This window comes from Anolis sagrei, chromosome 4 (genome assembly GCF_037176765.1).
Source record: "Anolis sagrei isolate rAnoSag1 chromosome 4, rAnoSag1.mat, whole genome shotgun sequence".
In the NCBI taxonomy this organism is placed as follows: domain Eukaryota; kingdom Metazoa; phylum Chordata; class Lepidosauria; order Squamata; family Dactyloidae; genus Anolis; species Anolis sagrei.
The window spans coordinates 89,438,903-89,507,476 of NC_090024.1; the positions used below are offsets into that span (position 1 = coordinate 89,438,903).

At 38.4% G+C, this 68,574-nt stretch overlaps 2 protein-coding genes across 2 annotated transcripts; both read left to right on the plus strand.

The window, feature by feature from the left end:
• Nucleotides 1-4,865: 4,865 nt before the first annotated feature.
• Nucleotides 4,866-34,737, plus strand: VPS4B (vacuolar protein sorting 4 homolog B). The gene is made up of 11 exons (XM_060774720.2): nt 4,866-5,158; nt 11,726-11,837; nt 13,682-13,832; nt 14,911-14,978; nt 16,298-16,417; nt 18,040-18,196; nt 20,675-20,823; nt 21,018-21,099; nt 22,123-22,342; nt 23,633-23,770; nt 32,398-34,737. Exons 1-11 carry the CDS (start codon nt 5,135-5,137, stop codon nt 32,497-32,499), a joined length of 1,323 nt encoding a protein of 440 aa, XP_060630703.1. The 5' UTR covers nt 4,866-5,134; the 3' UTR covers nt 32,500-34,737.
• A 6,527-nt stretch (nt 34,738-41,264) lies between these two features.
• On the plus strand, nt 41,265-68,016 carry KDSR (3-ketodihydrosphingosine reductase). The gene is made up of 10 exons (XM_060774719.2): nt 41,265-41,586; nt 50,483-50,572; nt 51,996-52,052; nt 56,349-56,414; nt 56,555-56,650; nt 59,255-59,446; nt 60,721-60,804; nt 63,190-63,273; nt 64,557-64,658; nt 65,640-68,016. The coding sequence occupies exons 1-10, from the start codon at nt 41,458-41,460 to the stop codon at nt 65,748-65,750; spliced, it is 1,011 nt and encodes a 336-aa protein (XP_060630702.2). The 5' UTR covers nt 41,265-41,457; the 3' UTR covers nt 65,751-68,016.
• The last annotated feature ends 558 nt before the right edge of the window (nt 68,017-68,574 follow it).

The following is a 68,574-nucleotide window of genomic DNA, read 5'->3' on the forward strand; positions in this document are numbered from 1 at the left end:
CATGGGCTGGTGCAAATCAGTTGTGAGGACAGGGCTGATGGATAAAGTGCAAATTCCAGATGACAAAATTAGGGATAGTAGATCTCTATATCTCTGGGTAGGGAACGACAGGAAAGTGCAAGGGCTAGATTTTGAGTCATAGCTGGAGCCAACATTTTCTGGGAACCATCTAATCAAAAGCATAATGGAACATCCATGTTTTTAGATCTTTGCAAAAGATGGACTAGGTGGGTACCAGACCGTGATGGATCCAGAAAATCGGTACGCCAACTTGAGCTAAGAGGAGAGGTGGGTAACAAATAAAAAATAAACTTATGACATTGTTAATTTAGTAATTCACCTGGTGGAGAAAAGGCCAAACACAGCAACTAATCCAAATAGGCCATCTAGATTTCATGATGAATGTGCTTTGTCAGCAACATTGCACACATTTTTAATAACTGCACTGACTTGCATGATGTTTTTTGGACACAATTCAAATAGTTAAGTGTAGAGCTATGGATGCTTGAATCAGTTCAGATTTTTGCAGTTTATGCATCACACAGCATGACCCACCTTAAAGGATTATGAAAGTGGCAGTTGAATATATTGGTTTGGGTGTCTGTCAAAGGTTCTCTGCTCCTGCTCTGCAATTTGGTAGCACATCTGAACAGCTAACTCTTTTTAATTTGTAATGAAATTGCCTGCAATAAAAAACCCCTTATGCCAAATTAAACTACTCTTGAATATGCAGCAAAAACTTTGGCAGTTTATAATCATGGGCTATGTAGTCTTGTAAGGCATTTGCTCTTTTCTGCCAAAGAGTGCTGGTGTCTCACCAAGCTAGTTAGTCCAGGATTCCAGGATTCCATGTTACTGAGTCACTGTACCTAAAGTGTTGTCAAACTGCACTAATTGCACAGTGTAGATGCACCCTTTGCTAATGGAGTGCAATATTCTTTTGTATTTTGATTCAGTAAACTGTAAACAGTAAACTGCCAACCTAGCAGTTCGAAAACATGCAAATGTGAGTAGATCAATAGGTACCACTCCAGTGGGAAGGTAACAGTGCTCCATGCAGTCATGCTGGCCACATGACCTTAGAGGTGTCTATGGACAACACCGGCTCTTCGGCTTAGAAATGGAGATGAGCACCACACCCCAGAGTCAGACATGACTGGACTTAATGTCAGGGGCCAATCTTTACCTTTTTAAACATAGGGTAAGAAAATGGAATTTGAATTGTGTCCAAAAAAAATCCTGCAGCTATAGTTTTTCAATAAATATCTCATATAATCTAAACCAATTCAACATAGTTTGTGGCAGCCACAAAAAAAAATGAAGTTTCTGGGGTATAACTACTTTCAAAGTTAAGTATTGCACAATTAAATAGGAAACAACACTTTCAAAGAAGAATAACGATACGTTGTATGTTCCAGAGCAGGCAAACCAGACAATCTCCACATCAACACTGGCAAAGAAACAGCAAGAAAATCTGTTTACCCACAAGCATAAACACATGACATTTATTAGAAACACTTTCTCATTAGATCACCAGACTGGACCAACAGAAAACACTAGCAGCGTTTGGTGGGCATTGACCTTGTGTTTGGGAGTTGTAGTTCACCTACATCCAGAGAGCACTGTGGACTCAAGCAATGATGGATCTGGACCAAACTTGGCACAAATATTCCATATGCCCAAATATGAACACAGATAGAGTTTGGGAGAAATAGATCTTGGCATTTGGGAGTTGTAGTTACTGGGATTTATAGTTCACCTACAATCAAAGACCATTCTGAATGAACCCCACGAATGACAGAACTGGGGCAGACTTCCCACACAGAATCCTCATGACCAACAGAAAATACTTAAGGCTATCCAGTCCAACTCCCTTCACCAGGGCAAAAAAAGTAATCAAAGCCCTCCTGACAGAGAGCCATCCCGCGGGGACGAGAGATAGGGCCTTCTCGGTGGTGGCGCCTCGGCTGTGGAACACCCTTCCTGTGGACATCAGGCTAGCTCCCTCCCTGTTGATATTCCGCAGGAAATTAAAGACCTGGCTGTTTAAGAAGGCATTTGAACAAGAAGTGCAATGATTGATAATTTGACCATAGGAATGGAACAACGAAAATATTATCAGATTGTGGGTTTGACGATGAGACGACATGGAATGGCTTTTGTAGTAATGTTGATGTTTTTGATTAGGATGTTTTTGATAATGATGAATTATGGATTATTTTTACACTATGTCTTGTATTTTGCACCTGTTTTTCTATGTTGTACACCGCAATGAGTCGCCCCTGGGCTGAGAATTGCGGTATATAAGCGCAGTAAATAAATAAATATTTATTTATTTATTTATTAACTTTATTTGTACCCCGCTACCGTCTCCCCAAGGGACTCGGTGCGGCTTACATGAGGCCGAGCCCAAACACAACAACAAAAGCAATAAAACATCAATACAAGCAATTAAAAAACATAGACAAAAGTACACAACATTATCAAAAAAGCAACACATAATTAAAAACAGTGGGAAGGCCCAATGTAGAGTTAAAATTGGGCCATGAAACGAAAGGTGATACTGGTGTTTGTGGAGGGCATACAAGCAGACTCAGGGAAATGTAAAGTGCTTTGAAGGACAGAGTGCTATGGGATCATCATTCCGGGAAGGCACACTGGAACAGTCACGTCTTCAAGCTCCTCCTGAAGACTGCCAGAGTTGGAGCCTGTCTGATATCTTTAGGGAGTGAGTTCCAGAGTCGAGGGGCCACCACTGAAAAGGCCCTCTCCCTCATCCCCACCAAACGCACCTGCGATGCTGGTGGGATCGAGAGCAGGGCCTCTCCAGAAGATTGAAGGGATCGTGTGGGTTCGTATACAGAGATGCGATCACGTAGGTAGGCAGGTCTCAAACCGTTCAGGGCTTTGTAGGTAAGAACTTGAACCTTGAATTGGGTCTGGTAGATGAATGGCAGCCAGTGGAGCTCCTTGAACAGGCGGAGCCCCAGTTAACAACCTGGCTGTTGCCCGTTGGATCATCTGAAATTTCCGGGCTGTTTTCAAGGGCAGCCCCACGTAGAGTGCATTGCAGTAATCCAGTCTAGAGGTGACTAAGGCATGGACCACCTTGGCCAGATCCGCCTTCCCGAGGTATGGTCGCAGTTGACGCACAAGTTTTAGTTGTGCAAAGGCCCTCCCGGCCACCACTGACGCCTGAGCCTCATATATAGATATATATGATTCACACACACACAGATAAAGTATTATAGATTTGAAAGAGACCCCTTTAAAAGGACAATTGTATGTTGCATGTTCCAGAGTAGGAAAACCAGACAATCTCCACATCAACACTGACAAAGAAATAGCAAGAAATACTAGGTTCTTGTGGGTTTTTTCGGGCTATAGGGCCATGTTCTAGAGGCATTTCTCCTGACGTTTTGCCTGCACCTATGGGTCACACCGTCTACAGAAAACCCAAACACACAGATAGATATCTACATAAAAACTCCAGCCATCACCCAAGTCAAAAAAGAAGCACCATTAAAGACTTGGCAGACTTGGCAGACTTGGTGAAAAAAGAATATGCGAACCCCACCTCCTCCAAGATGAACTGAACCACCTAAGCTGGGCTTACAGGCCAACGGATACTCCACCTAAGATATCAGAAGAGCTGCAAGACCGAGAACAAGCCACGAGAATAAAGACGAAGATCCACCCAGAGGAAAAGTGTTCCTGTCATACATCAAGAGAACCACTGACCGCATAGGGAAGCTGATGAGGAAACACAACATACAAACAATCTACAAACCCATCAAGAAAATCCAACAAATGCTACGTTCAGCAAAGGACAAGAAGGATCCTCTCACCTCTGCAGGAGTCTACTGTATACCATGCAGCTGTGGACAAGTCTACATAGGGACCACCAAACGCAGCACCCAGACACGCATCAAGGAACATGAAAGGCACTGCAGACTACTTCAACCAGAGAAGTCAGCCATAGCAGAGCACCTGATGAACCAGCCTGGACACAGCATATTATTTGAGAACACAGAAATGCTGGACCACTCCAACAACCACCATGTCAGACTACACAGAGAAGCCATTGAAATCCACAAGCATGTGGACAATTTCAACAGAAAGGAGGAGACCGTGAAAATGAACAAAATCTGGCTACCAGTATTAAAAAAACTCTAAAATTACAACAGCAAAACAGCAGAGAGGAAACAACCAGGCACATCTTAACACCTCTCAACAAAAGATTTTCCCAGGCTCAGCCAGGCCTTCAAATGCTAATGAAGGTGGTCAGTTGAAACATTCACACCTAGCTCCAGCAGAGAAGAGCTCTTTGCCCCACCCCAGCCATTCCACAGATATATAAACCCATTGTCCTAATTCCAACAGACCTCACTACCTCTGAGGATGCTTGCCATAGATGCAGGCGAAACGTCAGAAGAAATGCCTCTAGAACATGGCCCTATAGCCCGGAAAAACCCACAAGAACCTAGTGATTCCAGCCATGAAAGCCTTCGACAATAGCAAGAAATACTGTTTACCCACAAGCATAAAGACATCAATTAGAAATCAGCACTTTCTAATTACTTTATTTTCCATATCACCAGACTGGGCCACAGCAACGCGTGGCAGGGGACCGCTAGTGGTAATAAGATAATTAAGGCGGAGGAGAGGATGTCAATATGGGCTCAGCTACACCTGCGTCCCTTCCGGTCACGCGCAGGCAAAACGTCACGGCTCCCAAAAAAAAACAGCTGAACAGGATGGAGCAAACCGGGAAGCCCTTTGCGCATGCGCTGTTGCGGCCTCGCGGCTCCTTCTCACCTGCGCATGCGTCACCGCCCTCTCACTTCCTTCCCAGTCTCCCTCCGCTTCTTCCTCCTTCCCAACTCCAGGGCCGGGTGCGGCCGTGACGTCACGGGAGCTGAGCGGAAGCGGAAGAGCAGCGTGGTTTCCCTTTTCGCCCGGCGGTGGGACTGGGTCGCGGAAGTAGCCGAGGACTCGGGATTTTTTTAGTGTTTCTTCTTGCCTTTCTCAGCGGAGGGCCTGAATATATATACATATTTCTTTGGAGCGGACTCTTAGGAGGCTTCCTTTCCTCTTCGGCTCTTCGCCGCCCTCCCTGACAGCTCCGCCCATCATGGCGGCCACGTCCAACTTGCAGGTGAGCATTTCCCCGTCGAAACCCAGGTCGCGCCTGGGAGAGGCCTGGTCACGGTGTGGCTGCGAGTTGGAGCAGAGGAGAGGCCTAGCTTGAGGGCAAGCCCAGCTCGAAGCTTATTTCATCCTGAACTTAAGCCCCTTCCACACAGCTGAATAAAACCCCTGCTTTGAACTGGGATATATGGCAGTGTGGACTCAGACAACCCACTTCAAAGCAGATATTGTGGGACTTTCTGCCTTGATATTCTGAGTAATATGGCTGTGTGCCTTGATTATCAAACTCCTGCCGCCTTATGTAATCACAAAGATGCCGCTAACTAGGCAATCCTCCTCCAAACGGGTCAGACTACATCTCTCACCCCATTAACCGGTTGTTCCCAAACTCTGCCCCTGTAAATGTTTTGAACTTCAACTCCCAGAATCCCTGACCTTTGGCCAAAGTGACCGAGGGCCCTTCCAGACAGGCCTTTTATCCCAGGATATTTATTGATCGTGTCAGGAGCGAACCAAACAGTTGTATTGCATTAAAAACAAGCAAACAAAACACAAAATTTGTACCTCACTACCTCTGAGGATGCTTGCCAAAGTGCAGGCGAAACATCAGGAGAGAATGCCTCTAGACCATGGCCATACAGCCCGAAAAAACCTACAACAACCCAGTGATTCCAGCCATGAAAGCCTTCGACAATACAACTTGGTAGTTGATTAAATGTCCTTTGACCAGTAGCTGGCCACTTGGAGTGCCTCTGGTTTTGCTATAAGAAGGTCTTCCATTGTGCATGTAGCAGGGCTCAGGTTGCATTGTAGTAAATGGTCTGTGGTTTGCTCTTCTTCACACTCGCATGTCGTGGATTCCACTTTGTAGCCCCATTTTTTAAGGTTGGCTCTTTTAAGCACGGTCTTTTAAGCACCTTCCAAGTCGCCCAGTTTTCTGTGTGCTCAGGACGGAGTCTCTCATTTGGTATCAGCCATTGATTGAGGTACTGGGTTTTAGCCTGCCACTTTTGGACTCTTGCTTGCTGAGGTGTTCCAGCAAGTGTCTCTGTAGATCTTAGAAAACTATTTCTTGATTTAAGTCATTGCCGTGCTAGCTGATACCCAAACGGGGATAGGGGGTGGGCCGGAGGTGTCACTGACTTGGTCCTTTTACTATTGGCTGCTACTTCCCAGCAGATGTCAGTTGGTGCAATACCGGCTAAACAGTGTAATTTCTCCAGTGGTGTAGGGCGCAGACACGCCATGATAATGCAGCATGATCATAGGTTTTCTGTTGATCCCAGATTATCTGGTAGTGCGGACTCATATCATCCAGTTTAAAGCAGAAAATCTGGGATCAGCTCCAGGATTAAAGGGCCCTGAGGCTGCCCAGAGTTGAAGTGCAAAAGTGGAGGGCCAACGTTAGGGAGTCAGTGTCTAAGGGCCCTTCTACATTGCCATATCATCATCATCAAACTTTATTTGTATCCCGTCCCATCTTCCCATGCAGACTCAGGATGTCTCGCAACATGGATAGCAACCATTTGATGCCACACGATACATAATAAATCAAAAATATAATAATAATGATATGGCTGCTGTGAGTTTTCCGGGATGTAAGGCCATGTTGCAGAAGCATTCCCTCCTGACGTTTCACCCACATCTATAACCGGCATCCTCAGAGGTGCAGGGGTCTGTTGGAAACTTAGCAAGTGGGGTTTATATATCTGTGGAATGTCCAGAGTGAGAGAAAGAAACTCTTGTCTGTTGGAGGCAGGTGTGGTTGTTGCAGTTGGCCACCTTGATTAGCATGAAATGTAAATAAAGAGCAACACTAAAAAAGGGAATTCCAGACAGGAAACAATCAGGGCCAGCTAACACCTCCCAACAAAGGATTCCAGCAGGCAGGAAACAACCAGGCTTTAAAGCTGCAAGGTTTTTCAATGCCAATCAAGCTGTCCATTGCAACATTCACACTTGCCTTAAACAGACAAGAATTCTTTCTCCCACCCTGGACATGCCAGGTTTCCAACATACCTTACAACCTCTGAGGATGCCTGCCATAGATATGAGTGAAACATCAGGAGAGAATGCTTCTGGAACATGACCATACAGCCTGAAAAATTGACAGCAACCCATCATCAAACTTTATTTGCATTCCATCCCATCTCCTCATGGGGGCTCACAACATGATGGCAACCATTAAATTCCACACAATACATAATAAATAAAAATGCAATAATAATAAGAATAGGAATACTTTATTTATAATCCACCCTATCTCCCCAAGGGGACTCGGGGCGGCTTCCGACATGATAACAGGTCCCAATGCCTATATAAACAAAAGTAAAAATTAAACAAAATACAATACAATACACAGTGGATTAAAATAAACTAACAAATAATATAAACAATCATAACTCAACATAGAAGACAAATCACAACAACACAAATCACAGACACAATAAATAGCAAGGTTTAAAGCCAGAATGGTAGATTTAATAAACCATATCCATTGTTAAAAGTCCTATCCCTAGGCCATTCCTTGCCAGATATTAAACATTGGATTCTTCATTAGCCTGGGAACATAGATTAGGTTTTAGTTGCTTTCTGAAAGAGAGGATTGTGGGGGCCATTCTAATCTCCTTCAGGAGAAAGTTCCAGAGAATATCAAGGCAGAAAATCCCACAATATCTTATACGAACTAGGTTATTTGAGTCCACACTCAGATAATGTAGGGTTTTCTGCCTTGATATTCTGAGATAAAGGGCTGTGTGGAAGGGCCCAGAGTCCACACTGCCATATAATCCAGGACATAGAAAATAATCTGGATTTTATGCAGCTTTGTAGAAGGGGCCTAAGAATACAACTACAGACTAGAATTAATGCCATGACACTGTTTTCACTGCCATGGCTCAGTGCTGTGGAATCGTGAGAGTTCTCATTTCACAAGGCTGTTAGCCCTCTCTACCAAAGAGTTCTGGTACCTCGTGAAACTACAGCTCCCAGGGTTCTTTAAGCATTGAGATGAGGCAGTTAAACATCATTGATCTTAGGTCCCTTCTACACTGCTATATAAAACTCAGAAACATTCACACCTAGCTCCAGCAGACAAGAGTTCTTTGTCCCATGCTGGACATTTCACAGATATATAAAGCCAATTTTCCTAGTTCCAACAGACCTCACAACCTCTGAGGATGCTTACCATACATGCAGGCGAAACGCCAGGAGAGAATGCGTCTAGAACATGGCCATATAGCCCGAAAAAACCTACAACAATCCAGTCTCATATCTGTTCAGAGACAGCCTTCCTCTCCTTGTTCAGATGATGGGAGTGGAAAGCACAGGGAGGCCAAGGCCTTTTTTTCTGACCTGTGCACATCCTGGAAGCATTTCCTGTTTGAACGTATTGGAATGTAAGCTGAAGTACAGGTTGAGTATCTCATATCCAAAATGCTTGGGACCAGAAGTGTTTTCAGTTTTGGATTTTTAAAGATTTGGAATACCTGTATTCACATTAAATCGTAAAGACGGGACCCAAATCTAAAACACAGTCAATTTATGTTTTACATACACATTATATACATAACCTGAAAGTCAGTGTGTGTGTGTATATATATATATATATGTGTGTGTGTGTATGTATGAAGCATTGAACAAACAGAAGGATGTCACTACCTCGGCTATGCTTTAGACAATTTTGTAGGGTTTCAGGCTTCAAAGTGCTACTTAAGAGATGCTTAACCTGTATTCGGACTTACCTCTCCTCTAGAATGGCAGCTTTTTTGCTGTATGAGAACCTGGAAATGCCTTTGGGCATCTCTTAAGGAATTTCAGGAAGGAATAACTCATTTCTGTCAGGACTGAAGCTGGAGTCTTTTGCATGCCAAGTGTGTGTTCTTCCATTGAGCTATAGTCCTTGCAGAGAGTGTTTTTGTTTACCTTTTTTGTCGATGTGTTTCACAGACACTGCCATTGAGACTATGGATGTACCTACACAACAGTGAATGAAGTTTGACACTACTTGAACTGCCATGGCTCAGTGCTATGAAATTCTGGGTTTTATAATTTCGTAAGGCAATCTTTGGCAGAGAATGCTAAAGATCTTGTAAACCTCAACTTCCATTATTCCATAGCATTGAGCTGTGGCAGTTAAAGTGGTATATTAACAGATTAGTACTATATTGGAAAAGCTGAAGGTTTTCCAAAGGCTGCTGTGGGAAACAAGCTGGATTTGATAGGTCTTTGATCTGATTCAGGTAGGGTTGTTACATTATCACAAGTTGTCGCTATATAGGAGAGAGACAGAGGGCCCTTCTACAAAGACGTATAACTCAGAATATCAAGGCAGAAAATCCCACAATATCTGCTTTGAACTGGGTTATCTGAGTCCACACTACCATATATCCCAGTTCAAAGCAGATAATGTGGGATTTTATTCAGCTGTGTGGATGGGGCCTAAGAAAGAGGTGAGATCTTTGTGGGATGTTTGTGCTTGAATAGTAGTACTTCTCCGTTCTATGGGTGACCCCTTCCTTATTAAAAAGTTCTAAGTCTGATCTAAGCGATGCATGTGCCCAAATCAAAATGAAAAGGCCTAGGCAACACTCTTCTTTCGAAGGATGCTGTTCACAAATCATAGGTTGGAGCATTATTCATCCTCCATAAGACTTGAATGACTGAACTTGTTATTACATTTTGTACTTCACTGATTCCAGTGTGTACCTAACAGCCAATAAAGAAGGGAGACATATTTCGATTCTTGCATTATGCTTGTTATGCAATGTTATTTCTTTCTTCAGGTTCCTTGAGACTGCATATTCGTTGCTATTTTTAAAATTATGTTTACACTGTCTCTTACTTGAAGCTTGTAGCAATTTTCTATCTCAATTCTACAGCAAGTCAATATTCATTCAGAATCAACAATCTGAAGTTTTCAAATCAGTGACTAAGGCTCTTATTCTAGACGTTTAAAAAGTATTTTCCTGATCACAAAACCACTGACCAAGATAAATGATTTCATTAATTAGCATAAATTTTTAAAAGGGAACTTTCTATTAAACACATTAAAGGCCTTGATTGCCCTCATATAAAAACAGTGATCAGAGTAATTTGTTACCTCTTATTAAATATGAAATGGTTTGTATTCACTTTAGCATTTGTGAATAGGAAAAATTTGGATAACAAAATGCAGAATTTGAGTATTTTTCTAGTGAATGCTAAGAAGTGGAAAATAGAAGGTATTGCGGGAGGGGGTAATTGAGTTTCAGAAATAAAATGAATAATTATTTTTGCATGTTGGAATTAGAAGTGAAATGTAAAAGGGTTAGAGCTGTAAGTATTGTAAGGAGACATTGAAAGAACAGGCTTGGATTTGTATTTCAGCTTCATGTTAACTAAATGAAGAAATTATTTGCCTCAACCTTCTCCCAAAAGAAAATAAGTGTTCAACCTGGGCAATATGAAGTGGACAAGTTAATAGGGGAAATACAACCCAACATAGGTAAAGAAGTAGGCAAGGAATACTTGGCTACTCCCTAGGACAAGATTAACGACATCCAAGAGTATTGAAGGAACTAACAGAAGTAATTTCTGAACCACTGGCAATAATCTTTGAGAATTTTTGGAGAATGGAGTCCCAGCATACTGGAGGAGGGCAATTCTTCAAGAAGTGGAAAAAAGAGGACCCAAACAATTACTGTCCAATCAGCCTGACATCAATCTGTTAGCTTGCTCTAGGAAAGATTCTGCTCCAGGAAATAGAGAAGTCAGCCTGCTCCAGGAAAGATTCTGGAGCAGATCCTTAAAGATACAGTCTGTAATCACCTAGAAAAGAACATTGTGATCACAAAAAATCAACTTGGATTTCTCAAAAACAAGTCATGCTAGACAAGTCTTCTCTTTTTCCCCCCTATAGAGTTAAATGCTTGCAGGGAATGCTGTGCATGTAAATATCTTGATTTCAGTAAGACCTTTAATGCTTAAGAGCATAAGTAACTGAAGTGGTAAACTGTAAAGAACTCTTAACTAGATACAGACATGACAGACATAAGACAACAAATCTAGAGTTCCTCTACTAAGATATAAAAGTGGAGAAATCACACCTATTTCATTACTCTGCTAGCATAGTCTTTGAGACCAAGGGGTGTCTTCATAACATAGGACTTTGTCAAGGGCTTTATGCTAAATATTTTGCTGTGATTGTGTGAAAGTGATTTTAAAAAAAAACAGGCGCTTGCAGGTAAAATGTGTGTTTCTATTCTGCATTAAATTTACATTATAAGTTTTTGTTATAAAGAATCATATTAGGACTGTTAAACACGTATATCTTGCTTATATATTTTACTTCAGTACTAAAATAAACACTACTTGCACAACACCGAGCCTCACAATATTGTGTTGTACTTAGGCATTATTAAGAATTATGAGGAATGACATTATTTCTGGTAAATGGTATTGTGCCTCAGGTAATTTCAAAAGGAATATGCCATTTCAGCATATAATACATTTTCCTGCTTTTTAATATTAGAAATGTTGTTTAGGGTCTACACAACTAATAGTCTTAATCTTTCTCATGGTTTTTTGTTTACAGAAAGCAATAGACCTTGCTAGCAAGGCAGCACAAGAAGATAAAGCAGGGAACTTTGAGGAAGCCCTCCGCTTGTATCAACATGCTGTACAGTATTTTCTTCATGTTGTAAAATGTAAGCATTACTATTCTAAGTGTAATTATTTGGAGTTTGGTTATTTTAGGTTATTGCCTGTAGTCTGCTAAGTAACAGTTTACTCCAATCAGGAGGATACATGTCAAAAGGAATTCTAAAGTTATCAAGTAGCACAAGAAGAAAGGATGTTGGCAGGACACAAGTTAAGCTGGATAGCAAAAATAAAAGAGACAGCACAGAAGGGAAAGGGGCAAAAAGCATTTTCTAAAGCCAAGTTAAAAAGATTGATGCATTTAACTAATACTGGTTCCCACACATTCTGTTTGTAAAAGTTTTGGGTTAGTGGGCATCAACTGCTGCTGGATGTCAGGCCAGAATTGCTCATTTGTGTGGTGTGTATTCTTGCATATCCAACTTCTGTCACTGTGATCATGCTCAAGATTGCAGGGGTGAGAAGCATCTCTATTTTATTTCTCTTTTGAAATTACTGCCCTTCTCGTGGTCAAACTGAACACTTTGCTTATGTACTTATATTTAAAAGGTACATTCTTTTCAGTTGTTCGACAGAATCAATCCCCAGAATCACAGCACCGCACCAAATTCTCTGGCAGCTATTCTCAGAAGTTTTTGATGATGCCTGCTCTCTTGGCTCTGCTTCTAGTTGTGTCCTCTGGGAAGTTGAGATGTGTTTTTGACTGTCAACTGGGATCCATATTGGGAAAGAAAGGAAAATCATCAAAATAGTTAGTCAAGTGTGAAAAGGACAGGATTTGGTTGCAGCATATGTTGATCACAGAGATTTTGCAGCAGAGGCATAAGGCCTTGAGGTCATCGTACATAAAGTCCACTGTCAGAAAGAAGTTCTCCTTGGCGAACCTAGCGCTCTGATTGTTATGAAATCTTAATTTGCTTTCTTAGTAGTAATGCCAATTCCTTCTGTAATATATCTGCCCTGAAAACCCTTTTTGAAGGTTTCAGCTTGTTCTCTTACATGCTAAATGTCTTGACACAGAACATTCTTATGCCAACATCCAAATGATTTTCAGGTATTATTTAAACTAGTTAGGGAACCTTGTGCCATGCATATATTTTGGACTATAGCCTCATTTTACTACCATTGGCTATGTTGGCTATAACAGAGTTTGGACACAAAATATCTAGAATGCATTATGTTAGTAGTTCTCAACCTGTAGGTCCCCAAGTGTTTTGGCCTACAACTCCCAGAAATCCCACCCAGTTTACCAGCTGTTAGGATTTCTGAGAGTTGAAGGCCAAAACATCTGGGGACCCACAGGTTGAGAACCACTGCATTAGATTGTGTATCCTGATTTTGTTTCTGATGTATGCAATAATTTCATTATTAGTTACTTTAAATATATTGTGTACATTTTATTATTGTAGTATGGTTTATTTTTGTAGTTTTGGAAAACTGTATTTGCTTGAAAACTGATACTTGTGTTTTATGTTTAATCTTTGTCGTGTTTATTTCAATATGTATTTTGGTGAAATATGTTTTAATATGTGTATTTTGTAGAATGGTTTTTGATGATTGTGTGTTTTTAGCAATGTTGCTACCTGCCTCTAGTGACGAGGGGAGGCAGGTAAGAAAAAAAAATATTATTATTATTATTATTATTATTATATTATCATCTAAACTATGTTGCCATTGTGAATAAGATAGCCATAAACCGTATAATTATTCAGGCATTTTGTCTTCTGAATTTACAAATCAGCACAATAATGAGTAATATAATCCTTGGCAATGCTACCGATAGTTTTAATTAAATGGTATTTTTGTAATCAATAAAAAGAAATCATTAAATGCAATGTCTACTACATAAACCTGACCTGTATGCTAAAAGAGAATGCTTTATAATTCACAGATGAAGCACAAGGTGATAAAGCAAAACAAAGCATCAGAGCAAAGTGTACTGAGTATTTAGACAGAGCTGAAAAACTAAAAGAATATCTGAAAAAGAAAGAAAAAGCTCCCCTGAAACCGGTGAAAGAATCTGGCCCTGCTGATGAAAAAGGGTGTGTTAACTTTATTTATTCAAATACCACTTTCTTGTTTAGTACTTCTAGAGTTAGTAGAAGTACTATGGTGCATGCAGAATAGCATACTCCAAGGTGTGTGTATTTTCATGTAAACATTCTGTTATATTGTCCTATAAATTAATGCATGATAATCGGATTTTTGTCGACATTTCCAATTATACTGCAGTTTTTCACTGGGCCTATCCAGATATGGAATTCTGGTATTTAGTCTGCATAATATATTTTTTTCTTTGTGGTCTCTGTGAATCACACAGACATGGTATATGGTTTATAGCAGCCATCCTTTATAGTGAGATTGCAGCTGATCAAGGAGAGCAACTTTGAGAAAAGGGCAAGCTAGGGACAAAGTGATAGGATAAATAGAATAACACGTTGAATTCAATCCACATTTACTCATAATTGGAATAATTTAGCTATTTCAGTAGTTCTATTTTAAGTATGAGTAAGCCTGGATCTAATCCATTGGGTTCAGATAAAGGTGGTGCTATCCGTTTCACTTTTCACTCTGTGATGAAGGCAGATAAGTCCAAACCTCATAATTGATAGATACGTTTCCCCTCAAATATAATTTCCAATGTATTAAGATGTTTGGTTCTTCCCTGCATTAGCAGATGTCTGGGCTGTAGTCAAAGGCATGCTTATTGAAAAGCAAGTACAGGTAAAATTGACGAGACTTGCTTTCCTCAGTGTGTTGAATATTGAAGGGGCCAAAGAAGATTCTTCTGTCCTGTGGTGACATGTGTCCTGTGTCTCTTTTGATTGACCAGAATGCTGCTCTCTAGAATGATATTATTTTCAGTTTCTGGGAAAGATTCATGACAAACTACCATGGGCTAAGCTCTGATTAATAAGCTTCTTAAAAATGGTGTGTACTAAATCTAACTTCCATTACATAAATACTACTTTTCCATCAGTCTTGCTTTAACATAGGTTTTTTTTTTTTACATACTCATGTTTCTTCTTTTGAGGGTGGGTGTCTTATGACAAACACATAATTTTTATTCTTGACAGGGAAAGATAATCTCTGTTTAATTTGTACTTATACCCAAATTAGAAATGATAGTGATGGGGAAGGAGAATCAGATGATCCTGAGAAAAAGAAGCTGCAGAATCAGTTGCAAGGTAATGTAATGTCATGATAGCTATGTTTTAATAGCCTGATAATGGAGCTGCCATTAATATCAGTTTTGAAAAACACACTCCAATATGTCTTTATTTATTAATGATTCATTTATTCCTTTTTGCATTTCCTCATGACTGTTTTTGCTGCCTTTTCTTTCCCCACTCTAGTGATTTTCTCTTATTACTTAATTGCAACTTCGGTATAACTGAGCAAAATGACATTATGCTATTCAAATTTGGCTATTTAACATTCCCACTGTGGTCTGATGAAACAAGATTAATCATTTCATAGAGGAAAATGCACCTCTGCTGTGTTGAAGTAATTAACTATTACCTCTCTCTTATAATGTCACAAAACTAGATGTATTTTGCTAGGGGCACAATACAGTTTTCATGGCCAATGTCTGTGTAGTTATAAATACTATTTACTGTATGTTCTCATATATAAGTCAACCTTACGTATTATTTAAGGGCAGGTTAAGGATTTTGATATGACCTGTAGATAGTCATTCTGCAGAGAGGGAAAAGTACCCTAGCCATTTCCCAGTCATTTAGAAAGGCCACATTAAGAGAGATGGCGCGGGGGGAGGGGGGAGAACATCTTTCAGTTTTTCCCAGGATGGACTGCACACTCATTTATCACCACTTTACTATAAAAAAAAAGGGGGGGTCTTTCTTTCATAACTTAAAGTGCAGTATTCACATTGACCTTTGGGTATGTTGATCCAGTTTTTGAGTTGCTTTTTTATTAAAATGTCCAGACTTAAAACATTAGTATATAGAGTATATTCACCACAAAGACTACTCAAAATAAAGCTTTTAAAAAAACATTGTATTCTGTCCAAATCAAAATCATGCTCAAGTTTATAGCCAATGTTAGCAAGGAGAATATTTGTGTACCTTGACATATTGTGGCCCAGTAAATGAAATATTCTGGCAGCAATATGTGCTTGGTTCTCATTACAATATTTGCCTATAAGACAAACGTAATTAGTAGAACTGTAAGAATTGTTGTTTAAAACTACTTATAGTATCTTGTGTCACATTCAACAGATAGGTGGCACTGCATGCCATAGATGTTGCTTGAGCATTCAGTGCAAAGGCCGCAGTGTGAAAAGCTCTAAATGTACTATGGTTGTATTCTGTGATTACCTACTGAAGCTGTAGTCTTGAGATGAATAAATGTAAACTGGATGCTAGTTTTTAAAAATAGAAGGATGCTAATTTGTATTTTATATAATTTGTGATGATATTTCCATTTTTCTTTAAAACTGTAAAAAGAAATGGGTTGTTTAAAACAATACTATTTTCTTTAATAGGTGCCATTGTTATGGAGCGACCAAATGTTAAGTGGAATGATGTTGCTGGCCTAGAAGGAGCAAAAGAAGCACTTAAAGAAGCAGTAATATTACCTATTAAATTTCCTCATCTTTTCACAGGTAAAACAAATTAAATGTAAATTGCTTGGCAAGAGTGACTGGTTTGGTTTTTTAAAACTCAAGTTTTAGAATCCATAACTTCTAACGTGTTTCAAGAAGCCCATCCCTATGCTTTCCATGTTATTTTTGCCTTTGGTATTAAATTTCTGTTAAATAAGGAGTGCCTAGCTCTGCTTCATTAACTGAAGTATACCTGTATTTATTTCAGTGTCCAAAGACACACAGTCTATGGTGCACTTCTGTTTTAAGGAAGAAAATCAGATGTGTGGCCCATAGAGTGGTTTTTGGGAAATAGGGTGGAAAAAAGGAACCCCCCAGAAGTCTGGTCCTGCTTGCCTAACACACAGGACAAACATTTGCTTTGAAAGGAACTAAGAAAGCATTGCAGCCAGAAAAGCAAAGGGTAGCATTAAAACTGTTGAAGCTTCTTCTCAAAGGCTGTATGTCTGAATAGTAAAGAAAATTGCTGATGGCAGTTGTGTAAATACAAAATTGTAAATATATAAATATCAAATAGCTGTCAATGTTTGGGCCAACACAGATAAGCATTGCACCGACAAGGAACCACCACAAAAGGTCACCTCAGTCAAAAACCGCCTGACATCAGAGACTGAGAATGAACACAAAGGAAGATCTTAATATTCAGACAGATTCATGAGAGAGTATCCAGTTTGTTTAAATACGTACGTTTTTGTTAAGCTCTAGCAGAGATGATCATTTATCAATGGGAATTAGAAAGTCAGCAGCTACCATGTTTAGGTTTCAATGAATCAGTATGTTTACACTGGTTGTGTTCAAACCATAGGATCCATCTGTATGGATATATAAAGATTCAGACAGCATTTGGCTTATATCAGAAAACCAAAGGCAGTCAGTGAAGTTTAAGAATTTAACCAAATAGCTATGTTTCAGAATCATTGAGGTTTCTAAGGCCCCTTCTACACTGTCATATAAAATCAAGATTATCGCTTTGAACTAGACTATATGGCAGTGTAGACTCATAATCCAGTTCAAACCAGATAATGTGAATTATCTGCTTTGATAACCTGGATTATATGGCGGTGTAGAGGGGGGCTTAATTGTCTAGTGGGAGCTTTGCATTCAATGCATGGTAACAATCTCTCTAGAAGTTATCAAAACATAGCACTAATTACAGTATCTCGTGTCACATTCGACAGACAGATGGCACTGCATGCCTTAGATGTTGCTTGAGCATTCAGTGCCAAGGCCCCAGTACAGTTGGATGCGAATCTGATGTTTTGTAGACCACCATGGGCCGTATGCTGTAGGAGCACGTGTTTTCCAGCAAATATGTATAGTTTATCAGAAGTAAATGTGTAGATCGATTTGTTGTAGTACCGCAAATGGGTGAAATTCACAATGTTTGTGAATATCTGCTGGAAGGAATGTACTGAGAGGATATGTTCCTTTGCCTTCTTGGACGTCAGTGGAAGTTTATCTGTTTTTAAATAGGGCCTAACTATTTAAATGTGTCACAAGTGATCATTACCTGCAGATTTTGGGTTTGTTTTTGTTTGTTTTTAATTTCACATTTAGCGTGAAACTGGGTAGGCAATTCCCTGAATAGTACCTTTTTATTTATTTTTTACTCTTTTCATTAGGTAAAAGAACACCCTGGAGAGGGATTCTTCTATTTGGACCCCCAGGGACGGGGAAATCCTACTTAGCAAAAGCTGTTGCAACAGAAGCTAACAATTCTACATTTTTCTCTGTATCTTCTTCTGACCTTGTCTCAAAATGGTTGGGTGAAAGTGAGAAGTAAGTGGTATAGAAAGTTTCAGATCACAGTCACTTTCAATGTATTGGGGATGTGAGTGTGAATTTTTAAAATCTTGAATCACATAAGTCTTGAAGAACTACATGATGTAAAAAGCCAGAAGTATTCTAGTGACCTGCTTCATCTTGTGAATTTTACTGATACATACTTGTTCTTTAGCCTTTACGCTTAACTACAAAAGCTCCTAAAATTTGTTAGCCATTAAGATTTTTGTTTTGTCACAGCAAGCTAGCAACAATCTACTCTCTGTAGAATTCTGTATTTTAAAACCCAGAATTAAAAATCACACAAATTCATCACATCCTGTTTGGAAAACTACTTATTCTCTATCAAGTAGGAGGCTGAAAGAAGATGGACAAGATTGGGGAAGTATGTAAATTAAAGCCTTTGAAAAGAGAGATTTATCTGAGGAGTGGTAATTCTGTAGGAAGTCTAACCTCAGCTTTTAAAGTGCTAACTAGAAGTCTTTTTCACAGTTGTTTATCAGGATGACAATGTCGGAGCGTTTCCTGGTAAAAACAATTGCAACTCATGTCCTGTTTACGTCTGGTACATTTATGAGATCTAGGACTAAATTCAGTATTAGCAAATAAATCCATTAAAATTAGTTGCTTTTTCATTGTGACTGAGTTTTCTCTAGTAGAGGTGTGTATTTTTCTCGTTAGTCCTCGTAAGTTATATCAGATTTGTTAAATTCGTACTTACGAGGCGATATCCAAGATATGGTCATAGCCCGTGCCAAAAACCTAAGAATTGAAACCTACCCAACACCTTTTCATTTGCATTTTCTAAATCTCGGAAGCCTCCCAAAGTCAGTTTCATTTTCAGTGGAAGGAAGCAAAGCAAAGCCAAAAAGGCTGCCTTTCCTCTTTAAATTAATGGCTTCTCATCATTACAAGAGGAAAAGCAGGGAGAAAGCACAGAACTCTGGAAAATGTAGTTTGGGAAGGCAAGGAGCCCTATGGTAGAAGGCCGTGCCTTAAACTACATTTCCCAGAATTCTGCTCACATCAGAAAGCCCCAATCAGGAGAGGGGAGAAATTTATCCCTCCATAGCAGCAACCAGCCAGAGTTCCAATGAATGGTTGAATCTACAAAAAGCAGGACTGACTGATACTTCTAGTAAGTAGTAGTAGTAATAATTGTATTATTTATTTATTTATATTGCTGCTGGGCTGGGAATAAATCCCTAAATGGATGGCCCCTGGGGGTCGCTTTCAACTCAATAGAGGAAGCATATTAATTAATTTAAAGGCTGGATGGCCATCTGACAGGAAATTTTTATGGTGCCCTTCTGCCTGGAAGAAGGGAGTTGGACTAGATGGCCTTTGGGGGTCCCCTCCAACCCTAGGATTCCATAAAAATGTGTAATTGGTTTCTATTGGTTAATATATGAGAAACATTCAATGAGATAGCTCTTGTGGCTTTTTAAAAAGTTTTTGTCAAAAATGTAAAACATTCCCTTACATCAGTAGATGTATTAATATTTCTGAAACTTGGGAGGGAATGATCCCCTGTTATCTTGTGTCATTGTACAGAAAATTCAAGGAGGTAGCTCTTGAATTTCTTTTAATGTTGTTTATAAAAATTTGAAAAATCACCAGAAACCCGTGTATAAGTGAAACATTCTGAAACTTGATGGGCTAACAGTGGTAAATGTGTTCTACCTTTGTAGCAAGTTTCATCCCAATAGCTGTAAAAATGAGGGAGAAAGGAGCCCCCGAAGTTTCTCCAATTACAGTAATTATTTGCAATTACTATAACAAAAACGTTTTTAAAAATTCATGACTCTTGTTATAGTAACGAAATTTTCACTATACTTTAGAAACACTTTAGAAATGAAATGCCAGCGCCCCCTAATTTTGTAATGACTTTTACAACATTTTTTATTGGATCACACATACCTATGCTCTTGGTAGATCTCATTTGGTGTTTAACCCCTGGAGTGGGAATAATAATAATGTATTGTATTAATGAGGCATTAAGAAGGAAAATAAGCATAAGTAGGCTGTTGTGGGGAAAAGAAGCAACACCACCAGCCAAACCTACTAGTAGTCCTGATTAACTCCTACCTATCTTGAAAACATAGCATTACAACGAAGTAGGACCAAAACCATTCATGTTATTGTGAAATGTAGCTACAGAACATGTTACTAAGTTAGGAATCTGTTTTGTAAGGATTTATTAATTGAGTGGTATGTTGATAAATTCTGATTAATGTATTTATGCCCAAGAACCTGCAAGGAATTGTCTAAATTCTTATGAAGCCACGGACATTTCTGCAGTATCATTCTAGAAAAAAATCAAAACTATGATACAGGCAAATAGGTATCTATTCACAGATGGAAAATTACTAATGGTCAAATTCATTAATAACACTGAATTTGGGAGAAGAAGCAGTGCAATGCCATGTTGCTGTATAGTGTTTCCTTCTAAAATGCAACATTTTCCCACTACAGGTTAGTGAAGAATCTCTTTCAGCTTGCCAGAGAAAACAAGCCTTCAATTATCTTTATTGATGAAATAGATTCTCTTTGTGGGTCCAGAAGTGAAAATGAAAGTGAGGCAGCTCGGCGCATTAAAACTGAATTTCTGGTCCAGATGCAAGGTAAAATAATTGGTTTTCTAGCCTAGTTAGTGTAAACAATTCATATTTTGAATTACATAATGTTAAATAATACTTACATAATATTGTGGTCAGTAACCTGGCGTGTATCAACCTGCCACAGTAATCTGGGGAGGAAAATGTTTAATATGGTTGTGTAAGTATAGTAACTGATTGGATTTACTTGTTCTTATTAGGAGTTGGAACAGATAATGAGGGGATTTTGGTTTTGGGAGCTACAAACATACCTTGGGTTCTCGATTCTGCCATCAGAAGAAGGTAATGAGTCATGTAATTATTTCAGTGTGTTCCTGTGGCTTTATCCCAAATACTAGTTTTCTGCATCCATCAAATCCTTTTATCAGTCTATGACAGGTCGGCCTGTTGCTGCAGCTACACAGCTCCTTAGGATTTAGCTGTCATTTGTTATCCATTTTAATGAGACGCTTGACTTCTCCTGATCCTAGAAATAAAAATAAGAGCTTAAATTAAATAATTGCAGGATCTGTGAGCAATATGTTATAAAAATTCTTTGTAGGCTACACCTATTGGGCAAGTTCATCTGTAACATTCCTGGCTTGATCAACAGTGGTTTGTGAAGCTGGGAACAAGCATTGAATGCACACACCTCACTTTTCAATAATCTTGGTTAGCAAACAGACAGTAAAACACAGTTTACTGTTTAATATATAAAAGCAGTAGTGTGGTGTGTCAGAATTTTTAATCATTTGTGTTTAAATATCTTTTGAGTGTTTTAATTGGCTTTAATTGTTTTTAAGTGTTATTTGCTTCTTTTATTTTGTGCATTCACATATTGGTCTCATATTTTTTTAAGTTGCTGTAAGCCTTTTAAGGAAAAAGTTAAAATGTTAAATAAATAAGCAAACAAATGAGAACTCTGTTCTAAAGAAAGCAGAACCAGTGCACAAAAACCTGCATATAAGGGAATGGTGTGGTGTGTATAGGCCCAATACCCTTTCCCAGCCTCTGCGTTATCAGGCCAAGAACATTACATCCCAAATAGCCACTACTTTTCCTTGATTGCACATTTATTTTCTTACTCTTTTGCTATATCTGTTTGATACAGAAAACAGTAATTACATTATATTGGTGTAGCGTATGACACAAAACATATTATATTGGTGTAGCGTATGACACAAAACATTAGATGCTGTTGGATGTCTTGAGGCTTTCACTTACAAGCAAGATTGACCATTTCCAGAAATGTTGAAATTATAAGAAAGAATGTGTCTTCAAGTTTCACGGGGAAGAAAATAAATTATTTTGTCTCTTTCAAATGAGGTTTGAGAAGCGTATTTACATTCCCTTACCTGAAGATCATGCAAGAGCTGCAATGTTTAAACTTCATCTGGGGACTACTAAGAACACCTTGACTGAATCAGATTATCGAGAACTTGGAAAGCGAACCGATGGCTACTCGGGTGCTGATATCAGTATAATAGTACGAGACGCTCTAATGCAGCCAGTTAGGAAAGTACAATCAGCCACACACTTTAAAAAAGTGAGTACTATATCGATCTACTCCCCTTCCCTCTTTCCCCCTCTCTTTCTTTTGGAGGTATGCTAAAGAGGAGTCAACCAAACATGGGCCAGCCCAAAATATTTTTAACAAGATGTTAGTATCACAAAGGACTTCTCTTCATTCAAGTAAGCTGCACCAAGGTCTTTTCACTTTGAAATCTTGGACAGCACTGTTCCAGAACAAGTGATTAATGTGCAGTTTGTGTGTTGTTGAACGCTTGTCAAGGTGCAGTTTATTATCAAAAAGGGGAAACTACTTTCATCCAAATATTATCTAGGGATCATGGGAGTGACTCCTCCTTCCCTACAAACCATTTTAGACTCAGGAGACACTTTAAAAAACTGGAAGTGATTTGCTGTTCTTCACTAAGAATTATGCACAGAGCCCAAAAACATGGCAGAAATACTCTCCACACTCTCTTGAAGATGTTTGGAAGTGGGAGCCATTACAATAAAAATGCACACCTGGTGTCCTGTTAATCACATACAGTAGTATGTACTTTGTTTGTAATTGTGGGGAAAATACTTCAGTACCTCTCCTTGAGAAATGAAACTGCTTGGAGACCCACTGTTTTTCTGTCTGTCCATTCCCATTGTGTTTGAGGATTGCCTGGCTACATTATGATAGTCAAATGTACAACAGTGCAGAGATGATACTGTCGCTGTTTGTCCATCTATAAAGATCATCTGTAGTAAAATGGTCTTCATCTTCCTCTGCTTTCTCTTGATCACTGCTTGGCCATGCCTTAAGGGGAGCAGGAAGGCTGTGGATGGAAGTGGGAGATGTACAATCAAGGATGTCTGCCACATAAGATTTTTTAAAAAATAATTTCTATTTAAAAGAGAGATGAGAATGGCAGCTTCTAGTCAAGGCTAGTGCTATTGCCACCATTCTCTTCTTTGTCGTTTCCTTCTACTAGAGAAAACCACCTTGTTGTTGTTTTGTCTCCCCTCTTTTTCATCCTTTTCAACCCTGGAGATATGAACTGAGGTGATTGAATTGTGTGGGCAAGAACTATGTTTTTGTTTTTTTAAAAATTCCCTGACTGTCAAGTTAATGCTTGCTCATCACAGGCTGAGAGTCAAGTTTGTTTGTTAGTAAAATGGCACAGAATCCTGATATAATTATTTTATGTGTCCAGCCTTCCTGCAAATATATAATTTAATGTAATTATAGTTTGTTTCCCGTTTCCTCTCACTTGAGACACATGAATAATGTTTTCGCTCCCTTTGATGTTTTGTCATTTTAACGCTGAATTATTTCCCAAAGGTTCAAGGACCATCACTGGCTGATCCAAATGTTTTAGTAGAACTTCTTACTCCATGCTCTCCAGGAGAACCCAATGCCATTGAAATGACATGGATGGATGTGCCAGGAGATAAGCTACTGGAACCTGTTGTCTGCATGGTTAGTTTTGTTTTCTAATGAATGTTTTCAAACAGACTGATGTGTCAGTGTCAGGATAAAGGTCATGTATTCATAATTAAATAAGTGCCCTAATTTACAGAAGATTATGTACCCGATAAATCTGGGTGGATTATAGCAGTGCCATGCTGCATTGCAAAGTGCTCTCACGCAAGAAAGGTCTCTTTAACTGTGCCACTTCTTCCCACTCGGACTGCGTTCCTCCTTACTATGTTTTGCTACCTTAGATTTGTCCTGAGACGTCATTCTTATTCACAAGTCAAGTATTGCTTATGCTTGTCCATACATTCAAATCTTCCTCAAAAATGGTTGTGCCAACACAGAAATGTTTCACATGAATGCTAAAAGCTGTGACACTGGCACAGAATGCACTCTAGTCACAATTTGGGACATGAAGATACAGAAATCTTCCTTCTACGAAGTCAGGCATCTAGTTCAGAAATGCCTTCTGTGACTGGAGTTGATTGGCCAGAACTTTGTGCTACACAAAGTGATGGCCCACAAATTGATCTAATCCAGAGCTTTCCAAACTGTGTGTTACAACACATTAATGTGTCATCTGCAGTGTGAAGGTATGCCATGCAAACAAAATAAGAAACCTCTGAGTTTTATGTGAAATAAACAATACCAACTTGCATGTATTTTTATGCAGTGAAGGTGCCAAATAGTGTTAGTAATATTATTAATATTAGTTTAGTAACATATTTTTAGTCGTTAATGATAAAAAAATCTTGGAAATGTATACTACTTTGCAAACCATATATTTTAAAAAATATAAATGAAAGATTTTCATGAGATAGGTTTTGTCCCCAAACATTTCATTATTTCAGTTTATGTATGTGTCTGTCATAAGGGGTTAGTTTAACCTCCAGTTTGCTAGTAAAACTGAATTACTGTGTCACGAAATGATGGATGCGAGTCACCAACATGAAATGTTTGGAAAGCTCTGTGCTAGTCCATGTGCCATTAAACTACAGGAAGAAACATGATTTCAGTGCCTAGCACATTGGTGGGGGGATGCCAATCATCCACAGCAGGTAGGCTGAGAGGTGCTCCTGTAGATGTATTTGCTCCATCCTTGTCTTGAACTCCAGTGTTTACAATAGTTAAGAGAGTGTCTGAATACAGCAGCATGTACAACCTAACACTTGAACCATGTTATATTCCTCTCTACCATTTAACATGACATCACAACCTATCACATCACAAAGTTTAAATGTAAGTTATTTTGTCAAAGGTTGATGTTATCCCTTGTTAAGTTACAGAAGAATGAAACTTAAAATATAATAATAATGAATTGTCGAAGGCTTTCATGGCCGGAATCACTGTGTTGTTGTAGGTTTTTTCGGGCTATATGGCCATGTTCTAGAGGCAATCTCTCCTGATGTTTCGCCTGCATCTATGGCAAGCATCCTCAGAGGTAGTGAGGTCTGTTGGAACTAGGGAAATGGGTTTATATATCTGTGGAATGCCCAGGGAGGGACAAAGAACTCTTGTCTGTTGGAGCTAGGTGTTAATGTTTCAACTGACCACCTTGATTAGCATTTGATAATAATAATTTTATTTTTCTACCCTGCCTCCATCTCCCCTAGGGGACTCGAGGCAGCTTATATAGGTGTGCCTTCATTATAACTATACAACAAAGTTTAAATGTAAGTTATTCTGCCAAAGGGTGAGGTTATCCCTTGTTAAGTTAATAGTAATGAAACTGAGGTATGCCTTCATAAATGCATAAATAAATTTGTGATCGGTTACCATAGTTTTGGTCTCTGTACAGACATGGTAGGAAGAGTATTTACAGGGGGGGGGTATTTAGTCAGATACCAATTGTACAAGTTCTTCCACTTAAAAAGATGAGAGAGACCTGTAATTGACATCATAAGTAGACCTCAACTATGAGAGACAATATGAGAAAACACATCCAGAAAATCACATTGCTTGATTTTTATTGAATTTATTTACAAATTATGGTGGAAAATAAGTATTTGGTCACCTACAAACAAGCTACATTTATGGGTCTCACAAACAGGCTCCTCTGTCCTCCACTCATTACCTGTAGTAATGGCACCTATTTGAACTTGTTCTCAGTATAAAAGACACCTGTCCATAACCTCAAGCAGTCACACTCCAAAGTCCACTATGGTGAAGGCCAAAGAGCTGTCAAAGAACACCAGAAACAAAATTGTCGCCTTACACCAGACTGGGAAGACTGAATCTGCAATAGGCAAGCAGCTTGGTGTGAAGAAATCAACTGTGGGAGCAATAATTAGAAAATGGAAGAGATATAAGACCACTAATAATCTCCCTCAATCTGGGGCTCCACGCACAATCTCACCCCGTGGGGTCAAAATGATCACAAGAACAGTGAGAACCACACGGGGGAAGCTAGTGAATGACCTGCAGAGATCTGGGACCAACGTAACAAAGACTACCATCAGTAACACACTACGCCACCAGGGACTCAGATCCTGCAGTGCCAGTTGTGTTCCCCTGCTTAAGCCAGTATATGTCCGGGGCCGACTCAAGTTTGCTAGAGAGTATTTGGAAGATCCAGAAGAGTATTGGGAGAATGTCAGATGAATGTCAGATGAAACAAAGTAGAACTATTTGGCAGAAACACAACTCGTAGTGTTTGGAGGAGAAAGAATGCTGAGTTGCATCCAAAGAACACCAGACCTACTGTGAAGCATGGGGGTGGCAATATCATGCTTTGGGGCTGTTTCTCTGCAAAGGGACCAGGGCAACTGATCCGTATGCATGAAAGAATGAATTAGGCCATGTATTGTGAGATGTGGAGTGCAAACCTCCTTCCATCAGCAAGGGCACTAAAGATGAAACATGCCTGGGTCTTTCTGCATGACAGTGATGACAGGAACTGTGATACCAGGGACTGAAATAACAGAAATACACCACAAAAAGAGCACTTCAATAAGCATTTTATTCAAAAATGTATGTTTCAATAAGCATGTTATTCAAAAAAGAATATGTGTATGTCAGGGGTGAAGTGAATTGTGAATTGCATCTTATACAGACCACTTGAAGTTGTATGCTGGGGAAAAGCTTCCAGTTAAGACAGAAGACAAGAAAAGGGATGCTGGGCTCTCATAAAAAAATCTCAGCAGTTTTGTTGACTGATATATAGAATCTACCTCGTGGGCCATCCAGTCCAAATCCCTGCCAAGAAGCAGGAAAAAATGCATTCACAGCCTATGCCAGTGTAGGGTTGTGTTTTTAAATAACTAGCAAAAGAGTTATGCAGACATCCATTTCATTTGCAGTGCCTACAATTGAAAGTGGTGTGAATTTCATAGTTCTTGTCATTATTTCGATTGTCCCCAAATATTGATAGATTGTTCATAATACCATAAGAAAAGTCATATTTAATCAAGCAAAAAGCCTATCTACACAAGATGCCAATGGGAAGCCCATAGGCAGGAATGCACTTTCTTACTCATGCTTTCCGGTAACTGTTATTCAATGACATATAGCTTCTGGTATTTGAGAGTATGTATATACGTACAAACACACACTGGGCCCTTTAGGATTTAACCACTGATTTGATAATGTGTGAATTACTTGATGCTCTCCTGTGCCATTTTTAATAAATGCAGTATAATCTGCAAATAACCTAATTATCAGCAATAACAGAGTATGGAGAAGCACAGTTGGATCATTGGGCTGGCCAGAATTACACATGCTCAAAGGCCTGGAAGAGCCGTGTTTTTAAACTTGTCCAAAATGCTTGAAGGGTGGGCCAAGTCTAATTTTTAGGTAGGGAATTCCAGAGCCGGGGAGCCACAACCGAGAAGGCCCTCTCTCTCTTGTCCCCACCAACCTTATTTGAGACGGTGGTGGGACTGAGAGAAGAGCCTCTCCAGCAGATCTCAATGCTCGCCCCAGTTCATAAAAAGAGATGCAGTCGTGAAGATAGGTTGGGCTCGAAGCATATAGGGCTTTACTTCACCTGCACTTTGAGTTGACCCTGGAAACTTGTTTGATGCCAGATATCAGATACTAATATTATGGAAGTTGGAGAATACCTTCTCCCATCCATTTTCATATTCTGGGTAACTTTATACATCTTTCATATTTCTATATATGTTTTTAGATTATAAAAAAATCCAAATATTCTAATCTTTCCTTGTACTCAGAACTTCATAGCAAAGGATTACAGTAGGTGGCAGTGAAGGCAGATGAGATTGTTTCATTCAAGCGTATTTTTAATTTTTACACTTCTGTGAATCATCCTGTTGGTTTCCTATTTGTTTGCAGTTTGTGTTGCAAACAATTAATGAAACTGTCCAAAATAACAGAGTAGATCAAGGCCCTAGCTGCTGCCTGTATTTGACTAACAGCTGGGTTGCTTTCCTCCCCTCCCACACAAACAGCTTATAAATGTCAAGGTCGGCTGAATAATAGAGAGGTCAGCTGTATGAAAACAAGATTTGCAGAAGAGGTGGTAGGACTTGGTTTGGAGCTGACAGCATTTGTTAAGACTACCTGCTAAAATGAAGACATTGGGGCTTTTGTTGCTTTGGAGTTGCCACCAAGCAAGAGGGAATTTTGAAGTTTGAATTTTTCCCTCTCCTTTGGTTTTGATTTATTGAAAGGAACCAAGAAAAAAAGAACAGTGTAGCAATTCCTTCTGAGAACCAAATAATGTCTTTATCTGCTTGCAAAAGACAAGCAGTGATGGTTTCTCTTGGAGGAGAGTTCCAAAGTTTGGGAGCAGCCACCAAAAAGGCCTTCTCCTTTGTTCCCACCAAATGCGCTTGAGCAGGTGGTGAAACAGAGAGAAGGCCCTCAGCAGAGAAACAGATTTCTAACTGGTTCATAGAGAGAGGTACGGTCCTTCAAATAAACTGGACCATATCTCTCTCTACAATCAACATGATAAACTAAAGGAATGTTGCAGACTTCACTTAACATTTCTCGTGTAATTTTAGGACACTTCTCTACTAATGGAATCATAGTTAGAAAAGACCATAAATGTCATTTCGTCCCACCCCGTTAAATGCGGGAAAACACAATAAAAATATTTCTGACAGGAGAGAGTCCAGCCTCTGATTAAAAAAAAAACAGAGAGAAAGAGAGTCCACCATGCTCCGAATCCAGAGGTACAGACTTTTTGAAAGAAATGGTAAAAAAATTATAAAGGCTGATAAGTTATTAGTTCTGAAGCATGATACCTATAATATTAAGTATTTTGGGACATACTGCACAATTGTTAGAAAGACCTGGGATATCCCAGAGCGGATGGAAACATAAGAAAACTGATTTGGCAGTACTTACATTTAGATAGACACTTTTGAACTGTGGTGCTGTTGGAGGAAAATTCTGAGAGTGCCTTGGACCGCAAGATCAAACCAGTCCATCCTCTTGGAAATAATGTCCTGCTGATCACTGGAGGGAAGGATATTAGAGGCAAAGATGAAGTACTTCGGCCACATAATGAGAAGACAGGAAAGCTTGAGGAAGATAATGATGCTGGGGAAAATGGAAGGAAAAAGGAAGAGGGGCCAACCAAGGGCAAGATGAATTGATGGTATCCTTGAAGTGACTGGCTTGACCTTGAAGGAACTAGGAGTGGCAACGGCCGACAGGGAGCTCTGGCGTGGGCTGGTCCATGAGGTCACGAAGAGTCGGAAGCAACTGTATGAATAAACAACAGCTAGATATAGATAATCATTCTCAATCATGCACTTATCTATACTGAGCATAACTCAGATTCGTAATGTATTTTGGATATTTTTTTAAACTATAGCTGACATTGGCTTGTGAAATATTTATATTACAGCATTTTTATTGTGCATGCATTAGTCACCCACAGAGACTAATTATTCGCTAATTATATGTGTCTTGGAAATAGAAATAGAATAATTGCTTCTGGGTTTTTTTAAAGGCTCTTGCATGTTTCTAAAGTAGTTTATAAATTAATGTTTCTAAGGATCTTATTTGACCTAGATGCTTGGAGTTGTCTCTTCCTAAATAAGTCGGATAGAAACCTGAAAGACCAGGGTATAGAATTGCCATATATACCTGTGTATATGTTGACTTAATAAGTCGAGGGACATTTTGGAGCCAAACTGTTGGATAAGGTGAGGGTCATTCCACAGATTGTGGGAAATGGCAGTGCCACCTTGGGATCAGCTGCCCCTACAGCCACTGCTGCCATCTTCCTACCCAGGTCTTCATAAAGACCAGAAGCAGACTTGCACTGGACACATTGGAGTGCTTCTTTTAGGTTCTTCCAAAATGAATGAAGCTCTTGCATTTTGCGCTCTACTCAGAAAGGGGGATGGCTTCTTTTTTATATAAGATTTGAGGTACAATAGTCACAATACCAAAAAGTCAACCCAAAGTTAAGGTACAATTGTTAAAATTGTTCTTCATTTTAAATATTGTATTGTTCTATTATTATTATTATTACACTACAAAGAAGATATGTGCAGTGTGTTTAGTTCATGGGGTTTTTTTTTCTTCTTTATCGTCCTGCCCCCCTAACAGTCTAAGGGACTGTGAACCGGCCCTCAGCTTTAAAAGTTAGAGAATCCCTGGAGACACATAACTAAGATAAAGGGGGCGGGAACAGCATACTTCATTTGTTGTGCATTGTTAAAACATGCTTAGGTAGTGCCATCATAGTGGGGCAATTCTGTGACAAACATCCAAGAGGGAAGGTATAGTAGATCCTACCTACCGATCAATCAGACTGAGGGCAGTAGAAAGAGTGAAAACTTTTTAGAAGTTGCAATTCAGATAAATAATGCCATGCTATGGATGATTGCTGCTTAGGGGGGAAAGTCAACAGTCCAGGGATAAAAAGATAATTAGGTTTTAAATTTCACTATATTTCTAATAACATACTTGTTTAAAATTACAACTACGATGTCATACCCCTGGTTTAATGTATACCTTTTTATATTCAGCACTTTCAGAATGTTTTTTCAAGTCTACACGTACAAATAAAAACCTTGCTTATTCTTTACCTTAGCTACTTGCTATAAGGAATATATTGATAATTCAGTTCTTAATAGGGTGCTTCTACACTGTAGAATTAATGCAATTTCATGCCACTTTGAATGCCATGGCTCAATGTTATGGAATCCTATCCAAAGTGCTGATGCCTTAACAAACTGCAATTCCCATAATTCCATTGCAACATCTGGAAAGCTGCAGTTTGTTCTGTTTAGTGGGGAGAGTAGGATTTGAATTGAGATACAAAGCTTGAGGAGAGGATGTCTGACTAACCTTTACCCAACCTCAGAGCCAAAAGTGCTATTAGGCCGATGTTCCCATTTTCCCCAGTCCACATGGCGGATACACAAAAGTGGTGGGAGTTGTCATTCAATAATATCTGGGAACCCAATTTGGCAAAAACTAAAGAACACCAACCACTATGTTAAAAAATTATAGTTGGACCTTGAATCCATGCCTTTGAAGGCAACCATAAGGCTGATAACAACAACTTTATTCTTGTATCCCGCCACCATCTCCCTGAAGGGATTTAGGGCAGCTTACACAAGGTGCCTAAAAACAGAACATAAAATAAATCACAGTATGAAATACAATTGAATAAAACATATAGGCATATAAAACAACTTAAGACGCAATTAGAACAGCACTCATCAACCAATTGTGGTAAGCTACTGTAAACGTGACCGGGCTGTAAACAATAGGACAAGGAAATGGGATGAATACAGAGCTGTAACCATGTGATGATGGTATGGGATGAAGTGCAAGGCTGCATAACTATTGCATAGAACAACTAAGGACTAGCGTTCTCAAAAACTAGGTCGAACAGCCAGGTCTTCAGGTTCCTATGGAAGGACAGTGTTGGGGCAGGGCGTTCCAAAGCTGGGAGGTCCTCATCCCCCATCATCCATGCTTGTGATGGTGGTGGAACCGAGAGGACTGCCTCCCCGGCAGATCTCAGAGCCCACACAGGTTCATAAGGGGGATGTGGTTACAAAAATAGGCAGGGCCCAAACCGTTTAGGTCTTTATAGGTAATATTTGAAACAGAATGCAAAAGAGTGGTGATACTCAAAAAGCAAGGAGCTTGTGTCCCCTTTTTTGTTTGTGTCCCAAGTTCCAACAAAGTACAGAACAAAAAGTGAGCTGCTGTTTACTGCGTTCATTGGTCTAAATGCAGAAATGCAAAGAAGTTTTGGAAACAAATCAAACCAATCTGTTTCCCAGATTGTAGACTTATCTTCATCTGTAATATAATTGACTGGTTGCCCTGACGCGACAAATAAAATAAATCTTAATGGTCTGTCAACTTCTGTAAATTCACTATAAAATGTTATGTGTATGAAGGGCCATAGCCAGAAAAAAGATGGGACGGGTGGTTGGCAAATCATGAAGAGTAGTTCCATAACACAAAATAATTTAAATAGTATGGTACATTCTATATTTTATATAGACTTAATTAAATCAATTTAATTGTTGTTTCTCATAGACTTAGCATTGGGATTTGGTTAACCAGTTAAAATTCATGAATAAACCATTTTTTTTAACCTAAAAATTTTGGCTACAGCCCTGTATGTGTGTTTCCACAAAGGAATATACAGTTTTTAACCATTCTTTTTCCCCCTTACATTACAGGCTGATATGTTGAGATCATTATCCAGCACAAAGCCCACTGTGAATGAACAGGATTTGGAAAAACTAAAGAAATTCACAGAGGATTTTGGACAGGAAGGCTAATACAAAGACTGCTGTGACCCTCAACTTTCTTTCTTTGGGATTCTTGCCTCTCTGTTGCCAATGAATGACTTGCTCCTTCCTGTTTTTTCCATGTGAACTGAAGAGCCATTTTCAAGGACCCTTGAGCTTTTGTATATCACTTTCCAGAAATATCTATAAAATGTCTCCTTCTGAGAGCATGGTACTAGGACCTTGTGGCAAAGAAGAAGGAAATGTGGAAAATATTTAAAAAATTGGCAACTCTTTCAGGTATAATTGCAGGTTTTTTGAGTTTAGATTTTAGGTAATATATACTAGCTCTAGTTTATAAATATTCATAAATGTCTATAGAAAACTACTTTAAAAGGTGCAAAAGATTTATTTGATTGCCAGGTATTTTCAATGGCAGTTAATCTGCAAAATAACTGCTTTATTTGGAATCGCACAAAGGATTTTGATTATGCAGGTGGTTAAATGAGCATTGAAATACAGTGAAGTCAGGGTTGGGTACAGAGAGAAAGGATTTGGTGTTTCAATAAAGGCCAGTACTTACAGAGTACAATACTCAATTTATCTTTTTTTCTGTTGTGTTAAATTTAGACATTGCCTTAAAAGCAAAAAGCATTGTTTTTAATAGCTCACCAATAGACACTGTCACTGTGCAATCTACCAGAGAACATATTCCGAATGTAAATATTGTGGAAGCGGGTTTCTCTCTGCTCTTCATTCACCTTTATTCTCTGTATGCGTTTAAGCATGGAATATATTCTGATAAAACTCCATGGGCAATCCTGCAAACTGCATTTTAGCTAGCTAATTATTGGGAAAGTGAAGTTCTGGAATTTTGCATTTTGGACCAAGTACCAGGTGCCAAGGAAAGTTGTTCTTATTCAAAGTCAGCTGGAACATCTACTTGATTTAATCTAATAACTAAACATTTCACAAACAAGTTGATATTGCTTTACAGACAGTATATGGGTAGCACAGGCCCCTCTCACAGGGCCTTTGCTAAGAAATTATGCATCTTGGGAAAGTGCCTGAATGTAACTGTGTCAACACGACAGTGGCCTGGCCATTAAACTAAACCTTATCTTAGTGTGATGAGAAAACATCGCAGAGGTCATAAATATTCCTTCTTCTTTCCAGGTGCATTGGCATGTTCAGAAACTCTCTTTTGAGTTTATATTAACCAGCTTGTCATAACCTCTGAGTCTCATGGTTACTTTTAACAATAGTTAAAAGTAGTTGCAACCCCCAAGTTAATTTTGCTAAGTTTAAACCAAACATAATCAAAACAATAGCAAACATTAGGTTTTGTGCAACAGATTAAACAGTAGATAATGGGGAAAGTGGCAACTTCTGACACTTAGCCATATTAGAAGTGGAGAGAACATAGAAGGCAGAGATATATTTCAGTTTGTTTTCATCACACTAAATTATAGTTTGGCATGATTCCTGAATGTGATCAGTGACAGCACTGAATTTGTGCCTTGTAAGTTTGCCCTGGTTTATAGACAAGCGATCCTTTGAGTATCAGTGTAGCACATTGCATTAGTGTTAAAAAACAACACTTTGTGGGTGCATTGTGTCTTATAAATTTCCATGTAAAGTACTGTATACTCACCTCATAAGCTTTGGTTTCATTTTATGTACAGATTTTGTGTTCTTTCCAGAATCAGGACTGAATGAAATTTGGTTTCTGAATGAAGTAAAAACTTGCAATACAACACACTAGCTTGTTTTTGTAGAGGTTTTTCTGTTCTTTTCAGTTATCAGGTATACTTTCTGTTCTCAGTATGTTGTCTATAATTTTAAAATATGTGGAATATTTTTGTTCCAGATGACAATTCAAATGACGTTCTGAGACCAAATGGAAAGAGGAGGTTATATTTTACAGAACACATCCTTATAACTAGATTTTACTCTGACTTCAGTCTTTCATGTTTACTTATTCCACATATATTTTCAGTGCTTTAAGAACTCTCTACTGTGCTGTCCATGTATTGTGTACACCTAGCCTACCTAAAATATTGCAATTTGCTTTAGGTGCTTACAACATTATGCCTGCTTTCAAAAATGTACCATCTAGTGGGATGGATTCAGACTTGATTCAGACATACTGAGCTTCACCTTATGTTACTGTTGTGATGTGTGCACTCTTAAAACATTTGGCACTTATATCATGGAGGCTGTAAGTCACCAATCAAAGCTCATCTGTAATGACTTAAAATCCAAAATAAAATAAAGCTGGTGTTCTAATTCTGTTTGTTTGAATAACTACTGGTGAACATTGCTGCACATTACACCTATTTCTGTAGCATTTCAGTCGGTGAGGGTTATTTTTATTGATTGTATCAGAAGCAAACCAAGGGTACTGTTGTAATGTATTTAAAAACACAACGTTTAAAAACTGGGCATTATATTAAATGTCCACCAGAAGCAACTAGAGTGAGGTTTGATGGAGTAGCATATCTCAAATTACCCCATACCAAAACAATAACCATAATATTATTTGCTTCACATATAAAAGGTTCAAAAAAGTTTTGCTGCTGTTAAATTATCATATTTTGAAATTAACTGACTTGTCTTGTTCAGATGACAGTGGGCTACTTCTTGGATGGTGACCATGAAGATGATTATAATTTATATGCCATCCTTTCCCTAGTTTGGAATTAATGGTGGCTTACAAAAGTTACAACAGCCACTGTTAATAATCCACACCACACAAAAGCTTTAAAGGTTACTGTTGTTGTGTACCTTCAACTTATGATAACCCTATCAGGTTTTCTTGGCAGATTTATTGAGAAAGATTTTGCCCTTCTCTTCTCTGCAGCTGAAAGAGTGTGATTTCCCAAGATCACCCATTGGGACCCCTATGGCCAAACAGGGATTTATACAGTACTCTGTTCTCTGGGGTCCTAATTAAACCACTACACCTTATATATAGGATACATATACAGAAATAATAAGGATCTTTGCTGAACACTTTTCAACAATATTTTTGGTAAATGTAGACATCACTCATAGTCCTCCAAGTGAAATGCAAGGATGTATTTTGCTCAGAAGAGTTGTTTAACTGTTTATCTGTACTGGGATGGACAGAAACATATCTCCAGGTAAAGTTGTCATCTCCCTCATAATTCCTCTGCTCAGATTTGCAGCCTTGTCTGACAGCATGTTGCCCATTTTAAATCAATCCTGTTTCGCAAGCCCTCAAGTTAAACTAGTTTAATTCTTATTTTCCATGAGATTCATGGAAGGTATATCTGTGGGAGGAGAGAGGTTGGTAGGTCTCCTTTGCACCAAGGCTCAGTTTCCCAGGATTTACAACGAAGAGATGGACTTAAGATATAACGCAGCATGAAACTAATATACTTTGAAGTGTCAGGATTATTCTAGTGTGGTATGGAACACGTCCTAGTACATTCCTTTTTGATAGCAGATAATTTTAAGAACGTTCTAGTTCAGGCTCGCGTTAACTCTTAGCTACATTGTTCAGTAAAGGATGATGGAAATTGAAGCCCAACAAGGCCACTTCTGTTCTAGTTTGTGTTTTTCAAGGTAGGAAACTGAGAACTATGCATGGTTTTCCAAATGTAGCCAAGCTGCAGCTTTGTGTATTATTTTGTATAGAGGATGAGATTATCTAGGTAAGTAAAAAAAAACTTGATTCCAATAACGTAAGTTAAAACTATTCCAAGTTTTGTACAAGTTCTCGCCATTCTGAAAAGTTGAACTACCTCTCCTTAAGCATGGCTACTGGCTGTAATAACTTTAGACTAAAATATAAGTTGGTTCCACAGTCATGCTCCCATTGTTTTGCTGACTGGAATGTGCTCCTCCCAATAGACAAACTTGTATGAAATTGAATTACCCTTTGGTCTGAAAGAAGTTCCCTCCACCCTTATCTTAAAGGGCTATATGCTCTATTGGAACTATGCAATATCAATCTTACCGATTAGATAAAGAACATATCCTAGGCAGGGCACAGCTAGTACTTCCTAATAGTAATTTACTTAATCTCTGGAAGCCTCGATCTATGTACACAAACATAGATGCAATGTTAATGTTTATTTTTGTTGCTGTGCCTTTATTTTCAGACTAAGGTTAATCTATCAGAAGGTCTTCATAACAGGATCTATTTAGACATTTGCCATTGCCATCCTCTAAGGCTGAGAGAGCTTGATTTTTCCAAGGTCTCCCAGTGGGTTTCATGGCCAAATGAGGATTCGAAACCTGGTCTCCAGATTTGTAGTCTAATGCTCACACCACTATACTATGCTGGCTCTTAATTAGAGAGTAGTAAATAAGATGAGCAATCCTGACATGATGAACAAGTTGGACAAGGTAATCACAAGTGATTGTAATATTAGTAGCCCAAGCATGTTTTGGTCAGTTAAAATTTCATCAATGGGAAAAGTTGCATCGATTTCAAAAAAAAACTCGATTAAAATCTATTAGAAAATGGTACACATGAAAATTAAAATTTATCATAATATGTACATTAAAATCTATCCAGAGATTATAACTTCACCCAAAGAAGAACAGAACTTAAGCAAATATAAAGTCAAAATTGCATTCTTGGGTGTGTTAGAGAAACACATATATACACAAGCACAGTTCTGCTCTGTCGAAAGCACAGAGATATTAGGAAAGAAAGACAGAATCATCATCATCCTTATTTAGTGTAGTGGTTCCCAACCACCTTTTTTGGCCAGAACCATTCTCAAACATTTGTATCAAAAGGGTTATGAATCAGTGTTTGGTCAACTTTAGACTCTGGTTATTTGGGGTGCTGATTCAGAAAATTCATTCGATAGACCATATCAGCTCTCTGATACAGAGCACATGCCATCCAGCAATTGCCTTCTGCTCGCCCACAGAAAACCATATTTAATAATCGAGAGCTGATGTGGTGTGTGCAATGCAATGTTCTGAATTAACACCCCAAATAACCCCAGGAACAGGCCTAAAAATGAAGAGACCAGGCGCCACATGGAATGGCTCTGTTCACGGAGAGGGAGAGAAGTAGTCAGGAGGCTTGTTGTGCCTTTCGTGGATAGTCAGCCTCTCTCCTACCGACATCCCTGTTGCCTGACATCCCTGTTGCCTCGGTACTATAAGAGGGTTTTGCAAGACCAGTCACTCTTGTTGCAACAGTGTAGCAACTGTGAGGCCATGGACCATATTTTAGTTCTTAAGGACCACTGGTAGTCCATAGACCACAGGTTGGGAACCACTGATTTAGTGGGAACCAAGCCAGTACACAAACTATTAATATCTGTAGATTTTAAAAAATAAACATCAGTGATTTTTTTTGTCGTGTCAGGGGCAACTCGAGACATTGCAAGTCGCTTCTGGTGTGAGAGAATCGGCCATCTGCAAGAATGTTGCCCAGGGGATGCCCAGATGTTTTGATGTTTTACCATCCTTGTGGGAGGCTTCCCTCATGTCCCTGCATGAAGAACTGGAGCTGATAGAGGGAGCTCATCCGTGCTCTCCCCGGATTCGAACCTGCGACCTCTCGGTCTTCAGTCCTGCCAGCACAGGGGTTTAACCCACTGCTTCACCGGGGGCAGTGAAATATAAATGTTATTTAAAAATAATTATAGATTTGAAATCTATTAGACAAGAATACAGGCATAATTCAATTTTCAAAGTCTGAGAAAGCAGCTTTTTGTTACAAAGTTTTTTATGCCTCGAGTCCCAATCTTCTCATCTCCCTGTTATTGTTCATTCGTTCAGTCACTTCCAACCTCATGGACCATCCCATGCCAGAGTGCCCTGTCAGCCGTCACCTCCCCCAGATCCTTCAGAGTCAAGCCAATCACTTCAAGGATACCCTTGGTTGGCCCCTCTTCCTTTTTCCTTCCATTTTCCTCAGCATCATTGTCTTCTCTAAGCTTTCCTTTCTTCTCATGATGTGGCCAAAGTACTTCATCTTGGCCTGTACTATCCTTCCCTCCAATGAGCAGTCGGGCTTTATTTCCTGAAATATGGACTGGCTGGGTCTTCTTGCAGTCCAAGGCGCACTCAGAACTTTCCTCCAACACCACAGTTCAAAAGCATCTGTCTTCCTTTGCTCAACCTTCCCTATGGTCCAGCTCTCACATCCGTAGGTGACTATGGGGAATACCATTCCTTTGACTATGCGGATCTTTGTTGCCGGTGTGATGTCTCTACTCTTCACTACTTAATTGAGATTGGTCATTGCTCTCCTCCCAAGAAGTAAGAGTCTTCTGATTTCCTGGCTGCAATCTGCGTCTGCAGTAATCTTTGCACCTAGAAATACAATGTCTGTTACAACTTCCGCGTTTTCTCCCTCTAATTCCCAGTTATCAATCAATCCGGTTGCCATAATCTTGGGGTTTTTTATGTTTAGCTGCAACCCAGCCTTTGCACTTTCTTCTTTCACCTTGATTAGGCTTGTTCTGTCACCGCTGGACCTGAAATGAAGTGCCTTTAAGAGAGGATGTATGGCTTGGATCCAGCAGGAAGCCAGGGCCCCCGAAAAGAAGCTTTTAGGGGGATCTCCCTTATTAAGCAGTCTTTTTGAGGCTTGAGCTTAAATATAACAGTTCTTTATTAATGAACAAACAGGCTTAACAGTCTATTAGCTTTTGCAATCTTGTTTGCAGGAAACAGGCACTATCTTCAAGAACTTTGTTAAAAGGAAAATTCCCCTTTCTAGCTCCTCCCAGGCTGCTGTGAACCTAAACCTGACTGATTTGAATCCACTACCGGCTGAACTGCGTCTCAGACCGAGCAGACGTACCAGCAGGCCTGTAGTCACTTAGCTGCTTTGATGGTTAGAGCTGTTATTCCCTCCGGAATTCCTCAGGGCTGTAAAGCTGTTTCCCCGGAACCTTTGGGAATCTTCAGAGGCTCTCAGGACTGTTCTCCCATGGAAAGTCTTAAGAGACGAAGCCTTTGCACAGGAGGACGTTTGTATACATCCTCTGCACTGACTTCCTTTTTGAGACTAATTTAAAAATGGCCCTTTCCCTCCAAAAAATCCAGAGAGGGGCGGGACCAGGGAACCTAACTGTTATTGACAGGTGGCTTGTCCTATGAATGCAGATTATAACAGGAAGCCACCTTGCTGCAAAATCCCTGCAACTTAGGGCAATGAACAAACACTCAGTGTGGCACAAAATTGGAGCCCCTGGAACAGCCGCTCCAGAACAAGGCTCCTCAGCTCCTCCTCGCTTTCAGCCATCAAAGTGATATCATCTGCATATCTAAGGTTGTTAATGTTTCTTCCAGCAATGTTAATCCCAGCCTTGCATTTATCAAGCCCTGCATGATGTGTTCTGCGTACAAGTTGTAGCTAGAAGTTTGTTTTTTTAGCAGTATTGACATTGGGAAGATGGTGAAAGATAGCTGGAGAAATACAATCCTTTGGTGTTGGGTTGCGGAAGTTTGTCTGTTGTAAACTATGCCATAAACCTGAGCAGGGAAAGGATAATATTTTACTTTGGATTTTATACAGCTATTGTTCATTCCTTCAGTCAGGAGCCCCCGGTGGTGCAGTGGGTTAAAGTCCTGTGCCAGCATGACTGAAGACCGACAGGTTGCAGGTTCGAATCCGGGGAGAGGAGGATGAGCTCCCTCTATCAGCTCCAGCTCCTCATGTGGGGACATGAGAGAAGCCTCCCACAAGGATGATAAAAACATCAAATCATCCAGGCGTCCCCTGGGCAATGTCCTTGCAGACGACCAGAACCGACTTGCAGTTTCTCAAGTCGCTCCTGACATGACAAAAAAAAAAATCCTTCAGTCATTCCTGACTCTTCATGACCTCATGGATCATCCCACGCCAGAGCTCCCTGTTGGCCGTCACCACCCCCAGCTCCTTCAAGGTCAATCCAGTCACTTCCAGGATACCATCCATCCATCTTGTCCTTGGTCGGCCCCTCTTCCTTTTTCCTTCCATTTTCCCCAGCATCCTTGTCTTCTCTAAGCTTTCCTTTCTTCTCATGATGTGGCCAAAGTACTTCATCTTGGCCTCTACTATCCTTCCCTCCAATGAGCAGTCAGGCTTTATTTCTTGAAGTATGTGTGGATTTTATACAGCTGTATGAGAAAGGCCTTACTTGGCCTTCAAAATAATCATCCAGCTACCATGAACTGAAATAGGAGTGTTTTTTTAAGGGACAGCCTGTATTTTCCTGCTGTGGAAAAGGGGGCAGGGAAGAATCACTTTCAGGCGGGAATCTTAAATGGATTGTCGAAGGCTTTCATGGCCGGAATCACTCAGTTCTTGTGGGTTTTTTTCGGGCTATATGGCCATGTTCTAGAGGCATTTCTCCTGACGTTTCGCCTGCATCTATGGCAAGCATCATCAGAGGTCATGATGCTTGCCATAGATGCAGGCGAAACGTCAGGAGAAATGCCTCTAGAACATGGCCATATAGCCCGAAAAAACCCACAAGAACTGAATCTTAAATGGACTTTTGGGGAGTGTGAGGCAACTTAAGGTGATGGACAGGACCAGGCTTGCATTGGGAGCGCCACTTTGGCATAAGCCCCTCCCCCTCCTCCTCCCCCTCCCTTCCTGAGCCGCGAGCGCGAAATCGTCACAACCTCAAACCACTGTTATTAGCATGCGCCGCCCCGCGCGCCCTAAACAGTTCAGTCCTTCAGCCTTCAAGCTGCCCGCGCCAGCCAATCGCCGCGTGAAGACGTCACCGTTCTGCATTCCTATTCTCCCCCTTGACAAAGCGCGGGGCCAATCCGGCTTCGCCTTCTCTCCGGCTGGCCAATGGCGGGGCGCCGCCGGCTACGTTCCCGCCCCCCTCCTTGCCGCCTCTCGCGCTCCTGCCTGAGGAGCAGAGATGCGCCGTCTCTGGTTGACCTAGTCAGTCGAGCGAGGGCCGAGGAGGCGAGCGGAGCCTGGCTTCTCCTTCTTCTTCTTCACCCCGCGCTTCCGTCCCTCTCTCTCTCTCCGGGCTTCCTCGCTTGGCTCCCTCCGCAGCGATGCCCGGGGCGGTTCTGCTGGTGGTGGCCACCGGGGCCGCCCTCATCGTGGCCTTCCTGCTGCTCTTCTGCATCGTGGCGCCGCTGAGCAGCCCCAAACCCCTGGCGCTGTCCGGTGCCCACGTCGTGGTGAGGTTATGAGGCGGCCCTTCCCTGAAAGCAGCCTCCCTTTCTGCATTGCCTTTCATTTTGTTTTGCTCCTCTACCTTTGGAAAGGGAAGGCTGGGCTTGTGCTTCGAAAATGCACCAGTCAACCGGGCGGGTTTCTTGAAAAGCCCCCCAAGAGGGGGGGAAAGGAATGCTTTGACGTTTGAGGAGAGACTTGGACCCCTTCCACACAGCTGGATAAATTGAAATCCACATTGAACTGGATTTATAAAACAGTGTGGACTGGCAGGCCCCTTCCACACAGCTGGATAAATTAAAATCCACATTGAAATGGATTAACTGGCAATGTGGACTTAGATAATCCAGTTCAAAGCGGATATTGTGCATTATCTGCCTCCATATTCTGGGTTATAAGGCTATGTGGAAGGGCCCTTATTCAGGCACTCAGTTTCCCTTTCACCTTCCGGGTCTTGCTTCTAACGTTTCCTGAGAGAAGAGAGAACTAAAATACAGGCTGAAGCTCCTTCCATTCAGCTGAATAAAATCCCACATTATCTTTTTTCCTAGTTCCAACAGACCTCACCACCTCTGAGGATGCTTGCCATAGATGCAGGCGAAATGTCAGGAGAGAATGCCTCTAGAACATGGTCATATAGCCTGAAAAAGCCTACACCAACCCTGTGATTTTGGCCATGAAAGCCTTCGACAATCCCACATTATCTGCTTTGAACTGGAATGTATGGCAGTGTGGACTAAGCAGATAATGTGGGACTTTTTTCAGCTGTGTGTTAAGAGGCCTTAGAAGAAAAAGACTTTTGTCATTCTGAATATTGACAAGTGCTAATACTTTTGCTTGAGCTATGGTTCATTTAGATTGATTGATTTAGATCTACCACGTCTATTTAATTACTTTTCGGCTAGTTATTATAAATTTGTACTGATCCATTTGGAGACTCGGGACTCTTCCACACTGACATATGTGGAAGAGTCCTGAGTCTCCAAATGGATCAGTATACATTTATAATAACTAGCCGAAAAGTAATTAAATAGACGTGGTAGATCTAAATCAATCAATCTAAAAGTATTAGCACATTCCAATATTCAGAATGACCAAAGTCTTTTTCTTCTAAGGCCTCTTAACACACAGCTGAAAAAAGTCCCACATTATCTGCTTTAAACTGGAATATATGGCAGTGTGTACTCAGATAACCCAGATCAAAGCAAATATTGTGGGATTTTATTCAGCTGTGTGGAAGGGGGCTCAGATAACACAGTTCAAAGCAGATATTGTGGGATTTTCTGCCTTGATATTTTGAGTTATATGTCAGTGTGGAAGAGCCCTGAGTCTCCAAACAGAAATGTGTTTGGGATTTGGAGATATTTACATTTGCTATGCATCATGAGATGTCTTGAACACGGGACCCAAGCCTAAACAGGAAATTGATTTGTGCTTCATATTACCTCATACTCATAGCCTGAAGGAAAATATATATGCACAGTGTTTTAAATCATAATAATAAATAATAAAAGTTTATTTATAACCCACCCTTTTTCTCCAAGGGGATTCAGGGCAGTTTCCAACAAAATATAGTAATAATAATAATGATCTTTATTTACACCCTGCCCCAAAGAGACTTGGGGCGGCTCACAACACAACGAACGAATACAATAAATAAAAGACCAAAAAAAATCACATATTAATAATAAAAAAACAAAATAACAGAATAATATGAATGTAAATATTTAAAAGACTAAGATATCCTATAAAACAACATATGATGGCAAACATTTGATGCCAGAATAAAAAATAGAAATAATAATAACTTTATTTTTGTACCCCATCTCCATCTCCCCGAAGGGATTCAGGGCAGCTTACATATGACACAAGCTGTCTAAAACAATGCATAAAATGAACAAACAGTACAATACAAAAGTAAAACCAATAAGAGATAAGACAACACTTTAAAACTCAGAAGAACGCCCAATAACCTATGGTGACAACTGCTGTAAAACATGGCCACACTATAAAAAGGGAATGGGATAGTGCAAATTGTTGCTAAGGAACAAGGGATTGGGATGGAAGTGCCATGCTGTGTCATTAATTGCGGACCATTGGGGCTAGACATTCTCAAAGGTTTGTTTGAACATCCAAGTCTTCAAATCCCTACAGAAGGAGGACAGTGTGGGGGCCTACCTAATCTCCCTGGAAAGGGCATTCCAAAACCAGGGGTCCACCACCAAGAAGGACCTCTTCCTTATCCCAACCAAATCAAAACAGTAAACAAATGGATCAGTAGAAATTTATAATTAGCCAAAAGGCAATTAAATAGACGTGGTAGATCTAAATCAATCAATCTAAATGAACCGTAGCTCAAGCAAAAGTATCAGCACGTGTCAATATTGCTCTTAATCTTCAAAACCGGGAAATATTTTAACACTTCCTTTTCTTTTTGTGAAGAGTGGAAATGATTCCCATTGTTTTAGCAAAACTGTCTATTGACTTTGCTTTTATTAGATAAGGTAACTTACTTATTTCTTCTAGTCCCAGAGTTTTTATAAACCAACTTTCTCTTGGAGGTGATTCTTTATTTTTCCATTTTTTGTGCATAAAGTTTATTTCTGCTAGAATCACACAGTGTAACAGCTTAAAATAAAAATCTTTGTTTACTTGGAAGTCGATATTACAATAAAGTTGGATTTAATTTTCATTTAAATCTCTTATATTAAATTTTGTATCTGTCTTCAATATTCTTTTTGCTTTTGTCACATCCCCATCACGTATGATAGAAAGTACTTTGATATGTTTCACATTTACAACATAGATTTTTAGTATCTTTATACATCTTTGACAATTTGACTGGAGTCAGTTACCATTGATACATCATTTTATACAATTTCTTATTAAGATCATAACTTAAAATATCTCATAGTTTTTTTGACCACATTTCCCCCATTTCTTCAACTCAATAGTGTGTCCTAATAGTTTTAAACTCATTTAATCAAAGTTTCATCACTTAATCTGAGGAGCCCCCGGTGGCACAGTGGGTTAAAGCCCTGTGCCGGCAGGACTGAAGACCGATAGGTCGCAGGTTCAAATCCGGGGAGAGGCGGATGAGCTCCCTCTGTCAGCTCCAACTCCTCATGCGGGGACATTAGAGAAGCCTCCCACAAGGATGATAAAAACATCCAGGCATGCCCTGGGCAACATCCTTGCAGACGACCAATTTTCTCACACCAGAAGCGACTTGCTCCTGACACGACAAAAAACAAAATCACTTAATCTAGATCCATTTTCAATAGAAGTTTATACATTTGTCTGATCAGATGAACATTATCCGTACATGAAATGATTTCAAATTCAGATTTGTGTTCTTCCCATTTTTATCCACATATCTTTCATAAAATTGTTTGTATTTGTGCCAATTAAGTTTCTTGTTGTAATTTAAGTCTCGTATGCTCTTTTAAAAACATTTTTAAATATTTACATGTCAGCCATTTCCTTGTCCAGTTTATGAAATGCTTCTTGAGTTGATATCCATAATGGTATTTTATTGCATAGTCTTGTTTTAAATTTATTCCAGATTCTTAATATTGATCTTAAACTGATATTAAATTGATATTAAACTAATTGGTAAATTCTTCGTTTACTTTTATTTTTTCATACCACAATAACTGTGCCATCCAAATCTAATGTCCTGACCTTCAAGTTTTGAAGACCTACAATTTTCTAGTAAAACCCATTCTTTAATCCTTAAAAATGTACATGCAGGAAAAAACCCACATTCAGTAGTCCAAGGGTAGTCCCATTTCTTTATCACCTTCCACTATCTTAAATTTAATCCTTGCTTTTTTCTTGCCAAATTAATTTTGCCAAATCTTTTTGCTAGTGGTAAACGGTTTATCAAAATTGGAATGGTTTAAGATAAGAATAAAATTTTTGGTAGGATATTTTTTATTGCTGTTATTCTTCCCAATAATAAAAGGTTTAAACATCCTCCCCTCCCTCTTTTCTTTGTTTGCTTTTGCACATTTACATTTGAAGAGCCCTAGTTCACAAGAAGGAAATTGTCTTGACTTTCCTTAAAAGATTATGGCAGGGGTCCTCACTTTTTAAACAGGGCCAGGTCACAGTCCCTCAAACTGTTGGAGGGCCGGATTAAAATTTGAAAAAAAATGAATGAATGAATTCCTATGCACACGGCACATATCTTAATTGTAGTGCAAAAAAACCCACTTAAAAACAATATAACAATTAAAATGAAGAACAATTTTAACAAATATAAATTTATTAGTATTTCAATGGGAAGTGTGGACCTGCTTTTGGCTGATGAGATAGGGTTGTGGTTGTTGTTGTGTGCTTTCAAGTATTTTCAGACTTAGATTGACCCTGAGCAAGGACCGGGTAATTGACCTTGGAGGGCCATATCCGGCCCTCGGGTCTTAGTTTGAGGACCCTTGGATTAGGGATTCTGGGTACATATGGGGGAAATAATATTACTCCTATGCATAGAAAAACAGTTATTGCTTTATTAATCTTGTCCTATACAAGATATTATATGTGTGAATAACAGTATATGGAGTAGGAATTATTTCTAATTATTCAGGTATTTGAGATAGCTGCTAGGGGGTAAGCCTTTTAGTATTCTTACAAATGGTTACTTGAGAAATAATAATAGTATCTTATTTGTTATCCACCTCTCCTTCTGGCTTGGGATGTGGAACAACACATCATCATAAAATAAAAGACTGTACATACAATAAAATACACATTAAAATACATGATACAAAGATTTAAAATTCACGGTTTGAAATTGACTACGTAGGCCAGCTGGAAGAGGCCCCTTTAGTTGTGGGTTAAATTCTGACAACTCAGGGTCCTTCCTCACAGCTGAATAAAATCCCACAATATCTGCTTTGAACTGGGATATATGGCAGTGTGGACTCAGATAACCCAGTTCTAAGCAGATATTGTGGGATTTTCTGCCTTGATATTCTGGGTTATATGGTTGTGTGGAAGGCACTCAGACAATCGTATCTCTTCCAGCAGGTCATTCTACAGAACAGTTGCAATAGTAATACATAAATATGACAGATCTTGCCTTCAGAAGGACTCACAACCTAAGTTGCCTCCTCACCAGTTATTTTATTGTTATTTCTTCTCCACTTCTGCCCACAAAGAAAGATGTCCATGTCTTTCCTCTGCAGAGATAAGCAATAGATGCTTATCTGGCTGCTCTTATGTCTGCCAAGCAAAGGGTCTCACTCTTCTCTCTACAGAAAGAAACTACCAAAGCTCAGCTATGGTTCATTTCCTTCCTTGTGGGGAAAAATGCAGCCAGGTTTTGGTTGTTTCCGTCCACAGAAGAAAGAGATTGATGGCTTTGTCGGCAGACTGAATTGCAGCTGGACTTCTCTTGATACTCCCTACAGAAAAGGAAGCATACTCTTATCTTGGCAACGTAGCTCCATGCAGCTTGGCCTGCTTTCAAGCATTCATTGCAGACAGTGTAGTTTCCTGCTGCCCTCACCTTTGTCCATCAAGATAGTCTACATGTATAACTGAAACAATGGAAGCTGAATCTGTATATTATGTGGGCTTGTTGTACTGCTTTTGTAGAGTAGAATATTAAAGGCTCCAGGCCCCTTGAGATAAATGCTGGACATCACAATGTTGATGGAGTACTACCAGAGATGAAGAGCTTCTTCACTGCCGAGGCATAGGTTTTCCAATCAGCACTAGCCCATGATTGGCTGGACTCATTCTAAATCTTCAGCTGTTGTTGCCCCAATTTTAACCCTGCTCATTTCTTCACCATCGGCTCCCTGATGAACAAGCATGTCAGCCAAGGTCGCAACAGGGTCACCTACCAAAGCAACAGGAAGCATCCCAAGAATTATTAGGAATGCATCTGGCTCCATGATTCTTTTGGAGTGCATTTGTACTGTAGAATGAATGCAATTTGACACCACTTTAACTATTGTGGCTCCATTCTACTTCCCATGTACAGGGTCCAGAAAACAACACTAGATTGTATGTATCTGATTGTTCTAGGAGTATTTTTCCTCTCACTTTGAGCGAGATCATTTGTTTTTTTTAGACTAGTAATACAAAATAAAGGAATGTATAGAAGTCAAGTAGCAACTCCCAATTCAGTTTGGTCATTCATAGATGTCCAGTATAGTTTCTTTTCAATGGCTTGTTAGTCAATTAAACCTTGAACTACAGTGCTTTCTGTTGAAAGGACAGTTTATGCTCGGGAATCTGAGAGCACAGTTTTGCTATGGTGTAAAATTTACTTAGATCTGTCTTTAGTTTAAAATGCAGTCCTGACTGATCTTATAACATTTTGTTACTTCTCTTCTTCATCTCACTAATTTTTCATCTTCATCCTCAAAGTCTTTCTGAATCTCTTCTGTATTTCCAAAATGCAGGTTTTCTGTTTTGAAGTGAATGCATGCATCCTTTCAAGTAATTCAAATAACTTTCAGTTAAATAATTAGTACTTTAGTTTTTGGTCCCCTGCTTTTAACCTATCTCATATCACTTTCAGGCTCAGAAGTGCTTATACTGTATGTCTCATCCAGTGTTGTTACTTTGCAAGATGAGCGTTGTAACAATATGGTCTCCTTTTTAAAAAAACGTTAACGTAATTTTAGTGGTCACAAAGCATATTTTTTAAAAATCAAAAAAATATAGGCAGGTGTTCTAATTGTATACCTAGCATACAAAATACTTAGTGGCTAGGCTTTCTGTGTTACAGTAATTCTGACTATTCACTTGCTAAATAGATCTAAGTATTTTAAAATTCTAAAATATGCCCTTGCTTCTTGATGTAAGCTATGTTGATTTTATGAATTTCTAAACTCAAAGAATACAAGGAGCTTTGATGTTTCAAGATGGAAAATCCAAAATCTGAATTTAGCATTACTTATGTTTAATGACTTTAACTTTTATTAGGTCCATAGAAGCCTGGTACATGGATGGGTTATCCCATTGTATTGAGAATAAAAATATTTTATTGGTCCTAATTATTATCAAGACCACAACAGCTGGATGTTTTCGCTGATATTTGGTGAGGGGATCTAAAATGTGCAGTTCTCAATAATTTGGTTGTAGAAACAAGTTCCATATTTCAGATTTCAAAACAGCAAGTTGCTTATAATATTACCTATTTTAAATGTTAGCAACTGTATATCTAAGAGCTGACCTCTGTCTGAGCTGTAATGTGTCAAACCTTAATTCATACAATATAGTCATCCAGGAAGTGCATACTGAGGAAATGAGAACTGCTTTTACTACTTCAGACATGTTGTGTTGATCATACATATTACTGTTACATTTTTGGATGACATCTTGTAGTGGCTTCGATGTAGAACTTGAAATAAACATGCTGTTGAGTATAATAAAAATGCTTCATTTTTAAGAAATGTAGTTAGATTTTTTTATACTTCTAGCTAATTGTCACTTATCTTTGTTTTGAACATAGCAAATATGACTCAACAGAAAATGTATTTGTGGTTTTTCTGCTGCGGTTAAACCTGGAGCATCACACTTTTAACCCATTATGGGTTCAACTTTTCAGAACTTTTATAACTCTATAGGAGAAGTAAGTTAAGAGTAACAGCAGAACTCTCCATGTATTTTGTCTTTGAAGTGGAGAGAATACATGTGCTGTCTTCTTATCCTTTGCTCAGCAGAGTTTCACAATATGCATTCGGATTAGGTTCTCAAGGAAAGACTTGAATCATGCAGGGTGCATATTTGAATAGTATTGTGTTTCTAAATTTTTCAATACATCACATCATTCTTTAATAGGCTGTGCCAAAATGGCTCAACTGCATCATACAGAAGATTGTTTCCTTTCATTGCATTATATTGTGCTATAAAAATGTAACATAATAGAATTCTTTGTTTTACACATTTATATCATCCCAAAAGCATCTTCCAAAGCAGTTAGATATAAGAAAGAGTGACTATCTTGTAAATCTAATAAGGTTCTTTCAAAAGGCAGATTGGCTTATGTAGACATTGGGAAGATAATATAGACTCCCATGTCCACAGTCCCAAGATGCTACTTATGAATGAGTTCTCTTTTATTATTACCATTGTTAATGCTGACACTGGCTTGAATGCTCCATATTGCCTCATATCTGGGATCTATTGTTTCTTTCAAATCACTTCCAAATTTCAATTAATTCATCCAATGTTTCAAATATAATACTTTTGACTGATTCAAGCATCGTTTAAAAGCTTATGAGACAACTGGTGGCCTAGTTTTGCAATTGTAGAAGAAGTTGGATCTTCAGCAGGCTGCCTTTTTTCTAAATAACTGTCATATGATTTAGTACAAACAAGTGGTGCAAGAGATTACAAGTATTACAATATATTTCTTAAAATGTTAAAGGTTTCCAGTGATGATAAAGTGTTTGAGGCTTGAAAAACATTACAGTATTGAGATGTCTCATATTTTATTTTTCACACAAATACTTTGTGTGGTAAGTCCTAATGTCTGGTTTTGTTTTTTGCAAAAACTTAACTAGCTAGGAGCTAAATGAGATTGCATGCTTGTAAGTATACAGTACTTAAGTACACTTGTAGAAGCAAGACGCCTAATCAGAAACAGGATTGTATATTGTATGATTGAATAATAATATATAGAACATTTTATGTTCTAAAGCAACAAAGTGTTTTTCAATTTATAACTGATTCTAGTACCATTTTTATTCCTCACAATATTTTATTATTGGGGGCAAGGAATGTAGTTGGTTTCAGAAATTGAACGTTGCTATATATGGGAAATGATTGTGCATGTGAACTGGTCCTGAATTTGATCAGTCTGACTTATTAAAAGATTTATACTGACAGTAAAATCAGCTTTATATACCTAATTGGCATTCTCTTTTCTTTTCTTAAAAGGTAACTGGAGGTTCCAGTGGCATTGGAAAAAGTATTGCAATTGAATGTTTTAAACAAGGTGCATTTATAACATTAATTGCAAGAAATGAGGTAAACTTCCCTTTTATCTAACAGTTATGATTGTGATGTGCTTGATTTTTTTGCAATAATTATAAATAATCTTATTTCATTATATACCCTTTCCCCCCCGAAAATAAGATAGAGACTTTTAGTAATTTTTGCTCCACAAAAGATGTGTTAGGGCTTATTTTCAGGGGATGTCTTGTCTTTCCATGAACGACAATCTACATTTATTCTTGAATTAAAAAATCAACATTCATTCAAATAAAGTAATGTCAACATGTTTCTTGTTCATCTGTTTACATACTGTACCATAGTAAAGGGTAAATAAACCCTTTACCAAGTAAAGCAGATATCCCCAAAAGAATCTCACTCAAAAAACCTCAAGAAACCAAAAACAATAAGGGTTGATAAGTGTCGAGCTCTTACACACAGATTGTGAATAATCAATACCTTTACCGAGATCTGTGCTCTTCCAGTAAAGAAGTCCATCAGTATTTCATTTCATTTAATGACATTTTTGTTCAGATTTGGAGTACTCCATTCACTTTGATAAAAGAACATTTATTTTCATTATTACCAATGCACTTACATATTATATCAAAGCAAAGAAAAATATTCTCAATTCTAGAACTTCCTTGTATCACAGTGCTGGAAGTGATGAATCTCCTTGTCTCCCTACAGAAAGGTGCATGCACTTTTTCTGCCTGTGCTGCTGTTACATTTTAAACATGAGGCAGTCCCAACTTCAAGAAAGCGATGTGATCCAGTAATTTTTTAAAGTTTTTTTGTTGCTTTATGTGCTCAAAACTTTTCTCAGTCTATACTGTGAGAATGTGAATTAAAGCTCATGATGTGGAATTTAGAAACATTGCTATCATCCCACAGCTAGGATAGAGAATTATTTTGGGACAAGTTATTGTCCAGACGCTCAGATAATTTTATGACTTGCAAATATATCCCAGTGATTATTGTGAATTCGTTTGGATTTGAAACTATTTTGTTTTAATTTGACAATTTCTATCACAGCTTTCTAGAATAAAAGCAAACTCAGGCAGCTGACAAAATATAGGACTGGTGTTAAAAACAAACCTAACAATAAAACAAAAACACTTCATCTATTAAGTATATTAAAAATTCAACCAAACATGTCCAGTGTCTCCTAATCATGGCTATTTGTAATTTTGGAGCCAGCATGGCTCTCAATACCAGTTGCTGGAATATAGTAGTGGGTAGATGCTGTTACAATTATACCCTGCTTTTAGGCTTCCCAATGAGAATATCTGGGGGTTTCTTTTTTTTAGAACTGGGTTAGATATACGTTTTGTCTGACTCAAAATGTCTCTTATTAAGTTGGCGACTTAGTAGAATTGCTTAAGGCGCCTTGGTATTCATATATGTTAATAATAATTAACTTTTAAGAAATTACTCAAATTGTCCTCTTCAATTCTAGAGTCGACTATTGGAGGCAAAAAAAGAGATTGAGAAGTTCTCAGTTAATGATAAACAGGTAAGACTGCTCTCATCTATCACTACCACGTCTGCCATAGCCAAAATCATCCTTTTTTACATTGAGATAGCACAGCTGTGTTTAAATTAATGTAACTGTGACATTGAAAACAGAAGAAATGTTATGCCATTTTATAACATGTAGTGTTCCAATCAACTAAATGGTATCTTACATGATATAATTTGATAGGTAATATGAAGCTCCGTCATTTAAAAAATTTTGGTCAAAAATGCCAAATTACTCCGTTGTCTTCTTTATACTGATTAGATCCACATATATTTAGGAAATTTCACAAAGACCAGTGACGCCCTCAGTCATTCATGCACAACAAATGTGTTAGTGCTTAAGACATTATCCATAGCAGAAAAGGCAGTGAAACACCCATATTTATTTTAGATGACTAACCCATAGATAAGTGCCATATTGGGCTGTAGCAGAAATCTTAGCTTACTAAAATGAGTCTGTAGACAACTTCCCTGAAACTTTGCATAAGATGAAAGTGTTCGATATGTAGTTGACAGGTCATTAATTTTTTATGTGTTTGATTAGTAGTGTACAGGTGAAAACAATGAAATGTATTATTGGAGCCGGGTAGCTGGTCTCATATACTTGTATTATGAACTGACTCTTTAATTGTTAATATTCTAAGTCAATGTCTGCTGTATGAAACACCTAGTAGAGTAATCTGAATTTGTTCCAAAATAAATGGGGTTTTAGCAAGTGTAATCATGCTATAGATTGCGGATTTAAAGGAACACTATACGAGATGGTTCGACAACCTTCTGTGCAATGGTTGATTTTCCTCCTATTAAAAGCTTATATTAATGAAGAAAGGTGGGAGAAAGAAAATGATATAATACAAGAGACGAATAATGAGAAAAAAGCACAGAGAAGAAAGGGGAGAGATAGAAAATGAAAGAACTGGTGAGGAAAGAACAGGGGTCGAGGAAATGGATAAATACTATGTATGCAGCTCAAAAAATATTTTGAAGAAATGTTTTCATTTTTAAAAAGAAGTGGATTAGATTACCATATATACTCTGTTGTAAATTTAAAAAATCAACTAAAACCTCCTGTGTCACTTATATATGTGTAAGTGGGTTACTTCTCTGTTATGTCACTGCTTCTAGTAATTTGGAATGCTTGGACAAAAAAATGATGGTCTTAACTCATTGGCTTTTCACCAACTAACAACCAGGCTGAAAAAAGTTGGGGTGGGAAGTATTTCTTCCTCTTCCAGCCAAATGAATGCTTAGGGGGAAGACAAAAAAGGAAGACCAAAGAAGACAAAAGACTGAGTGACAAACTAGTTCAGGGTTTGGGGAGTCAGATACTTAACTAGATTTCAGCTAGGATAAAAAAAGTAAGGAGAACATGCAGAAAGGCTGAGCTGCTGCTCTCCATCCCCTTTTATTTCTGGCAGAGCTGCAGTCAAGCACAAGCAAGGTTTGGGGAGTCAGGAGCTTGACTGCAACTTGTCCATAAGAAGCATATGGATGATGGGTGGGGCCTCAGCCTTTCAGTGAGAAAGCAAGAAGAGTGGAAACTGCTTTGAGGGTCTGTCAGCACAGAATATGCTCTGAGAGCAATCAACTTTAATGAACCTAGAGTTACCTTTCACTGTCTTTAATTAGCCTTCTCTCATACTGATGTCTACATATTCTTTGTCACACCATGATTTTTTTTTCAAACTTGGCAATTTTTCCATGTGGCTGCTTCAAAATACAGCTATTGTTGTTCAGTACTGACCATTAGGAAGTTCTTCTTAATGTTAGGTGGAATCTCTTTTCCTGCAGTTTAAATCCATTGTTCCACATCTAGTCTTTAATGCAGCAGAAAACAAGTTCTCACCCTCCTTAGTGTGACATCCTTTCAAATGTTTAGACATGGTTATCATGTCCCCTCTTAAGGTTCTCTTATCTAAGCAGAGTACCTAAGTAGTACCTCACATTTCTCTGTAGAGAAATTCATTTTTTTAATTTTTGCCCAACTCCCTAATCTGCTACGGTCAATTTCGATGCTGTCCCTCCCAATTTGGTTTTATCTGCATATTGGATAAGCATGCTCTCTATTCCATTTTCCATATAATTGATAAAGATGATGAATCGCACTGAGCCCAGGACAGAAACATGTGGCACCCCACTGGTCACTTCTCTCCAGGATGGGAGCCATTGGTAAGCACTCTTTTGGTTTGGTCATTTAACCAATTTCCAATCCACCTAATAATAGCATTGTCTAGCCCTCATTTTACTAGCTTCTTTTTGAGAATATCATGAGCGACCATGTTGAAGGCCTTAATGAAATCCAGACAGGCTACATCCACAACGCTCCCATCACCTACCAAGCTCCTAACTGTATCAAAAGAAAGAGATAGAAAGGTTAGTCTGGCATTACTTGTTGAGAAGCCCATGTTGGCTTTTAGTGAGCATGGAGTTCTTTTCTAAGTGCTTACAGATTTTCTGTTTATTAGTCTGCTCTAGAATTTTAGCTGGTATTGATGTCAGCCAGACTGAGCAGAAATTGCTTGAGGCTCTTTCCTCCCCCTTTTTAAGATGAGGGACAACATTTGCCTTCTTTCAGTCTGCTAGGATTTCAGGAGTTCCAAAGATGATTGGAAGTGGTTCTGAAATTGCTACTGCCAATTCATTTAATATCCTTGGAAATTCATCTAGCCCTGGAGACATGAATTCATTTAGTGTAGCCAGATGCTCCTGTACTTCTGTCTATTCTGTATTGCATTTCCATATTGCATCATCTGCTGTATAATCCCCATTGTGAGCACTATTACCCTTTAAGAGAACACCCAAGGCAAAGAAGATGTTGATTAGTTCTGCCTTTGCTCAGCCCCCTACCATTTCCTCCTCCTTTTTACCTTGGACATTTAAAAAGTCACTTTTATTGTTTTTAATCTCTCTAGCAAGCTTGAACCCATTCTGAGTTTCTCTTCCAAGGACAACAACTCACACTTGTTGCAAAGCCACACCCTCTGGCAAGAACACAAATGTACCACAATTCTTGCAGGTGACTGCAATAGCTCCCTCACCATCCATTTCTAACAGTCTTAAATAGACTTCCCCCAATAGACAGAACAGTGTTAACACATCATACTCTCCCAAATTATTTCTTGGGACTGGAGAAGTCTAACCCAAAGGACATTTGTTCAGCTTATGTTGGTCTTCCGCCACACCCACACAAAATACCTCTGTTAACTTTGCTTGTTTGTTTAGTTCCTGTATGTTGCAGGTTTCAATTTTTTTGCTATAGTAAACAGATACCAAAGAAAAGTGAACTTCTCTCCATCTGTTTATCCCTTTGATGTTCTTATCTGATAGGTTAGTTTTTCTAAAAGAGCAATAAACCAAATTCTTATTAGCCACGAAGAAAAAGAGATATCACTTGTGATTTTCCAGCACGTCGCAATTTCTAAGCATGAGGCTGTCAAGATAATTGAAACCAAATTTTTATACTGAAGGGATGAATGGTGTCCTTTGAAGACAAGCCATGTACTCTTTGGTTGAGTATATCTGATACAGAATTCACAACATTCCAGAACGTTATGACTACTGCATTGCAACCTCATAGAGTAAAATCCTTCCAACATTGCAGAGGGACTGAATTCACCAAAATAAAATATCAATTAGGCAACAGTTCATAAAAAGTGATAGATCTAAATGGTAGCAAATCCCACATTACCCTTCTTTCACCATAATAAGAGAGCAAAGATCTAGCAATGTGTGCATTGGAAGTCACAATGACTTGTACATTTTCAGCAAAAATGTTGTCTAAATGGCATAAGCAGTACAGTGTTCCCTCACTTATTGCGGGTGTTACATTCCAGGACCACCTGCAATAAGTGAAATTCCGTGAAGTACATATGCTATGTACTTGCCTCTCCTCTTTTTCCCTCCCTCCCTCCTCCCTAGCACACCACACTTCCCCCTGGCTCCTCCTCATGTGCCTGACTCCCCCTCCCCTCTTCTTCCCCCTCCTTCCCTGCCTACCCGAGCCTTCTTCACCTTCCTCTCCTCAGTGTGGTGGCCTATGCTAGGAAACATTACGTTGGAGGAGATAATTTTAACCAGGTGAAGAGAGAGAGAGAGAGAGAGCGAAGGAAAGGAAGGAAACGCCCTTCAAGGCTGGAGGGAGGGAAGATATATATTTTAAATTCATATTTATTGAAAAACTGCAAAACAGCAAATCCACGAAAAGTGAATCATGAAGTAGTGAGGGAGCACTGTAGTCACTGAATAAAAAAATAGTACAGTGTTATAATCCTCTTATTTTCCCCCAACATAGGTTGTGCACTTTATCCCTGTTGACATTTCGAAAGACTGTGCAAATGTGGCAAAAGTCTTAAAACAAGTAAGGAAATCATTGTCTTTTATATAACTTTTGTTTAATATGGTACACTGTTATCACAGAAGTGTTGCGGTGAAAGTAGGGTAATATAAATAGTGGCCAACAATTGTTTATGACACTCATTAAATAATTTTTATTTTCAGGCTCAAGAGAAGCTGGGTCCAGTTGACATGCTTGTAAACTGTGCTGGAACATCAGTTAATGGAAAATTTGAAGACCTTGATGGCAGTAGGTTTGAGGTAAATGATCCTCAACTTTTTCTTTCTAAACATATTTGAAATATGAATATAGCAACATAAAACAAGTTTGTATCTAAGAAATGAGAAATAATTGAAGCTGGTTCTAATTGCCAAACTGTATCAAATATGCAATTGTAGTAATAATTCCTGAAACTGTGCATTTCTACTTCTCACTATATTGTAAGTTTAAAACACTTCTGTTTTTTGTAGCCATCTAGCAATATCTATCAAGCACTGCTGCTGCATAACTTCCATTCATTCAGTAATACATGTGTGAGAATACCTTATAATCTTTACTGAAACTAAAAATATTATAGTATTCAGTGCTGTAGTATATATATTATATTATATTATATTTAATGTCATGAGAACATTAATTAAATTTTACCATCTTGGCAGCATAAAAGATTAAGGAAGCAATGCATTATGCATTGTGTGTTCTAAAATTCAAAGACTGCGTGTATATCTCTCAATAAAATAATCCATTATCTGAGAACATTAGTTTCTCTTGAAAATTAGTGTAATAGAATTGGGAATACTTTGACAACATGCAACAGGCTACAAATGGAAAAGGGCTGCTTTGTGGTGAAATTGTTTACAGATTTGGGACTAGATTAAAACATTGCATAGAATGCCTGAGGTGATGGTAGATGTTGTAGATAATTTTTATAGAGCTACCTGACTGTGCTGCCCTGGGAATTCTGGAAAGTGTAATTTTTGTTTTGCTTTAAACCTTTTCCAAATTATGAACTGAAAATACTTCTAGAAATGATTTTATGGTGTTAGGGTTCTTAAGGAGTGAATGTGTGCAAGTTGAGAGGTGGCATCAGAAAGTTAAATATTGCAGCTATGGTTCTCTTGAAGTTCATTATATCTAATCAGTTCAGTGTTCATAACTGGGAAAATAATAATGTGGGAGAGCTGTTTTATTTACTAGGTTGCTATGAGTTTTCTGAGTAGTATGGCCATGTTCCAGAAGCATTCTCTCCTGACATTTCGGCCACACCTATGACAGGCATCCTCAGAGATTGTGAGGTCTGTTGGAAACTAGGAAAATTGGGTTTATATATCTGTGGAATGTCCAGGGTGGGAGAAAGAATTCTTGTCTGCTTGAAGCAAGTGTGCATGTTGCAGTTGGCCATCTTGATTAGCACTGAATGGCCTTGCAGCTTCAAAGTCTGGCAGATTGCGGCCTGGGGGAGCATTTGTTGTTAGCTGGCCCAGATTTATTCTTGTCTGGAATTCCCCTGTTTTCTGAGAGTTATTCTTCATTTACTATTCTGATTTTAGAGTTTTTAAATACTGGTAGCCAGATTTTGTTCATTTTTATGGTTTCCTCCTTTCTGTTGAAATTGTCCACATGCTTGTGGATTTCAATGGCTTCTCTGTGTAGTCTGACATGGTGGTTGTTAGAGTGGTCCAGCATTTCTGTGTTCTCAAATAATAAGCTGTGTCCAGGTTGCTTCATCAAATGTTCTGCTGTAGCTGACTTCTCTGGTTGAAATTGTCTGCAGTGCCTTTCATATTCCTTGGATTTCTGTTTGGCCGCTGCGTTTGGTGGTCCCTATGTAGACTTGTCCACAACTGTACAGTATATGGTAGATTCCTGCAAAGGTGAGAGGTCAGGTCCTTTGCGGAATGTAGCATTTTTATTTTTTAAGTGGGTCTGTAGATAGTTTGTAGGTTGTGTTTCTTCATCAGCTTCTCAATGTGGTCAGTGGCTCCCTTGATGTATGGCAAGAACACTGTTCCTCTGGGTGGATCTTTGTCTATACTCTCATAACTTGTTCTTGGTTTTGAAGCTCTTCTGATGTCTGTAGTGGAGTCTCCATTGGCCTGTAAAGCCCAGTTTAGGTGATTCAGTTCACCTTGGAGGAGGTGGGGTTCACAGATTCTTTTTGCCCGGTCTGCCAGAGCTTTAATTGTGCTTTTCACCTTACCAGAAGCAGTTCTATAAACCAGTGTTTGAAGCAGAAGTGTTCTGTCTGTGCATTACCCAAGAGGCTATGAGGCACTATAGCAGTGATTCTCAACCTGTGGGTCCCCAGATGTTTTGGCCTGCAATTTCTAACTGGCAAACTGGCTGGAATTTTTGGGAGTTGTGGGCCAAAACACCTGGGGTCCCACAGGCTGAGAACCACTGCACTACAGCATGTTATTGAGTACTGCCCAGCATTTTGCAATATATAAGCATTTATGACATCAGGCGGTTTACCAATGTTATTTAGAAAGAACATTGCACTGAACTATGGTTTAAAACAGGGGTCCTCAAACTAAGGCCCAGGGGCCAGATACGGGCCAAGGTCATTTACCCAGCCCTCACTCATGGTCAACCTAAGTCTGAAACAACTTGAAAGCATACAACAACAACAACAACAACAGCAACCCTATCTCAAATTATAATCCAGCCCTCCAGCAGTTTGAGGGACTGTGACCTGGCCCTCTGTTTAAAAAGGTTGAGGACTCCTGGTTTAAAATCACTGGAGCTGTAAGTGTGAATTTGTGGTGGAGCACCACACCTATCTAAAAATATGTGTGGATTACTAAAAACATTATGAATGCTTATGAAATTCATTGACTCATATAGTTTGTATTTTTCAACAGCAATTGATGGCTGTCAACTACCTGGGCAGTGTTTATCCAACTCATGCAGTAATCACCACCATGAAGGAAAGAAGGATGGGACGGATTGTATTTGTGTCATCCCAAGCCGGACAAGTTGGTGTGTTTGGCTATTCAGCATACTCTGCAACAAAGTTTGCTCTTCGAGGTTTAGCTGAAGCATTGCAAATGGAGGTATTGTCCATTTTTCACATTAATGTATTTATTTTTAGAAAATATTGCTCTGTGACAACATTTGATCCAAGTGAAGGGCAGAGTGTCCTTTGATTTTGGAAATGTTTGATTCTTATAAGCCAGAACATACATTCGTGAATAATTTCTTATGTAGATTGGAAATAATGGCTTGTTGTGTTTTTCCAGGTACAAACTTCAAGCATTTGCAATTTGCCTTTTTATGGGAACCTCAAGAGTCACCTGTTGGTGATAGGAGCAAAATAATTATTATTCCTGATACAAAATATTGGCTCAGTGTTGCCTTGCATTTCATGAACCAGATACTGGCACTGCCAGTATTTATGAATACAAATATACATCTGATTTAATTAAGCATTGGTGATGTCAACAAATTCACTTAGAAGGAAAACCTTTTAATAGTTCTTAATAATGAAGAACATTGATTCCGAATGTTAAACTCCCTTGCTTAACTATTACAAATTGTCAGCAATATATGAATGAATGAATGAAACTCTACTCTGTGCATTCAATATTATGTCTCAACCTGTCAATATTATGCTGGCATTTTTCAGAGACTGTTACTACTCTTAAAGATGTGGCCTCTCTGTAGATGTTGTCACAGTATTAGTGTAACTAATATATAGAAAAACATGAGTTCCTTTCATAATCTTTTGGTGATAGGTGAAGAAAATGTAGTTTATCTTTTAAGAGTTCTGTATATTTCATGATAAAAGGAAATAATTAAGGCTTACCTAGTTGAAATTAGCTAGGCTTTGTGCATGCCTATTTAACATGTTATGGTGAATAAAATGTTCTTATGGCTCAAAAGTTACATGCAATACTTTTTTTCGTGTCAGGAGCGACTTGAGAAACTGCAAGTCACTTCTGGTATGAGAGAATTGGCCGTCTGCAAGGACGTTGCCCAGGGGACACTCGAATGTTTTACCATCCTGTAGGAGGCTTTTCTCATCCCTACATGAGAAGGTGGAGCTGACAGACGGGAGCTCACCCCACTCCCCACATCTTCAGTATTATCCCATTTAATGGGAACATTTATCTGCTCATCTAAATGATCAATAGACACAATGTATTGAATATTCTTGTGTTGTCTAGGATTGTAAGATTCTTGAAAATTGTATATCTCAACATTATCTGAGTAGTTAGAACACACCTGTTTGTGCATGCCAATATCTTACATTTCCCTCCACAGCTGGTATGCTGATCACATAAAAATATATTCAAATATTTATTAAATATTTTTCTCAACAAAACAGGTAAAGCCCTATAATATCTACGTAACAGTTGCCTATCCTCCAGATACAGACACACCTGGCTATGCAGAAGAAAGTCAGACCAAGGTAACATTTTCATCTTCAGTCAAATATTCTGTTAAAATGTCCACTTTATTTGCTCAAAATGTTTTTCTTGTCCTTGACTTTTTACGCATGGGTCAGGATGAGTTTGAAAATATTTTAACTTGCCAATTAAGATAAAATAAAAATGAATAGTTTAGCTACAGGTTTTTGGCTGATTAGGAATCTGAATTTTTGTCTCCTGTCGGTCAATCGTGTATTTGGTATACACAGTGCTTTTAAATGACATTTTAATTGATGTAGATGTGGGTGGTTGAAACTGCGGGTTCCTTATTTTGAAGAACAATTTGCTTAAGTGGTAATTGATTTTACATTCATAGCATATTGCACAAAACTGTTGAGTCCTTGTGAAGCTAATCTGTAATTCATTTCTAAGAATTTTTTTTCCTGTTGCTTCTTGTCAACCAGTTATTTGGAGGTACTCGCCTTTGTCTTTAATTCACTGCTTTAATACATTGTTTCTGAATTTAGTTCTAGGCTAGTCATATCCTTCAACACATTCTTACACTTTTTTGTTTTACTTCTAAGAGATTTGTTTAAAGTTTGAAAGGATATATAATTTCTATAAAGCTGATTACATCCTGTTACAGTTTGAAGCTTATGTTGATTATATACAAACACAGACTTGGACATTATCATTTCATCCCCAATGGTTGTAATAACACATAATGTTTTTAAGGATTAAGAACTTAAGAGAAAGTTTAGTAGAATCTCTTACTCCATTTCTCCTGTCACTTGCGGTTGTAAGATTTCTGAAAATTTGATGCCACAGGAGAAAAATAGGTATTGTTCTGCAGTAGAAAGCCAGAAGTTAAAAAATATTAAAAGAAATGTAATATTGGAACCTTTTCTAAATTGAAAATCATTTTGTTATTTTGAAACATAGAAGTTATGGTTCATCATTTAGCTTAATATAAATAGCATATAAAAGTAACCTTTATTCTTGAATTGTAAAGCACTATTTTTAATTCTAGTAGAATCAAACAAAAACAATAAAAGTGGATGAATACTAGCAAAACAGCAACAGTCATTTCACTTTTTTAGTCTTTTGTTGTGTCAAAGTGATCTAAAATCCTTATTTCCATAAAATGAAAAGCAAAAAGGAAATACAGACTAGAACATTTCTGGATTATTTGCATGCACATCCAACTGTATGTGCCACTGGAACATATAGCACTTTGGAAAGTTGGAAAGGATCATATTTTGTTTATTGTGTGCTTGTTTTGTTTGTTTTTTGCAGTCTTATAAAACTGACAGTCCCAAACTGAATTTAATGTGAAGTATAATTAAGCTGTATTGAGTATCAAAGTGAGAGCGCAAATAAGTGTATGGGGAGGGGGGTAGGTGGGAAAGAACAATTTAATCTGTTACTGTTGGTTGTGTCTGGCAATAATCTAAAATGTGTTCAGCATTGATAATTCACTGTAATAACCACTAGTGATCCTTATGTCCATGTATGCAACAGGTAGCATATGGAAATTTTCTGCATTAGGGATGGGAATTGGGCAGCTTTCCATGTGGTAATTGATTTCAGCTTCCGTCATTTTTTATAAATTGCTTAGGCTAATTAGTGTTGCTGGGAGTCCTAGACCTAATCTTCAAACAGAAGATTATTTGATACCCACGCCAGCTCTATATTTGTGTGTTCGAGTTGCAGTAAACTCATGACCTAGACCAGTGGTTCTCTACCTGTGGGTCCCCAGATGTTTTGGCCTTCAACTCCCAGAATGCCTAACAGCTGGTAAACTGGCTGGGACTTCTGGGAGTTGTAGGCCAAAACACCTGGGTACCCACAGGTTGAGAACCATTGACCTAGACATTAAAATTTAAGCCAACTGTACTGTATTGATGGCACATAATTTTCTATCCCAGCTTCCTGAGTCTCTCAAGATATAAGTTACTGACTGTGATTTAAAAGCACTGTGATGAGAATGAACATCTCCAAAGTTCTACAAATTTTAGCAACCAAATACTCAAGAGATGTGCCTGCTAAACATAAGGGGGAAGGGGCAGCCTCGTGTGACTAGCAAGAACTATAGGCCTGATCCCCGGTGTTTCAGGAACTAAAGAGCTTTACTGGTTTTTGTTCAATATTTGCTGCTGTATTCTTTAACAAATCTTGTTTGCTCGCTAAAACACAATTGTACTCTAATGGTGTAATAAAAATACTTGACCACTCCTACAAAGTACTTAAAATAACGCTTGAAGCTAGTCCTGAAATACAGATATTTTTCCACAGAAGATGTACAGATGGTAGTCATGGGTTTCCTGACAGATTTCATATGTTTAACAAACCTGCAGTTGAATTTTTAACTGTACTTCTTAATCTGCTTATCTGTAACATTGTATTTGCATTTTCTTATATTCAAGCTTTTGGAGACAAAGCTTATTTCAGAAGCGTCATCTATTTGCCACCCTGATCATGTCGCCAGAATTATTGTTAAAGATGCCATTGTAAGTACAATAATGTATAAATTTCTGGGGGGAGGGGGTTCTTACAGGAAATAGAGCATGGATGGCATGGGCATTTAGTGAAAACACTTCTCATTGAATAATATAAATGTTTAAAAACCCTTACTGACCTCTAGTCTGGTTTCAGTTTGTTTATCCTGATTTCCTGAAATAATTCAGAGGAGAATTGTAACATTAGTGTTTATGGAGGGCATCCAAGGAATCAAGGGATATAAGACATAGATAGATAAGATAAATAAGAATTGCCTTCTTAGATGATGATATTTAGTCTGCCCTTGGATTGAAAGACATGCACTTACAAAGCTGATTCATAAAGCTACAGAAATGTCAACTGGTGATTTTGCAACACTAAAGAGCACAAAAACGATGCATGCCAAGAGTATCCTACAATTTAAAACTTCCCCACAATCTTGATAAATTCCATAGAATGGGGAAAGATCAATGGATTCTTCACGTAGTCATTCAGGGTTATAATACTAAATTCATCAAGACATGGATCTAAAATACATACTTGGAATTGCTTAATCTTATATCAGAGATTTAAAAAGGTAATGCTTTAGATGTGCAGGACAATTTAGAGGTCAGCAGTTCATGGACATCTGTAGATTTAAAGGAAACATTTACATATCTCATTGTTCCCAATCTGTCAAGTGATATTCTAAGGTTACAATTTCAGCAGGCACATTGCCAGTTCAGGGATTTCCCATTAGGACTTATGTCAACACCAGGGATATTTATTGAGGTTTAATTGCCTTTAGTGACTCACCTTCAGGGAAGGGGTACAACTCTCCCCTTACCTAGACAGCATTCTTATAAAAGCAGAAACATATTTGAAAAGTATTTATGCTCTCAAAAAGTGATCAATTTGGGGAGGTTAAGTCAAGAATAACTTAAACTTAAATTACTTTGAATGAGTTACACTTATAATCAAGTTAGGCATTTGAAACAAATTAGTCTGAAGAATGCTTAATTGTGACATGTAAGTAGACTTACTTATGACATTAGTTTGGTGATTCTAGGACTTTCATCACATCCAAGTGAAACAAATAGTTACTTTTTCCCTATAATAAAAGTCATGATATATTTGACTGATTTATGTAGCAAATGTATTTCCAGTATTTATCACATCTCATCCTATCTATATAGTGCATGTGTGTGATGTTAGATGTGGTGCTCTACTTAGAATTCTCATACTAGTTCTTATTAAATCCTTTGATTTGAATAGTTGGGAAACTGCTGATATTTTCCTGTTTTACTCCACCCAGCAAGGAAAGTTCTTCAGTTCTGTTGGTGCAGATGGTCACATGCTGGCAATATTGACTAGTGGAATGTCACCAGTCTCTTCTATTGCTGAAGCTCTAGAGGGGGTAAGAAAGAAAAGTCAAACTGTCTGACTTACTTGTTGAGGTTAAATTAGTGCTAAGGGACTTTTAGGTATATTGGATCTGTATAATTAAAACTCTTGCCTGGGTTTGTGACTTAAAATTCCAGCAGCTGCTGAATTAGTCATAATGATATATTCTGTTTATGGAGAACAAAACATGCTGTATGCTGTTATCCTTAGAATAACCTCAATCTTGAAATTGTGGGATTAACATAAATTTCCTCCCGATTAACCCTAAAGCTTCAAAAAGCTATCAGTGCATTTGGTTTGTGTCACTTGATCGCCTGTCACTGATTTTGCTTAAAATGTTATATTGAGCCAGAGAACAGCTCTTCAGTACTGGTCAGACTACACTGACTGTCTCTTACCAATTGAGCTAGCTTCAAGCTTTTGTTACCTTCCATAATTCTTGTTTATGGATCTTATGCTTTCCATATGTTGTATGCTGTGTTATCATTTTGACTATATTGCTATTATACACTTGTGCATATTTTCTAATGTGTCTCAAAATTATGGTAAATAAATCAAGGGCTTTAGATTAGGTTATTTTTGTTAAATAGTAAATTCTACATCTTCTTTATGCATGAAATATGCATATTATTATTATTATTATTATTATTATTATTATAACAATAATAACAACAACTTTATTTATAGACTGCCCTATCTCCCCAAGGGGACTCAGGGTGGTTTACTCACAAAAAGGCAAACATTCAATGCCCAAGTAAGTGCAATACATTAAAGCAATACAACGTAATACAAAATACTAACAACAGTGAAGTAGTCGCATAAAAAAATTAAACTTTTGAAAGACGACCAGTTAGGCCTGTCCTTTTTCATGCTTATTTGAATAATCACATATGTTGATTTAAATTTCTTGCAGTTAATAGGTAAGATAATGTATTGGTAAGTGACCACTAGCTACTATGTTGAATAAACTTATTTCCTGTATTCCAATTTGCAGGTTATTTTTATGGGATTTTTTCGCTTCATTAGCTTATATTTTATTGCAAGTTTTGATAGCATAGTTCGCCGTTGCATGGTACAAAAAGAAAAATCTGAAAAGACGGACTGAACTACTTTCTGAATTGAATTCTTTTTATAAAGTTGGACAGTTTGCTGTGAAATGGAACTGTATCTGTGGCCTAAATATGCCTCATTTAAATATACTCTACATGAAAGAAGTGGTGGTCTTCAGTGGTGAAAGGAGGCAAATGAAAAATCTACTAAAAAGACATTGTGAAAGGGCTAATGAAGAAGACTGCATTTTTATTTTTTTTTCCTGTGATTTGAAGTAAAACACAGACTATTGCCTTTTTTTTAAAAAGCAGGACTTCAGAGTGGCCTATCCGATGGCAGTTTTGGAACAGTACTAACGGTAACAACATTTTGATGCAGTGATCCACTTTTTGACCTAGGGCTGGTTTAAACATACATTCTTTCACTTGGTACAATTCTCCCACATTTCTACATGACCTGGGCTGTGTGGCTGGCCCCAGGGGTTCTGTACAATGTGTTTATATGATTGGCCTGTTTTGTGTGGAGTGGTTCAAATAGTTGAGGCAAATCTAGTCACAGCAGCAAAATCAGCCAAAAATAAAGTGCTTCCTTTCCAGAACGATGCACAAATTGAGCCAAAGTCTGTTTTGTGAGGTGGGAAATTTGAATATAAGTTTGTGGTTTGATGCTAGAGTACTTTTTAAATGAATAGACCCCTCCTTGAAATATCATGTGATAGTCTTGTATGAGAGCCCTGTATCAACCTAAAGAATGAACACTTCGAATTTGTTCAAGAGATTAGTTTTGAGTTCTTACCAGGATTTGGACAATTTTGAATTATGTTCCCATTCCTGAACTGTAGGGTTATGAAGTATTTCCCCTATTGTATTAAGCACTATATTATATATACATATAGATGGAATTCAGTGGTAGAACTCTTGTTATATGGTCCCAATTTCTTTGTATGGAGGCAATGAAGTATCCTTAGATTCCCCTTCCAGTGGTAGCAACTTGCAAGGTCATCAGTATTGTTTCAAGGTTTTATTCCAAGATGTCTCTTTTGTTAACTGTGTGGAATTTGGCTTTACAAAGCACTCCTTGGTGGTATTTAGGGTATTGTATTCCTGAGTTCCTGTTGGTTATAGATACCATGGAACCCCAGTGTTCAGCTGGTAGTTTGGGAAGACTTTCTCCTATACCATATCATTATCCAAGTGCCTGCCATGTCTCTCTAATACAAATTTCAGCAAGCCAGTTTGTTGGCTGCCAGAGTGAGTGGTCTTTAGCTGCTAGTAATAAAGGGTTATGTGGAGATTCGGCTGAGGAGGAGATTATTGTAGGCCCAGGATGAGTCAGCTGCTTCTAATTCAACTCCAGCTCTGTGTATTCCAGATGTTCGTAGATTTAACAGTTCTTAAAATATGATGCAGTCACATCAACTGTTTAAGTACTGAATGGCAATATTTACTTTTTTAATTCTTTCACACAAGCTTAAATGTTGGCTCTCCAAATGTTGAATGTGATAGCTTCCTCTAAATGTAAGCATTTAGGTCATTTGATATTTTGAGGCACCGTTACTTAGAAGAGATAGAGATGATGTAATAATGGTTCATGATAAGTAGTGCCTGGTGTTGTGTCAGAACCACCAAAACCTTGAACTTGCAAGTCCCACTCTAGTTCCAGTTTCCAGCTGTGATTCAGTGTGGTTTGATACTTCGTGGAATTTTACAGCTTTGTGTATTTTTGCTGGAATGTTTTAAATGGAACATTTGAACTAGAACTTGCTTTTCTTGTTTGCCATATTGAATTCCTACCATTGGAGTTAGTGAATGTACCTAGGCTATTCAAGTGCTGCAGAAAACCATTCAAGCTGCTTAACTGTGTGTTCATTTCAGGCTTCAAATTCTAGGTACAGTGGAGTGGAGTAGTTCACAAATGCCAAATAGCCAAATCATTTAAAGAAAGATTAATCACTTATACATTCATTTAAGGTCTCCCACTGAAATCAATGTGCTTTAATGTGCTCTTCACAGTTGGACAAAAGTGTCTTGTCATATTTCCAGGCTTACTCTTTAACTCTAAATATTAAACTTTCTCTGTTACTTAGCATTAGGGCTCATGTTCAGCTCAACTGGATTTAATAGTAACTGAAGAAAAAGAAGGAAGGGGGGAAACTAGCCTGCAATTGTATACTGTGAAAATGTTATGCACTTTTAATGTTAATAGTGAATATGGCTAAGACCCATAGCTCGCTTAAGCTTGTTGCTTACAAAATGTTGCACCAGAGTTATGAACTTTAATATTTTGTAATTTCATTAAATAAATGGAAAAGTTATGTTTTATTTTTGTTGTGGTTTCTTCAGAAGTGTCTCCAAAGAATTGTTCCTCCGCCATGCTGCACACATTTATTCATATTCATGTTTAATTTTGGACTTTGTAGAAATGAATTATTTGTTAAAAACAAAAGCTATTCTTTCTAGAAAAAAAACCCTGAATGTTGAAAGCAGGGGTTTTGAATTCCATTAATTTATGTTTGGGGGAAAATAGGAATGGTTTCTGAAGTGATCTTTGCAATGCAGAAGTACGTTTTCTAGAAACACAAAAGCTCTAATGCTCAATATGGATTTTCAAGGTTAATTCCTTAAACAGACTTCATTGCCACTTGAAAAGCAGCAAGTGATTGTAGAGGAGTTTTGCTGCTCTCACAGGGTTTGAAAGTTGTGATATTAGCTCTCTTGTAGTTCTTTCAAAATATGCCAGAAATTGTGTCATCCCTTATCCTTTATTGGCATCACAGGATTAACTCTAATTCATTCATTTCTCCGCTGAAAGCTTCTCATCTTTGGTGCTGTTTTTCATATATGTAGTTTCAGTGAGGTGACTAATATTAGGGGAAAACA

What these genes read in the sequence shown, in the direction of transcription:
- VPS4B (XM_060774720.2), top strand. Translation starts at nt 5,135, where the DNA reads ATGGCGGCCACGTCCAACTTGCAG. An exon ending in GGCCCTGCTGATGAAAAAGG is followed by an intron (nt 13,833 to 14,910) that starts GTGTGTTAACTT and finishes TACCCAAATTAG; the next exon opens with AAATGATAGTGATGGGGAAG. An exon ending in GCTGCAGAATCAGTTGCAAG is followed by an intron (nt 14,979 to 16,297) that starts GTAATGTAATGT and finishes TTTCTTTAATAG; the next exon opens with GTGCCATTGTTATGGAGCGA.
- KDSR (XM_060774719.2), top strand. Translation starts at nt 41,458, where the DNA reads ATGCCCGGGGCGGTTCTGCTGGTGGTGGCCACCGGGGCCGCCCTCATC. An exon ending in TGTCCGGTGCCCACGTCGTG is followed by an intron (nt 41,587 to 50,482) that starts GTGAGGTTATGA and finishes TTTTCTTAAAAG; the next exon opens with GTAACTGGAGGTTCCAGTGG. An exon ending in TCTCAGTTAATGATAAACAG is followed by an intron (nt 52,053 to 56,348) that starts GTAAGACTGCTC and finishes CCCCCAACATAG; the next exon opens with GTTGTGCACTTTATCCCTGT.